General features: G+C 52.9%; 1 protein-coding gene and 1 long non-coding RNA gene across 2 annotated transcripts; one reads left to right on the top strand and one right to left on the bottom strand.

The window, feature by feature from the left end:
* Positions 1–33,192: 33,192 nt before the first annotated feature.
* On the bottom strand, positions 33,193–34,143 carry LOC112995615 (olfactory receptor 6M1-like). The gene has a single exon (XM_026120669.2). It carries the CDS (start codon positions 34,141–34,143, stop codon positions 33,193–33,195), a length of 951 nt encoding a protein of 316 aa, XP_025976454.2.
* A 19,236-nt stretch (positions 34,144–53,379) lies between these two features.
* Positions 53,380–54,980, top strand: LOC135324006 (uncharacterized). The gene is made up of 3 exons (XR_010385446.1): positions 53,380–53,400; positions 54,307–54,631; positions 54,912–54,980. It is a non-coding gene; the product is annotated as an uncharacterized LOC135324006 (long non-coding RNA).
* The last annotated feature ends 15,348 nt before the right edge of the window (positions 54,981–70,328 follow it).

The following is a 70,328-nucleotide window of genomic DNA, read 5'->3' as shown; positions in this document are numbered from 1 at the left end:
AACGGGCGGAACGGACGGTACGGGCGGAAGGGCGGACGGGCTGAAAGGGCAGAAAGGGCAGAAAGGGCGGATGGGTGGATAGGGCGGAAGGGCGGAAAGGGCGGAAGGGCGGAAGGGTGGAAAAAGCGGAAGGGCGGAAGGGCGGAAAGGGCGGAAGGGCGAAAGTGCGGAAAGGGCGGAAGGGGCGGAAAGGGCGGACGGGCGGACGGGCGGGAAGGGCGGAAAGGGCGGAAGGGGCGGAAAGGGCGGAAGGGGCGGAAAGGGGGGAAAGGGCGGAAGGGCGGAAAGGGCAGAAAGGGTGGAAAGGGCGGAAGGGGCGGAAGGGCGGAAGGGGCGGAAGGGGCGGAAGGGGCGGAAGGGTTGAAAGGCGGAAAGGGCGGAAGGGCGGGAAGGGTGGAAGGGCGGAAAGGGCAGAAGGGCGGAAAGGGCGGAAGGGTTGAAAGGCGGAAAGGGCGGAAGGGCGGGAAGGGTGGAAGGGTTGAAAGGCGGAAAGGGCGGAAAGGGCGGAAAGGGCGGAAGGGGCGGAAAGGCGGAAAGGGCGGAAAGGGCGGATGGGCGGAAAGGGCGGAAGGGCGGAAAGGGCGGAAAGGGCGGAAAGGGCCGAAGGGCGGAACGGGCGGAACGGACGGTACGGGCGGAAGGGCGGAAGGGCGGACGGGCTGAAAGGGCGGAATGGGCGGAAAGGGCGGATGGGTGGATAGGGCGGAAGGGCGGAAAGGGCGGAAGGGCGGAAGGGGCGGAAGGGGCGGAAAGGGCGGACGGGCGGAAGGGCGGAAAGGGCGGATGGGCGGAAAGGGCGGAATGGGCGGAAAGGGCGGAAAGGGCGGAAGGGGCGGAAAGCGGGGAAAGGGCGGAAGGGCGGAAAGGGCAGAAAGGGTGGAAAGGGCGGAAAGGGCGGAAGGGCAGAAAGGGCGGAAGGGTTGAAAGGCGGAAAGGGCGGAAGGGCGGGAAGGGTGGAAGGGCGGAAAGGGCGGAAAGGGCGGAAATGGCGGAAAGGGCGGAACAGGCGGAAAGGGCGGAAGGGCGTATGGGCGGAAAGGGCGGAACGGGCGGAGGGGCAGAAAGGGCGGAAAGGGAGGAAAGGGCGGATGGGCGGAACGGGCTGAAGGGCGGAAGGGTGGAAGGGCGGAAAGGGCAGAAAGGGCAGAAGGGCGGAAAGGGCAGAAAGGGCGGAAATGGCGGAAAGGGCGGAACAGGCGGAAAGGGCGGAAAGGGCGGAAGGGTTGAAAGGTGGAAAGGGCGGAAAGGGCGGAAGGGCGGAAAGGGAGGAAAGGGCGGAAAGGGCGGATGGGCGGCAAGGGAGGAATGGGTGGAAAGGGCGGAAAGGGCAGAAGGGGCGGAAGGGGCGGAGAGGGCGGGAAGGGCGGAAAGGGCGAAAAGGGCGGAAAGGACAAGAGGGCGGGGAGGGCTGAGGGGGCGGAGAGGGAGGAAGGGCGGAAAGGGCGGAAGGGCGGAGCAAGGGCGGATGGGCGGGAAGGGCGGAAAGTCGGAAAGGGCGGAAGGGGCGGAACGGGCGGTAGGGCGGAAGGGCAGCTCCCCTTTGCCATGCTGGGGCTGGGGCTGGGGCTGGGGCTGGGGCAGCGCATTTCCCTGGGGAGCTCCCTGAGGAACCGCTCCAGGGGATCCTCCACCTCTGCCCTGGCAGCAGCACCAGCGCTCAGGGTTCTGCGGTGGAAGTGCACAGAGGGGGAAGGGGCACAGGCTGCGCAGGGGGAGCATCAAAACCTTGTCCTTTCCTGCAGGGATGTAGTGAGGTAAGCCAGAACTTGGCTGGAGCTGCAACCAGATGGACATGGAAACAGCTGGGGTATTATTAAATGACTGCTAAATGATCCCCCACCCACTGCCCAGTCTCAACGCACCTGTGTGACAGCGACATCTTAAAAGAGACCCTAAACACTTAGCTACTCTCCCTTTTCATTCCCTGCATGATCAATGAAGTGTGACACCATTTTAGAGGACAATAGGGGTGCGAATTATCTCAGCCAATGCCAGACCCATTCAGTGCAGATGTCTCTGACTTACCCAGTTGTCTGGACTTCCCTTTCTAGTCAATGGAAAGAAAAAACTTGTCCCACTGAGAGATCTTGAGATGCTTCTCCAGATGACCAACTAATGCTCCAGAAAGTTTCCCATGGTACCTGGGTCACATTTCCCAGCACCACATGGGAACACAGCTACACAGGGCATCTCAGGCAGCCATGGCCTTTGTATGTGTCTATAAAAGCCTGAATGTAAAGTTCTCATCATAGATTGGAATCTATTCAAAAAATAGCTCTATGCAAGAATTGGAAAAAAAAATCGTCATTTTCAGAATTTCAAACATTATTTATCAATCCTAATAAATATTTTCTTTCTTTTTTATTGGCAGAACCATATGCATTCACTACAGTAACTACGTGAGTGTATGTATTTATATATATGTACAGTTATTCATCACGATACATTTCCTATCAACACTCTGAATGGAGAAATTTTGCTCTGAGAAACTACGGTATTCAAATTGACATGTTTCCACTCTCTCCTTCTGCCTCTCCATCCTCTCTTCCTCTGCCATCTGTCTTTACAGAGGCCTCAAGGCCCCTCTGCCCTCCAGGGAAGTCTCCTGGGGGATCCTGCCAAGCAGATGCTCAATTAGCTGAAAACTGCTCTCCTGCAGCTCTGAGCTGTGCTTCAGCTTTTTGTCTTACTTCTCCACCATCTCATGATCATTGCAGACATAGCTGCCCTCAGCCTTTACATCCCCATCCAGTTCTGTTTTGCTTGTGACTGACAGAGTCCCACTGGTGTTGGCTCATTGATTGCCTGTGCCAAGAAATTGTTTTCAGCACCCTCCAGGAATCTTCTGGGCTGCTTGTGCCCAGGCCCACTGCCCTCCCAGCAGATTTCAAGGGGGTGAAACTACCCTGTGAGAACCAGGATCTGGGACCATGAGGCTTCCCCCAGCTGCCTGCACAAGGTTTCAGCTGCTTCCCTTCCCTCCTCAGGCAGCTGTTAGCAAACACTCCCAGAATGTCACCCAGACTGCTGTGTCCTCTTATCCTTCCTACAAGGTCTCCACTGGCTCATCACCTGCTCCAAGGCAAAGGTCTCTGCACTCCAGCCATCCCTTTGCACAGATCATGCTTGTATCTCCTCGCCACCCCAGCCTGCCTTCCTCAGGAGCCCAGTTTCATCCTGCCATGTGAGCAATTACGTGTGTGTAATTGCACAGGGATAGAGGAGAGGGAGGTGCCCGTAAAGGGGACATGGCTGGGATGTTGAATGTGGGGGTCCAGAAGAGAGGATGACTCAGAAGAGGTGTGGGGGAGAAAAAGGTGGAAGAAACACATCTACAGCATTGAGAGATCACCTGTTGTACAGGAACCCCATGGACTGGGTTCTGCTGGGAGCCATTTTGAGGACAAGAAGAGAATCACACCACCTCTCATCCCACCAGAGATGATATACGGGCAGGAGGATGGGGAGAGGCAGGCAAAGGGGACATGGCTGCAGTGTTGATCATGAGGTCACTTCCACTACAGCAGCTTGATTGGCCCTCAGCAGATGTGCTGGCCAGCAGGTTTGTGATGTCACCCAGTGCCTCAGAGAGCCCACCCAGCAGGAACGACCACCTTGCGTAGGGAAGGGGGTGACACAGGCGACACGGACCCGTCTGGGTGCTGATTGCGAGGGCACCTCTGCTGCAGCCACCCCACCAGCCTGCAGCCAGCAGGCAGGAAGGCACGGCTCATGGCCACCCTGCTCAGGATGAGCCCTCTGGAAAGGACCTGCCACCGAGCAGTGCACAGCTCCTCACCTAGGTCTCCTCTGAGCCCAGCGTGCTGCCCCCATGGCCCAGAGACACCGTGGACATTATCTGGAGGCTTCCTTTGGCAGCTGGACCTTCGCAAAGCAGCGCATGATGGATTATTACCAGCCAGAGGGTTTTTGTAAAGTGTGCTACCAAGAAGGAGTCATCCTGCAGGCTCCAATATACAGTTCAATGATGAATGGGTGAGCTGAACTGTGCAAGGCCTGCTGGGACAGCCCGGGACCACTCCAGAAGGAACGGACCCTCACTTGCTTTTATCCACACCTCACTGCCAAGAAGGCACCTTTGTCCAAATTAGCTCAGATCCACACTTGGGATGTCATCTCACAGGGGGTTCACTTGCAAAGAAGAGTCCATGAGTGAGCTAAGACCTGGGCTGTGCCAGAGCTGATCAGGCAGGAGCTTCAGCACCTGCAGGCCTCAACCAGCTCAGTGACACACTGCAAAACGTGCTCAGCTGAGTTGGACACCTGATCTGTCAGGTCACAAATGACTCCCTTAGAGCAGAGAGGACCACGTGGGAAGGTGAGGAACGTAATTCTGAGGGGATCTGCAAGTTATCTGCACAAAACAACTTCAGCTTTGCAAGCTGGTTCTCAGCTATGACCCCTGAAGTATTTCCTGCTGACTTGCAGGCAAGTGCTTGAGCATCATGACTCACTGCAGTCACTGCGCATGTGGGAGAAATGGTTTTAAAGGCCAATTATTTTCTGAGGAAATACTTTGTCTTTGGAAGTTTTCCTTATTTTGCCCATTTTAAAAGCTAATGACTGTGGCACTGCCACTTGAAAGGGTGCCTCTGAGTGCTCCACTGTGGCAAGACCCTTTCCTTGTTAACTGTGTGGGTGAAAAAAGTCCCACATGATCTAAACTGCTCTCTGCAGCCTCCTGCTGCATGTCAGCCCCTGGATGTCTGGTGTCAGAGCCCAGGGCAGTGCGCAGGGTGCAGGGAGCAGCAGAAAGCCCCAAAGCAGCGAGGCCTTCAGCAGGAAGAGTTGAAGACCTTCTCCTACCTCTTATATTTCCCTGGAGTGGAGGGGGGTTAATTGGAAGGGTAATGAAGGGCTGATTGGGGGATACTACTGCATTATTAGCAAAGAGTTTCTAGGGTCCTGCCGCATGAGAAGAAAAGAGTGTCTGCACCAGTTGTGTATATGGGCAGTATCCCCCCTTAGCCTTTGCTAGTAGGAGAGGGAGGCAACTGCTCTGCTCCTAGCCTAAAAAAGCTTGTGGTACTCCAAATACTCTAAGCGGCATATTTATATGTATTTCACCTCCTCACCTCCAAGGGCTCCCCAGCTCCCCAGCCTGGTGGCACTCCCCACGCACAGCACTGCTCTCTCCAGACACCTCCTCCCACGCAGAGCAGCACCAAGATACCAGGGCCACCACTCGTCCCCACCACAGGGCACCCCACCACTGTGACATGGTGCAGCCCCTCTCCTCGCCTCACAGAGGGTTGCCAGCCAACATGCACCTTCTCATCAGGGACACAAAGAGCACACGACCCGACATGGCAGCAGCAAGGGGACCCGCAAAGGCCCCAAAACACACAAAGGCCAACTCGCCAGCCCTTCAGTTTGCTTACAGAGCTCCAAGGGCTTGCAACAAGCACTTCCTCTGAATAGGCAGTCACAGCCCTGGGTCTGGTCACTTCCTACCTCAAGGAATCAAAGGTCAGAGATATGGTTCAGATCTTGGAGAAGTATCTCACAAGCCCCCCACAGTTCTAATGAGGCAGATTTTCTACAGCACACAGACAGTAGAAATCAGAGATTTCACCATCAATATCCAAGCCACGCTGCAGGTCTATATGTTGCTGGGACAGTTGTGATCTCAAAGTCAGTTCCCAGCCAGGTGCCAGCTGCTGGCCTGCCAGCTGCTCTGTCTGCAGTGACCTCACAAGGGACTTCCCAGGCAGAGGCCTGCTGCTGGCCTATCAGGGACTCAGAAGGAGATGACCTCACAGTCCCCTTCACAGCCATGTGCCTGTCACTGGCCTATGAGCCTCTGAGACAGCAGCTGCCTTACTATGACTTCCCCCAAAATGCCTCAAATACAGACCTATCATCTGCTCTGGTAGAAGTGATCCTCCTGGGCATGGCCGGGGGGCCAGAGCCCACGGGCAACGTCCTGCTGCCTCCGGGCAGGGCAGGGCAGGGCAGAGCCCTCCAGCCCCTGGGGCCCCAGCCCCCTGCCCGCAGCAGGTTTCTCAGTCTGCGGTGCTTCAGATAGGGATGATATGCCAGAAAAGAGCAAACGTACTGTGACTGCAAGGTGGGCACGAGAGGGTCGTATACCACTGGAGAGAGACGCTCAGAGTTCGTGGGGGGTTAAACAGGATAGATTTAATAAAGGACTTACACTCTAGACTGCACAGGGAGCCCTGGGAACTGCAAGGAGGGGTCGCTAGCAGGAGGCTGCTGGACGCACAGGTCGGACACACGGGTCAGATGCCCAGGTGGGACCCCCTGTGTATTGCAAGGGCCCTGTTTTGTCTGCTAGAACTACTTCCTTATCTCAGCTGTGCTAACCTTGAGAAACTACATCTGGGAAGCAACTGGACATTGTGGACAAAATGGAATATGCTTGCCTGGCCCTGATGGGCATTTGGTCAGTGTGTAGTTCCACACGCTTGGGCTGCTGCTACATAATCTGCCAGTCACTGACTCCTCAGCAGATCTCCCGCGGGTGTTCTCACTGCACTCCACCCCCGACTGACCGAGACGTGGTGTTGGTGCCACCAGTGCGTAGGCAAGGTTTGGACATGCCTTTCAGGCATTAGCTGAACTGACAGCTAAGGTGTACAAGCAACTAAATTATAGCAAATATATATAGTAAATTATAACATACATGCACGCAAAACTACTCCACTCAGAAGACTGGGAGTATAATGCATTTCCCCATTGTCCTAAATTCAACAGCCATGATGACAGTCACTGCCAGGGGTTGTCCCATGCTGATTTGTAGGATTTTACATCATATAGTCCTTGGGGTAGGCTCATTATCTTCTGGAAGTTGGGTTTGATGTGCTTACTGCAGGTTCATCAGTGTCCCAACTGCTGTCAGAGTACAGGGTTAGATGGAGAGCAGCAATGTCATGGCTCCACTCAGCATACTCATCAGGTCTCGGTTCTCTGGGTGAGAGTCTCCCAGAGTGAACATGGACTGGGGCACTTTCCCCTCTGATTAGTACCGGGTGGGTGTCTCCTGGCCCATCAGCAATGATTTCCCCCTCCAACTGTTTGGGTTTAGTCAGATCATGCACCCTGTACAGCCAACACTGCCTGGATGCTGAGTGGGCTGCAAGGAATCTCCTGCCTGGGCAGTGGGGACCCCTGTCTGCTCAGATATCAGTTGGGCTATTGGGTCTCCCTGTGTACATCGCAGGGGTTGGGATCTGGTGTAGTGGATCACAGCTCTCACCTCCTCAGGACAGTTCAAGTCAATGACCCCTGCCACGATGTCCACCCCCACCCTGGAGAGCTAAACTATTGCAGGGCACCAAGCGACCATAATGCTCCTGAGGTATAGCAACCGCCCACCCCATACTCAAGAGATGACGGCTCTCTAGTTCCAGGGTTATTTCTTTGTGTGGCAATCGCAGGTCCAACCCTGCACTCCTGGGCTCGGCTCACATGGGGAGGCAGGCTTGGGGGTGCAGCCATTGCACTCTAAGCACACGCGGCTGCTCCATGGATTCCCCTTAGAAAGGAGCATATGGGGTAGAGCCACGTGGTGGGTGGTCACTGAGGCAGGTAGTTGCTTGACAGAAGTTTTTACTCCAACTCATGAAGGTACCAGCAGAGGACAGTGTGTGCAGCTGCTCTTTGAGCAGCCCCTTCATTCTATCAATCCTGCCCTTTGCAGAAGGCAGGGTATGTGATATGTCCAGGCTATTCCCCGCTCTCCACCCCAATTCTGAACGTCACTGCCTGTAAAATGAGTGCCCTGATCACTTTGGCTTTCCACTGGGGAACTGCATAACCCAATCAAGTCTTCTAATGCCTTAATGGTGTGAGCCTGGGTGGCCGCAGCGCAGGAGTGGACGTATATAAACCAGAGCAGGTATCTACAGCAGTCAGGACATATCTGTGCTGCTGGCTCTCCTGTAAGGGTCCAGTATCATCAGTTTGCCACAGACTTTTGTCCTCTGTGAATATACTCCTTCTTGGTAGGCAACGGCAGTGGAGCTAAGCAGATGCAAGAGGGGCGACGCTGCCTGGCCCCTGTTTGTGCCACTGGCAGCTCCCCGTCCATGCATGCTGCTGGTGGGGCAGTGGGTGTCATGGATCCCCTTTGTGCTCTCCTGGGATCCTGGGGCAGAGCTCCATCCTACCGAGCTCCTCTCTAGTAAAATAAACTGCCTCTGCCCCATCGTCCCACAGCCTGAACAGCCACTCTGACAAGCCTTCACAGGGCTGCTGCCTGCAACACCCCTGCACATGCTGCAGCTCTGATGCTTTAAATCACCAGTAGTTGTGGTCCCTTGCAGATTGGCTGCATTTGGTCCAGTGAGCGGCTGCTCTGCCACCGGCCGGGCAGCTGCCTCCTCCTCCTGCGTTGTCTGACTCCGAGCTGGGTGGCTTATCAGGGTCCCAGACATTGCCATCCCAAGTTTCTGGATCCCAATCCACTTTTCGCACCAGTGCCCGCACTGCCAGGGGACAGACATCTCACCGACCACCCTGTCACCACAAGCAATTTGCAATGCAGGCGGCCAAAACAGCACACTGGTGCTAAAGCTTCTCGATTCAATCCATGGTTGCAGTTGCAACCTCCTGGGTCAGCTGGTGAGCCTCCTTAGCAGCTTTGAGATCGCTTTCCAACTGCCCATTTCCCTGGTGCTGCATCAGTAACGCCTTGTCCAGGGTGCAGAGTGCAGTCAGGAGGATCCACCCCAGATCCCCCACTGCCTTTCGCATCACCAGCCCTGCTTTTTCCAGCCACAGCTTGGAAACCAGTTCCAGGAGCCGCTCTGGGGATGCTCCCAGCTCACTCTCTAGCTCTGGCCATGTGGTGGGACGACTCACCCCACCAGCTTGTGAGCCATGGGTGCCCACCAACCCATAGCAGCCACCCAGGAATGTGGCTCCCTGCCTCCCCCTTGTCCTTTTGCCCCAAAAGAGGCACCTCCACACCAGTCTCCTGCCAACTACGCCAAATGTCACTGCAAGGTGGGCAAAAGAAGGTTGGATAGTGGCAGACAGAGATGCTCAGATGTTCATAAGGGGTCAAACAGGATAGATTTAGTAAAACATTTACACTCCAAGCTGCATGTGGAGACCTGGGAACGGTACGGAGAGGTTGCTGGCAGGAGGCTGCTGGAAGCATGGGTCAGACGCCCAGGCGGTGCTCCATTCGTATCCTAAGGTCCTCTTAAATCTACTAGAACTATTTCCTTATCTCGGCTGTGCTAATCTAGAGAAGCTACTGTCTGGGAAGCAGCTAGACATTGTGGACAAAAGGGAATATGCGTGCCTGGCCATGATGGGAATTTGGTCAGTGTGTAGTTTCACATGCTGGGCCTGCTGCCACGTACTCTGCCAGTGCCTGACTCCTCGCCAGGTCTTCCACAGGTGTTCTCACTAGAGTGGGGAATGGCCAGTTCTGGAAATGGTTGGTACAAGGGGCTGGGTGTGTGAGGAGTTTCCTGGGACAGCTTCTCCTCTCAGTACATGCAACAACAAGTGGGCTGGATCTTTGGTCTGAGGCACCCTCTTTGAGGCTCCCCACAAGATGAGGATGGTCTACAGGCCTAGTAGATGGCCTCAGGATCTCCTCTGCATGCTCCCTGACAGCCCTGCAGAGGACCCAGGAGAGGGCTCATCCTCCCAGGCTCATGGCAGGATGTCCAATCCTCCAGCTAGGCATGGAGCTTTGTCTGGGTGTGACTTTTGGGGTAAGAACCAGCGCACAGGGTGGGTGAGATTGTCACAAGAATATGTGGGGACAGCAGCAAACTGATGTAGCTCCCAGGTCCTGCTTCTTTCAGCACAAGCTCTGACAAAGGGTGCCAGCCTTCTTTTGGAGCCACCCATCAGGAGGGATGATGGTACGATAAGGTGGGAGGGCGGGGAGCATTAATCCTTCTTCAGCCACTTCCCAGGCCAGGTGGAGGCCAGGACAGCAAGGGCTTCTGGCTCTGCACTGGGAGCTCATTGTAGTGTACCCACACTCTGAACATCGTCTTGGATTAAATGTCACCATTTTTTTCTCCAAGACACTTTCAAGCCCAGTTCCACTTCCTTCTCGTCTCTCCCAATCCCTCCTCTGATCTCACTGGCCGTTCCCACACACCCCTCCCCTGTTCTCCTTCCAAGGCCCTGAGCTAACTGTGCTGCTCTGCAGAGTGAGGAGGCTGTGGAGCCCCGGGGGGACTCTGCACTGGCCATGCTGGTCAGGGTGGGAATCAGACCCAACCAGAGGGGGATCACGGCCTCTAATCCCTGCAGGGGACTGCAGATGTGGCAGGTGCTTGGAAGGACTATGGGGCATTTCCAAAGTCATGTCCTGGTCTGCCTCTAGATTCAGCATGTGGTATTTCATTGACGATGACATGAATCACTCTCCAGTCTCCCTTCTCCACGCCAGCTGGGTCCCCACTGCCTCTCCAGGGATTGCAGAGGCCTCCTTTGCCCACAGATACTTGGGTTTAGTGCTTTACTTTTAGATGGCTCCACCTTGGAGGATCTTTCCTTCTGTGAGGCTCCACTCACTGCCCACACCAGGCACACACTCTCCCAGGAATCCGCTGTGCTCTCCGGGCACCTCCAGCTTCCCCTCCAGAAGGACGGGCATCTGACACTGGGCCTTAACATGTGGCACAGCTCTAGGTATGTAAATCTGTGATCATTCATCCCCTCCACTGTCACTGGACACTGATGGGGGAGTCCTAAATCCAGCCCTTGGTCTCTAAGAGATCATTACACCATTATGAGCTTTTTGCTCCTGAACCCATGGAGAACCCCATTAGCAGCAGCTCTTTTGGTCATGACTTCCTTGGGCCTATTCTTGACACCAGCTTTGGAAGAAGAGCCAGCCTTCAAGCACTGCACCAGGAAGAACCCACTTTATTTCAGAGATACTGTGAGGGAGTCAGCTCTGACCCAGTGTTGGACACAATTTTACATGGACACCAGGTGAGACAGAGCAGGCTCATTAAAGGTGAAATGCACCCAAGCATTTGTGCAGCAACATGAGTACAAATACTACTAATAATAGTAACAATAGAAACACTAAAAAGTGAACAAAAAATGCTCAGTCCTGAAATGGGATACCATGGGAGTCATTTGTGGAGAGAAATGGTAATGCTACCACTGCTGAAAAATGTCCATGAAATCACTTTCCTCAGCGCATCCTTGAGCTCCTTGTTCCTCATGCTGTAGATGAGGGGGTTCACTGCTGGAGGCACCACCCCGTACAGAACAGCCACCACCAGATCCAGAGCTGGAGAGGAGAGGGAGGGGGGCTTCAGGCAGGCAAACATTGCAGTGCTGACAAACAGAGAGACCACGGCCAGGTGCGGGAGGCACATGGAAAAGGCTTTGTGCCGGCCCTGCTCAGAGGGGATCCTCAGCACAGCAGTGAAGATCTGCACATAGGACAGCACAATGAAAATGAAACACCCAAAGACTAAACAAAGACTAACCACAAGAACCCCAAGTTCCCTGAGGTAGGAGTCTGAGCAGGAGAGCTTGAGGATCTGGGGAATTTCACAGAAGAACTGGTCCACGGTGTTGCCTTGGCAGAGTGGTATGGAAAATGTGTTAGCAGTGTGCAGGAGAGCATGGAGAAAACCAGTACCCCAGGCAGCTGCTGCCATTTTGACACAGGCTCTGCTGCCCATGAGTGTGCTGTAATGCAGGGGTCTGCAGATGGCAACGTAGCGGTCGTAGGCCATGACTGTGAGGAGAGAATACTCTGCTGAAAACAAGAACGCAACCAGGAAGAGCTGGGCAGCACATCCCAAGTAGGAAATGGCCCTGGTGTCCCACAGGGAATTGGCCATGGATTTGGGGACAGTGGTGGAGATGGAGCCAAGGTCCAGGAGGGAGAGGTTGAGGAGGAAGAAGTACATGGGGGTGTGGAGGCGGTGGTCACAGGCGACAGCTGTGATGATGAGGCCGTTGCCCAGGAGGGCAGCCAGGTAGATGCCCAGGAAGAGCGAGAAGTGCAAGAGCTGCAGCTCCCGTGTGTCTGAAAAAGCCAGGAGGAGGAACTCATTGAGGGAGCTGCCATTGGACATATGGTCGCTTGGGGCACAGGAGGCCTGTCCAAAGAAGAAAAGACATTGACAAGTTAGATCAGGCTTTTGTGAGCCAAACCCATTCTGTTTCTCATAGAAACCCCCACATTTCTTTCGTCCTTTACCTTTTCAGCTCCCTTTCTGGGGCTCTGGTTTGCACTGGCTGAGTGTGTCATGTGCAGCAGGGGCCTCTGCCCGTAGCTCCAGAGGAGTCGGTTCTGCTTGCCATAGCTGTAAATGGACATGTCAAACAGCCCCAGGTATTAGGGGGGATACCCAGGAATGGGCACCGTGAGCTGGGTGGAGGGGGCTTGGTCCTGTGACCCAGGGGGAATATTCTCTATTTACCACAACGAGAGCTGACTGCAGCACTCATGGCAGCTGTGTCTGAAAGAGAAGGCCCTTGTGAGGGATTCATCCCCCCAAGTCTTGCCCTCTTGAACAGAGGTGTCTGTATCTGGATCAGTCACACCAGCTCCCACCCTAGCAAGGGAGAGGAACAGTCAAGGGAAGGCAGGGGCTGACCTGACTTCTTCTGGATGTCCCCCTTCCAGTGAGATAAACCATCTCCTCATGCCAATTAACCATCTGTGCTCTTTCTCCAGGCACTGTAGTGGGAATGGCAAGGGGCTGGCTCTGATGCACTCAGCCTGCAGCCAATTATGTCCACCCCTTATATGGAAGGGCTGTTCAATGTTTTGACACCTATTACCTCCAGAAAATAACCTGCAGCAGAGGAGTTTGATTATATATTCATTTAGATTTTAGATGCCTCCATCACACTGTGGGAGCATTCTTGGATGGGCTGGAAATCTCAGGCATTTCAGTTGCTCTCAGCATGAGCACTTGTGCACCCGAGGAGAAAAAAAGGGCTCACTGTGACTTTGTACAGTCCTGGGATCTGGTCTGTCAGTGAGTCTTGCCCCTCACTGCCCTGCACTTGCACCTCACTCAGATAAAGGACAAGCACACTCACACGTTCCTCTAAGAAAGAAACTGGACTGAGCTGGGAGCAGAGGACTTCAGTTAGAAAGGGAAGATTTCCAAATTCTCTCTCAGCCCAGAGATGGAGGGAGTGATGAGGGTGACAAGGTTTCTGACTCACAGGAGCAGACCAAGGACTCTCAGATACCACAGAAATGCGAGAGGGAAGCTGTGCTCTTCTGCAGGGCAGCTTGACAGGACACCCCAGAGAAACAGGCAAGGGTCCTAAAGATGGGCTCTCCTTAAGAGGGAGACAGCTCAGTAAGAGTCATTTCTCTCTCTCTTAAGAGAGAGACAGAGCAAAAAGTCTGTGAGAAACCTCAGCAAGTCCCTTCATCCCCACCTCAGCCTGCAGACAGCACCAGCATCACCTGTATGGCCTCATCAGGGCTTCTCTGACCTGCTCCTCAGGACCTGCAAGCACAGAGATGGCCCTGGCCAGGGCCCTGACCCAGGAGGGTTCTGTACATCACAGAATACAGAGGTGGGGGGGTCTGTGAACACCGACTGGGAAAAAAACTTTGGGACAGCGAAAAAGCTTTTGGCAGAAACAGCTCCAGGCAGCAGGGATGGGCAGGGAATGGTAGAGAACTGCTAACAGAAACATCACGGGAGGAGAGAGATGAGCAAGTCATGGTCAGTCATGCAATGCCAAAGCCTCCCCCAGAGTTCTCTGGTGTGTCCTGCAGAAACCTCCCAGCAGCAGGGCACTGTCCAGGGGCATCCCTCTATGTGCAGGTGAGTTAAAGAGTCTCAGCCGCATGTCCAAACCTGACAGCTCCATTTCCATTTTCCCCTTGCCAGGTGGAAGGAAACTCAAAGCACCATCTCAGGGAATTGCCTTTTCTTTCAGTAAACACCTGCCTTCACCTTCCTTTTGCAAAGTCCCCTCAGAAATGTCCTGTGCATGAGCTGGAGCTGTGAGCAGCCCTGACCTATGCAGCGCCCTCTCAACGGGAGAATGAACCTGCCCTTCGATCCTCCCACCCAGAGCTTCTCCCTGCAGTGTTTTGAGGAGCTCCCCAGGCAGGCTGAGTGCTGACCCTCGCAGGCGGCAGAGTCACTGCTCCAGGCACGCAGCACCCTGGGGTGCAAGGACACTGCTCTGAATTACAGCCCTGGGCAGACCTAGGTGCACACCCCAGCTTCACACCCCTGCACTATCCCCTCAAGAAGGTAGCTGTGATGCACTGTCAATCTGACAGCTGGGAATCTCTGCTCTAAAGCACCACCTGCTTCAAACAGGAGAAGCTGGCAGAGCCACCCTGACAGACCCTTTCAGCTGTGGAAGGTGCCAGCTTCAGAAGAAACTGCCAGGAACCACAGCAGCATTGCCTGCAGCCGGAGACTTACTGTGTCAAGGGTGGTGAAGATTTCTGCTCATAGTGAGCTCTCAGCCATCCTCCTATTCCTGACTGTCTTTATCATCTGGGCAGCTCATCTCACCCTGGCACCTGCAGGCAGTGCCCTGAGTCTTGCTGCTCCTTTAAGAGGAGCTGCTCCTGGACAGAGCTGTCTCTCTGCAGCGCCTGCCAGGTTGTCATGGGCTGCTGTAGTCCCAGGAGCCAGGCCCAGCTCAGGAGCAGAAGCTCAGCTGAAGATGTGACTTTCTCTGTCCCCTGCACACCCTCGAGATGTTCCTGGGGCTCCAGGGCTGATATCGCCAGAAAGGCAGCAGGGTCACCCTTGGAAAATGTCCACTGAAGTGGACTAAAATAATCACCGATGGTCCCTCCCTAAACAGTGGAGAGAGACCGAGTCCAGCATTGCAGTTGGTCTCATCAGAGGATGGATATCTAAGAGAGATGGAAATGTCCCACTCTAGAAAGCCCTGCTCCCATCAGGACACATAGACAGGGATGAGAGTCAGTTCATTGACTTGTGCTTCAGGGGCTGATTTAGAGGAGTTAATCAATGCATCTAATGCCCACTGAGAAGCCCTGGAGATGAAGTGGGATTCAGTTCCCTCCCATGCACTCCACAAACTCATAGGAGGTGCGATTCTCCTTGTCCAAGTTTTGGTGTGTACAAAACGGGTATCTGCAGGCAATCTCCTTGTCTAAGCTCCCACTGTGATCAATGCAGATGGAGAGCGGGAGTCAGTTGTTCACACACAAACATCTTCTGACATTTGCGGTGCCAGAGGCGGTCCAAGAAATGTGTAAGTGTCTGCTTGCTGTGACGCAGCAACTATGAGACCCACATCCTTCTAGAGCATCAGCTGGGGGCCAGGTGGAGATAATGTAATTCAACTACTGTAGTTCAGTGCAGACACTTGATCTAATGCAATGACAGTAGGCTTGCAGAGCCACATCAGATGCATGGGGTGTCTGGCACAACCACCACGTTTCTAGCTGATACAGCACAGGACCGACAGGAAAATCATGCCTGTTTGGAGTGATTGCTGGACAAACACCCCAGAGCATCTCAGGTTTCTTACCTGTTCCCAAACAATGGATCCCCACCACTGCCTTTAGGCAAAGTCCACGCCATCTACATCCGAGCATGCTGCAAAGATGGAAGGCACATCACATCAAGGTATTCACACATATGCCTACACTCTCAAACCCTGCTAGTTCTCCTCTTCCTAAAACTTTTCTGATTTCCAGTGATATGAACAGGGACCGTGCTAATGATGCAGCTGCAGCATGGCTAGATCGCAGGCTGTTCAGGCCCAGGGACCTCCTCAGGGGCAACTTGCCCTTCCTGGACATCCGGTCACCTCTGTCACAGGCCTCAAGATGCTGCAGAGTCAGCTCAGGAACCAAACACTTCCCCTGTCATGGCTGCATGGCCCAGCTCTCTTTCTCTCTGGCCTTGGCTACTGCAGGGTTTGCTCTCTTAGTGGGTGCCTCACATAATCATTACCTCGCCTTCTGCTATTTATGCCAGCAGGTCTCTGGGCTGAAGTTGGGCCCTTGCATACATGGTGTCCTTGGCGCTGGGGAACAGGTTTCACTGTGGCAAGTCTGCGCTCAGCCCTGGTGCCACAGCTGAGGTTCTGTAGCCCAAATATACACAAATGCGCATAGACTGGTCCACAAAAAAGAGGAAGTGGAAATGCACAAGCTGTCACAGAACTGCAAATCTTTAAGCAACCTGAGGAAGTCTGTGGATCACAGAACCTGCTTCTTATGGGGGGACTTTAATCTCTCTGACATTCATTGGGAGGGCAATGCAGCAGGGTGCAAACAGTCCAGGAGGATTCTGGAGGGTGTGGAGGACAACTCCGAGCACAGCTAAGCCAGACAGGTCAACAAGGGTGACACTTTCTTGGACCTGGAACCTGCAAACAAAGAACTATTGACCAAGGATGTGATGATAATCAGTGTCAGCCTTGCCTGCAGTGGCCATGAGGTAGTGGAGCTCCTGCTGCTGAGAAAAGTGAGGAAGAAGAGCAGCAGAGTCCAGACTCTGGATGTCAGAGGAGCAGACTTGGGCCTACTGGGGGGAGGAATGGTGGAGGAATACCATGGGAATCAGCTTCAAAGCGCAAAGGAGCTCAGGAAAAGCTGGCAGGTCTTTAAGGCAGCATCTTCCAAGCTCGAGAATGGCCCATACTGATACCCAGGAGAACAGGCAGGCATCTCAGGAGACAGGCTGGCTAAACACGGATCTCTCGACTGAGCTCTAGTACAAAAAGGCAGCACACAGGAATGGGCAGCAGGGAGAAGCTGCAAAGGGGGAATTCAGAAATATTGTCCAGGGAAGTAGGGAAGCCTCCACCAACAAGGTCTCCCAGGCCACTGTGCTTAGAGTTCAGGACTTCCAAGGAGAAAAACAACCACCAGTGCCTGAGAGCTGAGTCAGGAGTTATTTGCAAGAACACAGGTCTATGGGATTGGATGGGCTGCAGCTAAGGGTGCTGAGAGAGCTGACCTATCTAGCAAGGCCTCTCTTTATCATCTTGGAAAGCTATGGAGACTCGTGGAGGACCCAATGACTGGAAAAAAGGCAAATGTTGCATCCATCTTCAAAAAAGGCCGCAAGGACAACCTGGGGAACTACAGGCCATTCAGCCTCACTTTGGTCAGGAGAGTGTCATGGACCGAGTCTTCTCCAATCCCATTTCTGTGTAAACAAAGGAGAAGAAGGTGACTGGGAACAGTCAGCATAGACTTACTCATAGGAAATGATGCCTCACCAACCTCACGGCCTTCTGTGTTAAAAGCACTGTGTTTGTGGAGGAACGGACAACAGTGAACATCAGTAACCTTGACTTTAAGAAGGCTTTTGACACTTTCTCCCACACTATACTTGCATGCCAGTTAGTATGCAAGTTAGTCAGACAGCAGTGAGCCTGGGCAGCAAGGAAGGCCAACTGCCTGAAACAGGCTGAAAGCCTCCGACAGACCTGATGTCCTTGTCCCCTATGGTTGTTGTCTCTGCCACCGAGGCCTGTGAGTAGACACCAGGGCCTCACTGTCCCCTTCTCCCCCGGGGAGCCCAGCAGGTCTCATGTCATTGTGTTGCATGAATATTGCACACCCCCACCTGCACACTGCCCCCAGGAAGAGCCACGCAAAACACGTGGGGGAAAGGATCTCCCTTCCCAGGGTCTCAGTGTCCATGCTTGGCCATTTTGCTTGAAAAACACACCAAGGGTTAACATGGTATCAGAGCCACCTGCACATTTCCTTTGCCTGCCTGTAATCAGTGATTACAATGTTCTGCTCTAATCAGCCCCCAGTGAGTCTTTGCTGCTAATGGCCCTCAGAAGGACCTATTAACACTCTACTAAAGTTTGGGATTTGTTTCTGACTTTGACCTGAACACTTTGCTCCATCTCCTCGTAATAGCTGAGGTTCATGGACCCAGCACCAAATACACCATGGGGCTCACTACAATGCAAAAAGCCAGCATGAACCACGTCTCTCCCTGTAATTTTCTTCAAGTAATGTACGGCTAATTGGTTTCAGCAGTGTAGCGGAAATAAAGTGACTTCAGTTAGAACATAGTGTAAAGGTATTTCTGCTTTTTAAGGTTTTTAGGATTAGTATTCTTATTCAGCTTTCACAATAAGTGACAGCAACATTCTCCAAATGACATAGATCCAGAGTGTCTCCTAATGAAGTGTGGACATGCAGGAAAAGCAGTGTCCCAGAGGTCAGACACTGTATGGACAATCTTCCTCCCCATCTCCCCAACCCTGCCACTTCCCTCATCAGCCACCTGGGACTTGTACCACTCTTGTTAAAGTCACACCTTTCTCCACTGAAGTCTGCAGCTGAATGTTGCAGCTCATATGCCCCACTTCCCACCTGCTTGCCTTAGAGAACGAGCTGCAAATAGACACAGAAGAATTTTTCTTAATTGCAAGCAAAAAAAAAAAAAAAAAAAGGCATGATACAGTTTCCTAAAAATAATTACACTCCTCAACTGTATGCTAAGTCCAAGCCACCTCCAATGAAGTCCCCTTTCCACAAGGGATAGCCTGACTAGAAATCTTTTGAATAGATAGGAAATCCTAGATAGAAACAGAATATAGGACTTGCCCAGAGGAACAAAGTACTGAAAGACAGAGCAAGCTTTAAACTCCCCACGGTGCAAATCAACAGTGTGGTATGGGAATGAACAAAGAGTAATGGAAGGACTTGCAATGTTAAAATGTCCAGAGACTGTGCTGTAAAGGGGATGTTAGAAATTGTTAATGTAATCAGGACATGTGGAAAAAGAGGAGAGAGTCATACAGCTCCTGGGGGTCCTGCACTATGCTGGGGGCTGTGCTGCTCTTGGGCATCTTGGGCCAGGTTGTGTTTCTGTACAAAAGTCTGGAAAACACTCTATGCAAGTCCCTGGAGAAGAGGGATTTTCCTGGACACTCAGAGCAACCCAGGCAGGACTCAGGCATGTCAAGGGAAACCCATCCCACCCACACCAAACCCACTGCTCTCAAGCGTTGGACCTTCCCGGGCCCTCGGACCAGGAGCAGGAGGGGGTGTGGGGGCATGGCCACATCCCAGACAAGCCTCCGTGAGGTCTTCAGCTCCACGACATATCATAGCTTCAAGTGAGCTCTCTAAAGCAACACTTCCCAGGCCTCTGGTGCATTGGTAAGACTTTGAGCAGACATCCAGGAGAAAGGGCAGAGAAAGGGCAGAGACCTCAGGGTGCAGAGCTGGGCTCACAGTGTCACAGAGGAGGTGCCACAGGCTGGATAAGCAACCCAAAGAAGTAAACGAGTCCTTCCTTTTGCAGTGACTTGGAAAGCCCCATCTCTGACAGTATTCAAGGGGGATGGAGTCTCCCTTCTTCAAGAGTCACCCTGGGACTGTGCAGAGACTAGGAGGAGCAGGAAGGTTGGTTGTAGGGACGTTCTCAAGCTTCAGCAGCTGCAGAGGTGGGAGCTGGTCACCTCACAAACTTCTGAATGAGCCCAATTGCAGGTTCTGAGGCATTGCACCGCCTTACAGGCTCTGCACCGGAGCCTGGACAGCAGCACTGTGGTGTGTGGGCATGTCCTGAGATGATCAGGGTCAAAAATGTGGGAGATCCAGGGAGCCAGGGCTGTACAGATCCCCAGGAGATCTGAGTGTGTCAGCTGGGTATGTCCAGGGTGCCAGAGGCTTTAGAGACCCCCAGGCAAGAAGCACCGCTTTGAGGGGACACTGAAAAGCCCAAGGCCCAAAAGAGGCCCAGGCAGGAGAAATGGCTTTCCCTAGGCTCAGGTTAGGTTCAGCCAGAAGGAAAGCTGGGCAAAATGCGTGGGAAATGGGAAAACTTCCTCAGATTTGCTCCCTAACCTGGCCCTCCAGATGATGGGTGTTAAGGGCACACTGGCTCTTCTCTGGCCTATCATCTTCACCTTAAGCACCACAGATGGAGAAACCTTGTCGAGGACTTTTAAAACAAAAAGCCTGCTTTGGTGCCTAAAGGAGGAAGGCTCTGTCCTCTCCCATATTGTCCTACACCCTACTTCTACAAAAAGAGCAACCAACAGCAAACTAGTTTTGAAGCTCACCAAAGCATGTCACCCTGTGGCCACACTTTGTGCTGTTTCATCCCACATGACTTTGATCCTGGCTTTGAAAAATGCCAAACCTTAAACCAGCCCTGAGGCCCCGGCTTCCCACACAGGTCTGCCCACGGCAGAGACCTGTCAGTGCAGGGGTGCGGAAGTGACTTCTCCAGTGCCCCATTTTAGATGTTGCTCAGCCTTTAGCACCATCTGGAGACAATCCTGAGGGATTTATCAGCAAGTTCTGGAAAATAACTGGGGTGAAGGGAGGTGACTGCTTTCCAGGACGTGAGGGGAAATCTCTCTGCTCTCTCCCTGGCTGTGCCATCTCCATGGCAGTGACCTCCTGAGTCCCCTGATGACATGAGCTGAGGTCACAGTGGGATGTGCTGCATCACAGGGAGGTCTCCCCGGTGCTGCCACAGCAGTGTCCTCATTGGCCTGCAAGACCTGGGCAATGCTGGGCACTGCTCATGTGCTCCCCACTGCTGTCCTTCGGAGCCGCTCCATGACAACCAGGAGGCACAGGAGGCAGCGGGGCCATGTTGGAGCTGCTCACTGACAGGCAGAGGAGCAGGGACATGTTGGAGAGGAGTTTTGCATGGCAAGATAGGAAGAGCATCCTTCCTCCACATCTGGAGAGAGACACTGACGAGAAGGGGAGAAGCGAGATGGAGGGCTGCTGGACCGACACCATCAGCCCAGACCGCAGTTCCTTGTTCCCTGTTCTCCTGGGGCTCTCCACCAAGGGTAAGGGCTTCGGGAGCTCCTTCCCCAGGAGTCACACAGAGACTGTTAACTGCAAAAAAATGGCTGTGGGTCTTGGGTTAGAGGGGTGGCTGGACAGGGCTGGGGGCTGTCACAAGGGCCCTACCTGAGGGTCCCATCTGGCTCAGGGGACAATGTGGCAGCCAGGACTCCTGGGTCCTAGGGCTGCAGCTGCCCTGAGTCCCATGGTTCCAGGGAGTGGGTCCCCCTTTGGGATCTGACTCTGGCAGGAAAGGGGTCCTGTGTCCTGGAGCTGCAGTGTGCTGCAGCTCCTGTGGGGCTCTCAAGAGCCTGCTGGAAATGTCCATATGGGAAAAGAAACCTTCACCTTGTAATAACCTCAAGGCATCTACTCATTTAGAATAACCTCTGTTCCTTCCCCCTGGATCCTTTTATGCTGCCAACTTGGCAGAGCATGTTTTGGGCTCAGAGATCTTGTCCTCCAGTGGCCACAGACCCTGTCCTCCTGCAAATGGGGGTCAGACCTCTGCACCCAAAAACAGCCTGTTTGGGGGAGCAGCTTGAGAAGAGGTGGGGGTGCCATGGCCACCCCACAAGTCCCTGCTGACCCCAAGCCTGTTTCTCTGAGCCGTGGGGGGCAGTGCTGGGGGGAGCCCAGCAGGGACATCTCCCTCCCAGCCCCACACCTCCGCTGCCCAGCACCGGCAGGCCCAGATCTGCTCTGGCCCTGGCTGCCCCGTGGCCCCGGGGCTCCTCAGCCCTGTGGAGCGACGCGTCAGGGCCCAGCCCAGCCCTGCAGAGAGCAGCCCCTGCCTGGCCGCAGCCCAGACCTGCCGGGCACAGCGTGAGCGCTGCCGAGCCCCGGGGCTGCTGCAGGCAGGGGGCCGGGGCCCCAGGGGACAGAGGGCCCTGCCCTGCCCTGCCTGGGGGGCAGCAGAATGCTCCCCGCAGGCTCCAGCACCCCGGCCATGCCCAGGGCCCCCGCGCTGGTGCCAGGACTGACACCAGCACCAGCACTGGCCCTGGGGCTGCTCCCCCACACCCAGCACAGCCCCCGGTCACAGGTCAGCCAGGAGCCCTGCGGGATCCCTGCGGCAATGCCCAGCCCCTGCAGGGCAGCAAACGGGCCCAGAGGCCCTGCACTGCCTGGGCGCATGGCGCCGGGCTGCCCACAGGCCCCATCACGCCACGCCACACTCCGCGCTGCCGCCCACAACATGGTGCCTGGGGCCGCGAGGGGCTGCTAACGGATCACGGGGGAGGGGGCACTGCAGTATTGCCATGGCAATGCACCCAGGGCAGCCCTCCTGTTGGCTGGCAATAGGAGGAGGGTGGGGCTGGGTTTGAGTGATGGCTCTGTCTGCAAATCAGAGCCCAGCATGTGGGATCCTCACAGGCAGGTGGGGGAGGAAGTGGTGGGGCCTGATTTGGAGGAGAGAAGGGAGAGAAGAGGGAGAGGGAGCGAGGGGAAGGGAGAGAGAAGGGAAAAGGCGAGAAAGAGAAATGAGAGAGGAGCAGGAGCCAAGCAGGGCACAGGGAGCAGGAGAGAGAGGGTGTGAGCGGGGTTGGCGGGGTTGCGGGCGCGTCCCGATGGTGGCGGGTGCCCTCCCGCCGGGGCGGGGGCAGAGGTGCTGCCCCGGGGCTGCTTTCCTCCCGGAGCTGCAGCAGGGGCTGGTGGGGCCGGGAGCACGGGACAAAGCGCCCTGGCCCCGGGGCAGCTGCCCTGTGAGCCAGACGTGCCGGCTGCCCCCGAGCAGCTGGGCTGGGGCAGCTGGGGGGTTTGGGGGCAGGAAGCTTTGCCCCTGCCCTGGGCCGCAGACCCATTTTTTTCCAAGCCTTTCCTTGAGCTGCTGCTGCCAATGCAGCCCCCCAGGTGCTGCTCAGAGCTGCGTTTGGGAGCTGCTGGGCAAAGTCTCAGCAGGCTGCTGGTGTCCTCATGAGGGGCCCTTCCCAGGGGTCTCTTTTGTTCTGAAAATGGCATTTCTGAGTGGCTCTGAGAGAGGCTTTCAGAGAAGTTGAGGCACAAGCGAGAGGCAAGAGCTGCCTGATCAGCCCTGTGAGAGCCCTTCTCCTCTGCTTCCTGGAGGTGGGAAGTGAGCAGGCCCCGGGCTGTGAGTGGCTGTTCAGAGGCAGTGCCTGTTGCAAGGCCTTGGAGGACTAGAAGGGAATTGAGGGGATGGAGAGTTGGGCTTTCTGTGTTTTGAGGCCCTGGGGGTGCCCTGTCTGCTGCCCTGTGTGGTGCTGTGCCCTGTGTGTCACTGATGCAGAGGCGCGTGTTGGCTGCCAACCCTCTGTGAGGTGCAGGGGTAGCGGCGTGTCCCAGTGCGGGGTGCCCTGTGGTGGAGCTGGGTGATGGCCCCAGTGTTTTGCTGCTGAGCATGGAAGGAGGTGGCTGGAGAGAGCAGTGCTCTGCTCCCAGGGCGCAGTCTGCCATCACGGAGTCCTTCTGGGAGACCTGGGTGAGGACTGTTGGTGACCGTGTTCCCTCCTTGGAGCATCCTGGTGTGAGCCAGAGTTGCTCTTGGTTTGCTGGCTTCTGTCAGCTGAGGTTCAGGCTTGCAGTTTCTGAAGGTCTTGATGCTTCTGTGACTCTTTGGGATTTTACTGACTCTGCTAGAGAAAGTTCTCTTCTCATTCCTTAAAGGCTTTCTGTTGAATCTGGACCCTCATTGCATCTTCCCATCTCAGGCCTTCATCCATGCCGACCCATCCAAAAGATGGGTAGTTAATCAAAGCAGTCAGCACCATTTCTCCACTTTGTGCCTCCCCAGAGCCTTGCAGACAGGGCAGATGCCACCTCACCAGAAGTCAGGCCTCTCAGGGTGACAGGTGGCTCTGAGTGGTGGAGGTGGCATCTCCAAAGCCTCTGGTCCCTTTGGCAAGAGTCTCAGAATAGCAGACTTCTTGAGCCTGCAATGGGGGAGACATCTGGAGGTAGAGATACAATGCCCTGCTCAAGGCAGGTCCCAGGAGAGGAGGTATCTTGGGGCCTTTTCCAGTGCAGTTTTGATTATCTCTGAGGCTGGAGATGCAAGAACCTCTCTGGATCTCTGTGCCACAGTTTGGCCACCCTCATGGAGAAAAAGCTTTGTTCTTAACATCTAAGAAGAATTTCCTGTTGTCCAGTTTGTCACTGTTGCCTCTCATGCTATTAGTGTGCACCTCCAAGAAAGTCTGGCTGTCTTCTCTGTGCTCTCCATAAGGTAGCTGTGCACAGCATGAAGATGCCCATTGGCCTTCTCTTGTCTAGGCTGAACAAACCCAGCTCTCCCAGCCTCTCCTTGTATGCCTCATGCTCATGCTCATGCTCCAGGCTGGACCATCTTGGTGTCCCTGTGCTGGATTCCCTCCTGTGTGTTAGTGCCTTTGCAGAACTGCAGAGCCCAAATGGGAGCTGCTATACAGACATGGTCTCCCCTCTGCTGAAAAGAGGGATAGAACATCTCGGTGGCCCAGCTGGCTGTGCTCTCACAAATACAGCTCAGCATAGAGGGGAGACATTTGCCCCTGATTGTTGCAACTCTGCAAGGCCAGCAGAACTGATGGTAACACACTGATTTTTTTCTTTCTTTCTAGGTTGCTTCACTCATGTAGGTTCCCTGTGCAGGCCTAGAGCCCCTGAGGATGGAGGCTGGATGCCCATGTGTGTCCCTGTACCTGTCAATATCTTTGCCAATGTTGTGAGCCTTGTGTGAAAGCAGCTGCAAGTGAATGAGGTGAGGCTACGTATGGATGCGAAGGCTTCCATAGATGTGCCTGGCTTCCATGGGTGACTTGGGGTGGGGGTTCACCTCCTGGTACCTCTGCCGTGCTGCTAATTCCACGTCCCACAAATGCTGTTGCTGCCGGCCCACTCAGCAAATGCTATTGTGCCCCCTCCTTTTCCTAGAAGGTTGTGGTGCCATGTAGGATGAGTCTAAGACCCTTATAATACGTGCCAGCATCTCTTGAGTGCCTTTGTGTGAGTGCCCCAAAGCCTGCTTAGCTTGAACCGAGGAAGTCTCAGAGCTCTTGGGCTGCTGGCTCTGCGAGGGGTGAAGTTCTGCCCAGGGCCAGGTTGTCTGTGGCACCCAGCCCTCAGTGCTCTGTGAACCCAGCTGTGGAGCCTGGATTGCTGCTGCAGAGCCTGTGCAGCCAGGACAGCTGGCATTTCAGCAGAGCTCCAGTGTGGGGCTGTCTCCTTGCTTGGGCCTCATGTCAAAGCCTCTGCAGCCTTTTCCCTTCACAGGGGCTCCTTGTCCAAGGAACTAAAGGAAAGGAACCGAGGTTACTTTTGGGTTCAGAAAGCCTTCAGGACTTTCCAATGTTTCTACAGTGTATCTGTAACTTTTGTATTACTAAACAAAATCCCCATGCCCCCATCCCTAGCTGGAGGTTCCTGAGGGGATGGGGGTGGAAAGCAGCAGCGTGGCCTGCCCAAAGAAAGCAGGCTCCTTCCCTCTGAAAAGAGCAGCATCACCCAAGGAGCCAGCTCTGTCCCTGGTCTTGTGCTGATCATTTGCACCTGCCTTGTGAGCCCAGAGTGCCTTGGCCACCTCCTGGTGTCACCACAAGAGCTTCCCTGTGTGTGTGGGTTGAGGAGCCAAGGGAAGGCAGTGAGCAGAGCAGTGCCTGGGGAGTGTGCAAGTGGTGAGTGTCCTGCGTCCATCTCTTCTTGCTGGCACTTGGTTGTATCTAGCAGAAGGGCCAGCTCTGTGGGGCAGAGACAGTGTGTTTGCAGACTAGCTGCCACAGCCGAGGTCTGGCATTTGGTCGATGCCTGGTGCAGTGCTGAGTTGATGTGACAGTGTCAGAAACCCTTTCCAGTGCAGCTGCTCCCTGGCCTGGTCTCTTTACTGAGGCCCTACAAATGGAAGTGGTGTCCTGCTGTCATTGTGTAGGTGCTGCAGAACAAGTTGCTCACAGCTAGGACTCGATGGTAAAGGAAATGCAAGCGCAATTGTTCCTTTTTGTGATTTGTGCCCAGGGTGACAGAGTGGAGATGTCGCATGACCTGGAGAGAGCCTTGCCAGGAGATGACAACCGTTTGCAGAGGAGTGTTATGAAAGGAGTGATGACAGAGACATGAAGATACATAAGGGCGACCCAGGTGAGCTTCTCCTCTGTGAAGGGCATCAGAGAAGCCTGCCTCAGGCCATGTGTTTTTGTGAAATACAGGCTGGCCAAGAGATGTTTCTCATGCCTGAAGAACCATTGGAGGTTCCCAGCTCCCCCTGTGACAGATCCTTTGGCAGAGCACCTTGCTGTAGAGAAAAGGCTGTGCCCAGCAGGCTCTTGGCTGGTGCAGGTTCTTGGGATGTCCCCTCTGTGTATTCTCCTGATCAGCAGGAAACCTTTTAATAGCTTCAGTGTGGCCTTGGAGGTCCCTTCTGCCTGAGTACCTGATAGGTCAGCAGCAAGCCCATGGGGAGGGTGTGTGCTTGTGAGGTCACTTTATCCTCAGGAGCTGCTGGGCAAGCTGCAGGCAGCTGGCTTGGGTGCTGCCTGTGAGGTGACTTGTGCCTCAGCACCTCCTAGGTCAGTGGAGGCACCTAAGTGCTGCTGGTGCAGGTTGTGAGGTGCTTCTGCCTCAGTCCTTGATAGGCCAGCAGCAGGCACATGGTTGCCATTTGCATTTGTGAGGTCACTGGTGCCTCAGTACCTGATAGGGCAGCTGCAGGCACATGGCTGCCATTTGTGTTTGTGAGGTCATTGGTGACTCAGTACCTGATAGGGCAGCTGCAGGCACATGGCTTCAGGGCTTAATGTGAGGCCCCTTTTCAATCCCTACCTGGCAGGGCAGCGTCAGTACATTACTGCTGGTTGTCTTGGTGAGGATGTTGAGAACCTGAGAGACAGCAGCATGCACAAGGTGACGATGGTGAGGTCAATTGTGTCTCAAGACGTGCTAGGCCAGGAGCAGGCACATTGCTGCTGCTTGTTCTTGTGGGGTCCTTTCTGCCTCAGCACCTCACAGGCGAGCATCAGGCCCATGGCTTGGATGCAGATGGTGAGGTGCCTTGGCCTCAGTACCTCATGGGCCAGCACAGGCATCTTGGTGCAGTTTGTACTTGTGAGGCCACTTCTGCCTCAGTCCCTGATGGGCCAGGAGCGGTCACATGTCTTTGATGTAGATTGTGAGGTCACTTGTGCCTGCAGCCCTGATAGGCCAGTGGCAGGCCCATGGCTGTTGTTTGTGCTTGTGAGGTCACTTCTGCCTCAGGCCCTCATAGGCCAGGCACGCTGAGCTTGAGAGAAATTGTGTGTCAAGTATAGGAGTTTATTAGAGATAAATGTTTCTACGCGTGTAACAAATATTGGGCAACACCAAACAATCTACAAACTGTAAGTATTAGAAAACCTAAAAGTATATCCAAGCCCTATTGTTAAGCCACGGATGCACGGTATAGTGACGATTCTCGGTTTTTCCTTGTCCTTATGTGGGTCACTGCTCCGGTAACAGTTTCCCAGATTGTTCTCACCACAGTCGGGCTGTGCTGGGATGATTCATGTTCTCCCTGGCAGTTGGCCTCAGGGTCATCCCCACTGATGGGTGGGTTGTCGGGTCCACAGGCCAGCTGATGGTGAGTCTGAGTCCACACAGAGGTATGTGGCTTACTCTCTTTTATCCTTCCCGAGCTTAGTTCATTATCCAATCAAACAATGCCAGACCACGGTTACACAAGAGAACACATGGCCTCAGCCAATAACATTATGCATACCAACAGTATGGATGTTCAACAGATAACAGTACACATATCAATGGACAACAATACAGACGTCCAACAGATAACCCAGTGCAAAATTCCACAGTACCTCGATGCCTGTGGTGTGAGTCTGTGGTGTCGCTTCCCCTTTGCTGACTAGGTTTGTTCAGCAATCATGGGGTCGTTGGAGGGTGTGCCACTAGGCTAGAGCAACCCCACAGTGTGGTGACTCTGGCTGTGGTGCACCTGGGGTTCCTTAACTCTTGTGGAGCACCCCAGAGCAACCCCCCCCCCCGCCCATGGGCTGCACCATCCTGAGTTCCACACTTGCCTGTGAAGCACCTATCACATCCACAATGTCGCCCATGTGGGTCTGCCCTCTAATCCTGACCCATCAGCTCTCACCTGCTTATCATCCATCCTGAGGCAGAGCTCCACGCATTCCCGCTGCCCTCTCACATGAAGGGCAGCTTCCCCTCCTGGCCCAGACCTATGGCCCTTTCAGTACCAGACCCCCAGACCCCACCATTTCTCCAGTAGCTGGTTTGGACCACTTGGTCCCTCCAGTAGCAAACTCACAGACCCTCTGGGCTCTCCAGTATCCAGCCCAGACTTACGGCCTCTCCGGTAACTGGCTCCCAAGCTTCTTACCCTACTCGTTGCCTAGTCTGGCTTGATGCTTGCTAGTGGTTACGCGCACTGACATACACACCCACACAGCATGCACACACTCCAGTCTCTCCAGCTGCTGGCATCCCAGGCACATGGGCCCCTATGACTTGTGGTCCCCACCACAGTGGCTGGCACTGAGACCTCCTCACGCACACATGCACACAGAACAGAGAGGCCCCACACCCCAGAAAATGGAGTTTAATAAGAAGAGGCTGGGGGGATCAAGCGCAGGGCATGGCCACAGAAGCGTACTGACCAGCAACATTATTACATGTGTTCAGTTCCTTTGATTCCCTTTTCCCTCTATTTTCTCATGCTTGTAGCCCTTCAAAACACCTTAATCCCTCCCTTCCCACCTTTGGCCCTTCCCTAAACTTCCCATAGTAAGTTTTGCACAATCTCAAAGTGCTCTTCCCGGCATCCAGTCATGAGACTCATATGCCCGTAGGCAGTAACCGCCACCCTCAGTCTGCAAGGGTCATCCTGAGAGGCTCTCCTGTTGGCTTGTGTGGGTGAGTCTCACATCTGGATATGCTGGACTTGGCTCTGAATGAATATTTCTCCCTTGGATTTTTTTAATCTTTTCTCTGAAAACAGGATGATTCATGTCTTAGAAATAACAATTCTTTGTCTTTCTTTCTTATGGAAGTGTGGGGGTTTAGGTGAAATTAAAATGCTTATGTGCGGTCTGTGTGAAACCGAGCAGGCCGAGGGCATCCCACTTGACCATGACCAAGTCCTGAGGACATTGACTCCACAGAGCATTTCCTTGCACAGATCATACCCGATACGGGCCATAGCATCTGTACATCTATCTTCATGACCCCCTGAGTCCCTTCCATTATAGGCCTGTGTTTCCCCCCAAAAGATGTGTCACACATTTGAGATCCAAGATCTAAAAGGAATTAAAGTGATGGAAGTGCAAGCCAGGCAGACAACAGTACTATTTCAAAGTTTAAACCACAACAAACATATCAAGCAACAATTGCACACTTAGATTAAAGACATCCTGGAGGATTTTACTGTACATCATCTGAAGGATATCTAAGGACTCTTTAGATGCATCCAGACATCTGGAGGGTGTTGCAGGTACTCTCCAGTTTGCTGCAATCACAGTACAGTGATCCTGCAGAGGAGGAAATTAGCATCACATCACACCAGACATTGAACATCTCAGATCGTGGTCTAGGCTCACTTTGCCACCAGCAGGGAGACACTGGGAGAATCTGGAAGATGATCAATTCGGATGCAAACAGACCTTGGGAGGTCTACAGTCCACCTTCCTGCTTGAAGCAGGGTGCACACTGAACTCAGGTCAGATTGTTTGAGGCTTTGTTCAACAGGATCAGGAAAATCTCCAAGGTCAGCGACTGTCTGTCTGGGTCCTCTCTGGGCCCCTGTTCCAGTGCTGGACTCTCCCCATGGTGATTTTTTTTTCATTATGTCAAAGTAGTCAAATGTTACACAGCTCCATGCAAGACCTCAGAGCAGGGGAGGATGACTTTCATGTCTTTTAACTTTTCTGAGTTGCTCCCACCCAAGGTCACTCTGGACAGTCAATGGGGTTTAGGAAGTGATTGTTCAAACCTTAGGTAGACACCTCCTTCCTGTTGGATATGTCACCCTCTAGACATCATTGACTTCTTTGACTTACCTACTTTTAACAATAGGGCACCTTGGGCAGACACGGCTTGAATTAGCTATTTGCATACAAGCATCCTGGGGCACTGAAGATGCTCTAGGGTATGAAGATACCTAGCTGGGGTTCTCAGAGATGGCAGGAATGACTCAAGAGACCTGTGCTCATCTTGAGGAGGATCAAAGGCAGGCAGGACACCCATTTTTTCTGAAGTTAAAATGAGATGCCTATGTTCAGACAAGCAAATAGCTTGTTGGAACTTTTGGTACTATTTGGGAATATTTTACATAGTTTACAGTTTCACTTTCTCCATAGGAATCTCTGGAGAGCAGTTCTCACTTCCTTGTTCCTCAAGCTACAGATGACAGCATTAAACATGGGGGGAACAACTGTGTAAATCACTGTCTGAAGAGTGCCTTGGTCAGCATTTTAAATATGCCACTGTGGTCGAGCCATAGAAGAGAGTCACTGCCCCAAGGTGTAAGCAGTAGGGGGGAAAAGCTCTTTGCCCAGAACAGAAAGCATTTTCAGAACTGTCCTGATAATTTTGGTGTGAGAAATAAGTAAAAGGGAAGGATGCTGAACATGAGGTTGGTGACATACAGCATCACTTGCTTCCATAAAGTGGCCCAAAGACTAGTTCCAAAAGGGGGGGGGGGGGCGGCGGGGGGATCACAGAAGTAGTGATGAATGACATTTGGATACACAGAAGGGCAAAGTGGACAGCTGATAGGTCTGCCCTAGGCGTAGGACACCATCCATGACTGAACAGCAGGCTGTACCCAGTTATGACGAGGGTATGATGCAGGGTGTCACATATGGCCATGTAGTGATCACAGGCCACAGAAGCCAGGAGAAGGCTTTTGGTGCTGCCCAGAAAAACTAAGAAATACAGCCGGGCAGCACAGCTGAGGATGGAGATCCTGCTGTCTTCTGTCAGGAAACCCACCATCATTTTTGGCAGAGTGACTGATGTGTAGCAGATCTCCAGGAAGATCAAGTTCATCAGAAAGAAATGTGGGGCTGTGGAGGCTTGAGTCCACCACTGTGATGAGCACGATGAGGCTGTTCCCTATGTGAGGACCATGAGAGAGATGATGATCAGGAAGACTCTGGAATGCAAGCCCTGCAAGTTGGAGTGGTCAGAAAATCCCAGAAGAATGAACCCACGTCCAAGGGTGTGATTCTCCAAGACTTTTCTTTGGGGAATTTTCCCCACAGAACAATCCAAGCAACATACTCACTGAAGAATGGTGATGGACCATCCACCACCACTACACACCACCCTACATTCAAGTGTAGTGAAAGATCAGTACAAACATAAACATACATGTGACTGCAGTATTGGGCAAGCTTGAGCAAGATTTATGTATACATATGGAAGTCTGACACAGGTTGCTTGTTAAGGAAAGATTTGTAAGGAGAGGAGAGGACAAAACCCTTGCGGCTGAAAGCCTCTTCTTTGTTGCACAGTAGCAGAGAAATTTATTTTTCTTTCTTTGAGGAGATTTATTTAAAGACAATGCCTTGCAATAAGTGAGAAAAAAGAAGAAAAAGGAGAAAGAGAAGCCAGCCTGAGAAAAATCTAGCTTACATCCCCTCTCTAGATCTCATTGTATCTGCATGTAATTTTAGAACATTAAAGAGGAGTAGAATAAAAAGGGAAGGGAAGGGAAGGGAAGGCGAGGCAAAAGACTTGATTGTTAGACCTTAGCGAGAGAGATTCATCCCAGATCTCAGCTTGAGGACTCATTCCCTGGAACTGTGTCTGCACATGGAGTTTGGGAGAACACCTTAGACCTAAATTATTTGTTTTTACATGGCTGAAGTCAGCCAAGGTGGACCCTATCAGAAATAAAAAAGTCTTTCATCTCCCTATGAATCCAAGGACCTTGATGGATCCATGGGACATTTTAACAAGGCAAAAAAAGTAGCTACTTATTCATAGATGATAGGTTTTCAGGGTGCTGAAAGGAGTTTCCATGCCAGCAATCAGAACACTAGAGCTTTGAAGTATCCAAAGAGGAAGGTGATGAAAGGTGGGACAGTGAAGATGAGAGGGTAATCTCCCCAAGATACTGATTCTTACTGAATTGTTGCTCTGTCATTTAGATTTCCAGCAGCTGACAAATCCAGCTGAGGGCTCCCTTGCTCTGACAGATATCTAGCAATGCTTCCCAGTTCCTTGAAAGCCCTCAGCAGGAGACAGAACAGTGCTTATGCTATCTGGGAAATGAGCCTTCCCTTTGCATTTCCCACTTAGAGCGTTGAGACTCCTCACTCTTCAAACTTGAAGGATGCGAGCCATTAGCAAGCAGCTCTGTGTTAACAGGTTGCTTCTTATGAATAAGAGCCCCAGCTGAAAGGGCTTTAACAATCTCAGTTTGAAACGGGGAAAGAATCTTCTCTTCACAGCAAAGAGAACTGAGAACTGCTGGTTGTGTCTCTCACACTATCAGTAACTCCCTTCCAGAAGTCTTCTTAAACTGACGCATCAGTGATGAGAAGAGCTGGTTAGAAAATATGTGATAAAAACGTTCAGATTACCCAAGTGAAAAACACAGGGTGGTTTTCTCAAGAGCAGACTTGAATTCAGAAGCACATGAGGTTTTGCTAGTTTTTTGTGTGCTTGTTTGTTTGTTTTCCTAGCATTCTTGCCTTTTCTTTGAGGTTTATATTTGGAGTTCCCCCAGAGGTTCCACTCAAAGTCTCCAAGATAAAATTAGGGTTGGTATCAGGGGGAAGTGGTCAATATCTGTTTCCTAATTTACCTTTTTATGCATATGAATGAGTAGGGAGATTAGAGTTTGTTATACATTGGTCCCATCACTTCTTTAAAAGAAACAGAAAACCTTTATACTTCAGGCACAGATCTGAGCTCTTCCATGTCAGTGTTCAGTTTCTCCCTCTCTTGTTGTTACCCTGTAGCACTTCCTTCTCTTACTGCATTTACTTCTTGAGAGACCCCCATCTCATCTGTATCAGCTATGGCCTACACTTCAAAGAAGCAGCATTATATTGACAGAGGAGTTAGTATCCAGCAGAACACAGGGGCTCTTTATTTAACAGTTTAAAAGTTAATAAAAAGATGAAAATTTAGTAAAATTCATAATTACCACTTGACTGCCATTTCTTTTCACTTTTCCACTCCCTTTTTTGCTGGCCGTTCTGTTCCTTTCAGTCCTGCAACCTTTTAGTCAGATCCGGAGACTGCTTTCTGCCCAACAGCCACACACTGCCATGCAGACACCCAGCCTCATAATCACTATCAGATGTCTGGGAGGAATTTTGGTGGGGCCCGACACAACAGTGCCATTGTGAACCTGACCTTTGAGACATGCTCATCCACAGCATTGGCCATAATGGGATACTCCCTCTCAAAGTCTATCAGAAGATACCATGAATGCAGAGGCCCTGTTGAGATCTTTCAAGGAGTTGATTTCCTACCAGCCACAATGATTCTCACAGCTTTCTGCCTTGCTTAGCCATCCCCAAGCAGTTGCGCACAACAGTCTTCCAGGCCTCTTTCATCTGCTCATTCCTTAGGCTGAATATGAAGGGGTTTAAAAGAGGAGTCACAATGCCAGAGAGAACAGAAAGGATTTTGTTGAGGTGCACAGAGTTCATCTGGGAAGGCCTGACATAGACAAAGATGGAGATGCCAAAACCCAGGGAAGCAACAGTGAAATGAGAAGCGCAAGTGGCAAAAGTTTTCTGCCTGCCCTGGGCAGATGGGATCCGGAATATGGTTGAAATAATCCAAGCATAGGAGACAATGGTCAACGCCAAGGAGCCGAGGAGCAGGACCAAGGACACCACAAAATCATTCAGCTCAACAAGCCGGATGTCTGTGCAAGCGAGGTGCAGGAGAGGTGCGCTGTCACAGAAGTAGTGGTTGATGATGTTGGGACCACAGTACGGCAGCCTGGCTTTCAGGACCGCTGGTGGCAGGATCATGACCAAGCCACCCACCCACGCACCCAGTACAAGCTGGCTGCATGCCCTTTCCGTCATGATGGTGGGATACCTCAGAGGGTTGCATATTGCCACATACCGGTCATAGGACATGATGGCAAAGAGGATGAACTCCGTTGCAGCCAGGAAGAAGTAAAAGAAGAGTTGGCTAAAGCAGCCAGCAAAGGAGATGGTTTTCTTCTCTGACAGGATGTTTGCCAGCATTTTTGGCACAACAATGGAGGTCATGGCGATCTCAATGAAGGACAAATTAGTGAGGAAGTAATACATGGGAGAACAGAGGCGGCAGTCTGTATAGACCAGTACAATGATTAGAGCATTTCCCAGGACAGTCACTACATAAGCAAGCAGGAACACCACAAAGAAGATGATCTCCACTTCATGGCTGTTAGGAAATCCCACCAGGACAAACTCTGTCACAGCTGTGACATTCCCCATCCAAGTGTGTTCTCTGTCATGGTGAGAGTAGGAGAGCAACATAGTCTCTTTGAATATTCAATTCATTCATTTCAAAAAGATCTTTCCTCTCCGCTCAGGTCTCCATTCTTCCCCATCCAGCAGTCACAAATATTTGTTATAGCTCTTTGCTTAAGAAAGAGGATGGAATATGCAGGCCTTTGCAGCCAAGCTCCTTTAATCTCTCTGTTGCCATCAGTCAAAATCACCATCAAATCACAACATACAATGGATTATTTTCATCCTACATTTCTTATGTCTGCATTCCATGTCATGCATACATGCACAAAGTAACCCAAATTTACATTTGCAAGGGAAATACCTTTCCTCTTACGTCTGTGCTTTTGCACTTACCTTCTGCACAGAGGGCACCCCATGTGTTTATTTTTGGTAGCTTGCTGAAGAGAGCTTCAATTCCATTAAGCAAGATGCAAGTTGTGGAGAGACAGAGCAAAAGTGGATCCTGCATTCCCAGTTTATATCGTAACATCAGAGGAACTCACGTTCTAGCTGAGTTACTCACTGCACAGCCTGCAACAGGACAAATACAGAGGAGCAATTATAAGACAGAGTGAGTGATAGGACTCAAAGTATTTGAATAAAAAGAGGTTTTCACTCCTGCTGATGGTATAACGGTGGCTGTCCTGCAGGCTCTGATAAGCTGAACTCCATGTCATGAGAACTGAGCAATGCTTTCTGTAGTCTGTATAAGCCTTGGCTGCTGATTGCCATGGGAATGAGCCTAGTCATCACAAAAGTAATGTTCAGGAGAGTGCCAGAAGTCTTTCTTTCTTTCTTTTTTTTTTTTTTAATGATGACAGTACATTTCACAGTGGGCCAATTATACTTGATAGACTGAGAAATGACAAAGAGAAGAATAATTGGCTCCCTTATAAGCATTTGCACCTTGAAAGCTGGCGATTTCTGACTCAAGGGATTTAGGTAGACAAGTCTCACCTCAAGTTTATACAAGTAGGAAACCTTCTCATTCTGAAACTTTTTTCTTCCTCTTCCTCCAAGCCTTGATGCCCTCATGAAATCCTGGAGAACAAGAGCATTGCCCAATGAATGAGATCAAGGATGACCCTTCAAGGGTCCTGTCTCTCAGAGAGACCCCAGCAATGGGGAGAATCAGCTCACCTAATCTGAGATGCTCTGCAATGTGAATGTCTACTTATGAGCGAACACCAAAGTGTCCCACCATGGGGACTTCCAGGGTCCAGTTCATCTGGCAGGTTAGGATGGGGCTAGTTGAGGAGTAGGCATGTCTGTGTTTTTCTACACAGATGGATCCAGGCTGTCCTCACATGAAGCCACATGACGAGGCTCTCCCCACTTTCAGATGGATCATGTTCATCCTGGATAACACTTCAGGCAGATATCCTTCAGGGCTTATGGTGGTCCCCTGGGCAGTCCTGTTGTGCTCTTATACAGAAACCAAATAATTTTTGTGTGTGTTTTGGCAGGGTTGTTTTGTTTTTCTACCCTCATAAATAAGAAAAAGGCTCTGGCCAAGTGATGCTGAGGTTGAGGCTGTGTGGCCTAGCTTGCTGCATGACAGCCTATAGGGACATTTGAGAGTGCGGGCCTGTTGGGACAGTCTTTCAGAACTATCCTATGTGAAGACAACTAAGAAAACTGGAGGGGACCCTGGGATAAACTTACCTGGTAGTGTGCTCATGCTTTTCCTCAGAGGGGTTAAGGTGTCCTGTTCCAGAAAGAGGCCTGGAGAAGGTCAGTGGCTGGCACATCAAGTTTTTACTTTTCCATATGCACAGATGGTAAGGCCATATTTTGAATATTGATGCTAGTCTGGGACCTTCTAGACCGGAAGGGATGAGGGAAACCTTTGAGAATCCAGCAGGAACTGGTAACGGGCTGACTGCAAAGGTCCTATGAAGAAACATTGAGCAATCTGAACTTGCTTAGTCTGGCAAAGAGGAGGCTAAGTAACACTCTTACACCTGCAACTGCCTGAAGGACACTTACAACGACAAAGGCAAAGCCTTCTTGGTAGGGGTTGACACTACAAGAAGAGACAACGATCACAAGCTGCAGCTTGAGAGGCTCAGCTTGGACATGAGGGAAAAAGAAAATGCCTTGGCTAAGCAGGAAAGCCATGGCAGAGCTCCAGTGCAGACAGCACATGGGAGGTGGGAGCAGGGGCAGGCTACAACGGAGCCATTGAGAAACATTGCCCTGGCATATAGGGAAGGTGTCAGGAAAGCCAAAGCTCAGCTGGAGTGGAGGCTTGCAAGGGCTTGTCAAGGGCAATGAGAAGAGCTTCTACCACCACATTAGAGGCTGAGCAAAGAAAATGTGGGCCCATTACTGGATGGGGTGGGTGGCTTCATGACAGTGGGCACAGAGAAGGCTGTGGTACTCCTCTACCTTCTTTGCCTCAACCTGCTCCAGCAGGGTCTCCCTGGCCTCGCTGATCAGTGAAGAGTTTCAAGAAGGTGAAGAATGAGCAGCAAGGTTTGAGTTGAGTCAGGGATAACTAGACAGAACTCCACACACCCAGGTCCATAGGACCCAATTGGCTGAATCAGAGGGTGGTAAGAGAACTGCCCAACACCCTCGCAAGGCATCTATTATCCATGTCTATTGTCTTTATAATGCTTGGAGTTTAGGGGAGAACTATGATGAGTAGAGGAAAGCAAATTTTGCACCCATCTGCAAAAAAGACCATAAGGATGATCTGGGGCACTACAGGCCAGTCTATCTCCCTGCAGGGCCTGGCAAAGTCTTGGAGCGAGTCCTCCTGGAAGACATTTCTGGGCAAATGAAGGAGAAGAAGGTGACTGGGAACAGTCATCACGGAGTGACCAAGGGTAAGTCCTGCCTGCCTGACCTGATTACCTTCCATGACACAAAGACTGGATTTGTGGAGGAGGGAGAGCACTGGAAATCATTTACCTTGACCTTAGCAAGGCATTTGACATGGTCTTCAAAAACAGTCATGTATCCAAACTAAGATGTTATTGTCTGAATGGCTGGACAACCAGATATGTTAAAAAAAACATCCCAGACTGGACTGTGTTCCTGTAAAAAAGTCTGGAAAAGCCTTGATGTCAGGTCCTAGAGAAGAGGGACTTTCCTGGGTGCTCAGAAACAACCATGCAGGACTCAGGACATATTGAGGGAAAACCCATCCCACCAATGCCAAACTCATTGTTCTTCCTGGGACCTTCCTGAGTGCTTGGGCACGGAGCAAGAGGGAGTGTCGGGCCACAGCAATGTCCCAGACTAGCCTCCATCAGGCCTTCAGCTCCACAACATGTCACAGCTTCAAGTGAGCTCTCTACAGCAACACTTCTGTCATTTGAAGCCATGTCCCAGTGCGTAGAGAAGACTTTGGGTAGACACACAGGAGACGGGAGAGAAAGGGCAGAGAGCCCAGGGTGCAGAGCTGGGGCTCACAGCATCAGAGAGGGCAGTGCCTGAGAAAGCAACCCAAAGAAGGAAACGAGTCCTTCCTTTTACAGGGACTCAGAAAACCCCATCTCGGACAGGACTGGGGTCTTCCTTCTGCAAGAGTCACCCCAGGACTGTGTAGAGACTAGGAAGAGCAGGAGGAGTTGTGACAGGGATGCTCTTAAACTCCATCAGCTGCAGAGGTGGGAGATGGTCACCTCACAAACTCCTGAATGAGCCAAAATGCAGGTCCTGAGGCATTGCACTGCCTTACAGGCTCTGCACCAGAGCCTGGGCAGCAGCCCTGCAGTGTGTGGGCATGTCCTGAGAAGCCCAGGGTCCAAACTGTGGGAGATCCAGGGATTCAGGGCTGTACACCCCCCAAAGAGAGCCAGGGTGCCAGGGACCATACCCAGGGGACAAGCACTGCCCCGAGGTGATGCTGAACAACCCAAGGACCAACTGAGGTGCTAGATGAGAAATGCCTTTCCCCAGGTTCAGCCTGAAGGAAAGCTGGGCAAAATTCAAGGGCAATGGGAAAACTTCCCCAGACCTGCTACCTGGTCTGGCCCATGGCTTGGGAGCCCTGCAGGGACCAGGGTCCCAGAAAAAGTTCTCCGGATGATGTGTGTTCAGGGCACGTTTGCTCTTTTCTGGCATATGATCTTCATCTTAAGCACTACCGACCGAGAAACCTTGCTGAGGACTTCTAAAAACAAAGAGGCTGCTTTGGTGCATCAAGGACAAAGGCTGCATCCTGTCCCATATGGTCCTACATCCTGCTTCTACAAAAAGAGCAACTCAGAGTAGAAATCAGTTTTGAAGCTCACCAAAACATCTGAGCTCTGGCCGGGCTTTGTGCTGTTTCATCCCACATGACTTTGATCTCATCTTTGAAAAATGCCAAATGCCAAAACAATGCCCAAACCCCAGCTTCCCACACAGGTCTGCCCAGTGCAGAGACCTGACAGTGCAGGGTTGCAGAAGTGACCTCTCCAGGACCCGCCCCCCCCCTAGATATTTCACAGCCTTTAGCACCATCTGGAGATAGGAAGGTGAAGGGAGGGGAAATCTCTCTGCTCTCTCCCTGGCTGTGCCATCTCCATGCCAGTGACCTACTGAGCTCCCAGATGACACGAGCTGAGGTCACAGTGGGATGTGCTGCAACACAGGGGGGTCTCTGTGGTGCCACAGCAGTGCTCTCACTTCACTGGGAGGCCCAGGAGCTGCTGGTCACTGCTCACATGCTCCCCACTGCTGCCCTTTGGAGCTGCTCCATGGCAAGGAGTGGGGACAGGAGGCAGCGGTGCCACATTGGGGCCCCTCGCTGACAGGCAGAGGAGCAGGTTGGAGAGGAGTTTTGAGTTATGAGTTGTGAAGAGCATCCTTTTTCCCCAGATGGACAGCAGAGCCAAGGGCAAGGGGGCAAGTGAGATGGAGGGCTGCTGGACCAAGACCATCAGCCCGGAATGCAGTTCCTTCTTCCCAATACTCCTGCAGCTCTCCACCTAGGGTAAGGGCTTCGGGAGCTCCTTCCCAAGGTGTCGCACAGAGACTGTTAACTGCAAAAATGGCTGTGGATCCCAGGCTGTGGGGGTGGCTGGACAGGGTGGGGGCTGCCACAAGAGCCCTGCCTGAGGGTCCCGTCTGGCTCAGGGGACAATGTGGCAGCCAGGACTCCTGGGGAAGGGGCTACCCTGAGCCCCAAGGCTCCTGTGGAGCTGGCTACATTCCCTCATGGCAGGGGTCAATCCATGGCCAGGTTTCCCTGGGAGTGGGTCCCCCTTTGGGATCTGGCTCTGGCAGGAAAGGGTTTCTCTGTCCTAGAGGTGCAGTATCCTGCAGCTCCCGTGGGGCTCTAAAGAGCCTGCTGGAAATGCCCACATGGGAAAAGAAGCCTTCGCCTTGTAATAACCTCAAAGTGTCTATTTGTTTGGGACAACCTCTCTTCTTTCCCCTGGATCCTTTTATGCTTCCAACTTGGCAGAGCATGTTTGGGGCTCAGAGATGTTGTCCTCTGATGGCCACAGCCCCTGTCCTCCTGCAAATGGGGTCAAACCTCTGCACCCAAAAGACAACCTGTTTGGGGGAGCAGCTTGGGAAGAGGTGGGGGTGCCATGGCCACCCCACAAGGCCCTGCTGACCCCAAGCCTGTTTCTCTGAGCCGTGGGGGGCAGTGCTGGGGGGAGCCCAGCAGGGCCATCTCCCCACCCCCTCCCGGCCCCACACCTGCGCTGCCCAGCACTGGCAGCCCCAGAGCTGCTCTGGCCCTGGATGCCCCATGGACTCCTCAGCCCTGTGGAGCGACACGCCGGGGCCCAGCCTGGCCACATATAGAGCAGCCCCTGCCTGGTTGCGGCCCAGCCCTGCCGGGCGCAGCGCGAGGGCTGCTGAATGCCAGGGCTGCTGTGCACAATATAGCACCCCACCGTGGGGGGGGGGGGGGAGGGCGAGGGAGGGGAAGGGGAAGGGAGGGGCTGCCTGCTGGGTCACACAGGGCTGCAGCTTTGCCATGGCATCGCCCCCAGTGCTGCCCTCTGATTGGCCAGCAAGGGGGAGAGGGTGGGCTGGGTTGGACTGATGGCTCCGTCAGCCAATGGCAGTGCAGCAGGCTGCTGGTGGCCTCGCCAAGGCCCTGCCCCAGGCTCACTTTTGTCCTGAACAGGGCGTTTCCCAGGGCTCGCAGAGAGGCTGTCCCCGCGGGTCCTGCCGGGCCCCAGCCACTGCGGCTGCACCGTGCGTCTTGCTGGGCTGCAGCCCTGCGGCCCTGGCAGCAGCCGGGAGGGTGTTTGCAGAGCAGCTCTGTGCTGGGAGCTGCTGGGCTCCTGCAGGGCCTTGGCAGCTGCTGGGCGGCCAGTGCTGCCCTGGCCATTGGCATTAGCCCTGCTCCCAGCTGGGGCTGCAGAGCTGCTGAATCCCGGCTCTGCTGGTTTCCCCTGCTGAGATGCCCTGGCCGCAGTCCTTCCGCGTGTCTCAGAGTGTCAGGGCCCCAAGCAGGAGAGTGCTTGTTGTCCTGGGGGTGTGGAGGATTTGCTGGGTGTGTTCAGCACTGGGGCAGGAACCAGACTTGGGAGTTGCAGGAAGGCTTCTTCCTCTGCCTGGGCCTTGAGGCCCTGCTGTCTCCAGCTCCATGGTCGCTGCTCCCATGCAATCCTCCTGTTAGGAGATGTTGCCCAGAATGACTTGCAGGCCTTTTTCCAGTTCCCAAGTTTCATAGGCCAGGTGTAGGTGCTACCTAGGCAGGAGCTGGTGTTGTCTTGGGGCAGTAACTGGTGCGTAATGGGTGTTTTGCTGCACTGTGATCATTGCGAGGCCCCGGGGTGAGTCCGGGCGGCCGCTCAGGAGCTGGCTGAGCCTTGGGGGAGGCAGGGGCAGCTGCAGGCGGCAATAGCCGCGTGGCCGGGCTGTGGGCAGGGAGGTCACGGCTGTCTGCGAGAGCTGGGCCAGGAGATCCCCAGTGTCAAATCAGCTTTTGGTCAGTAGCTGCCAGGCCAGCAGGAGACCTGTGGTTCGGCTGTTGATGGTGAGGTCACTTCTGCCTGAGTCCCTGATAGGCCAGCAGCAGACAGATGGGTGTGGAAGCAGATCATGAGGTCTCCTTGGTCAGAGTACCTGGTAGGGCAGCAGCATGTTCATGGCTGGGGAAGTTATTTTGAGGCAGCTTGTGTCTCTGAAGCCCATAGGCCATCAGCAGGCACCTGGTGGGCATTTGGACTTGTGAAGTCACATTTAGCTGAGCAGCTGCTAGGCCAGGAGAAGGCCTATGGCTTGGGTGTTGGTGGTGAGGTCACTTCTGGGTTTGGTGATTGTGCTGGGGGGAGGGATTGACACCTGCAGAGCTCTACAGCAATACAGAGATGCAACTAAGAAATCAGGCAGAAGTAGATAATAATATTCCACACCATCTGTCACAAATGTTATTCCACTGCCTCATCATGAATTAGTAGTGCTACATTTAAAATGTGGATGGTGTTCTCTGGTGAATGCAGATGTGGACTTTAACCATGCACTTGTTGCTAAGTATAGGCTTACAGCCTGCTATCGGTGGATGAGGGAGTCCAGCTGGAATTTTTATGCTGCTAAATGAGTGAAGTGCTGCTGTGAGCAGTGACAGTAGTAGTCTCTGATTCCAGTGTCTGTGTGCCACATAAAATTCTTTCACATCAAAATACTAGGGGGCTTCTGAGATTTTTCTCCCAGATCTGAAGGATATCTCTGTCCTTTGATTCCTGAAGTTGGGAAGTGAGCAGGTGCAGGGCTGTGCCTGGCTGTTCAGAGGAAGGACCTGTTGCAAGGCCTTGAAGGAATAGAAGAGAATGGATGGGCTGGAGAGTTGGTGTGTGTGTGTTTTGGGGCCCTGGGGTTGCTCTGGCTGCTGCCATGTCTGGTCATGTGCTCTGTGAGTCCCCGCTGCAGAGACACATGTTGGCTGTCCACCGTCTGTGAAGCAAGGGGCGGGGGTCAGGCGTGTCACAGTGGTGGGGTGCCCTATGGTGGGAACTAGCGGTGGCCCCAGTATCTTGGTGCTGCTCTGCATGGGAGGAGGTGTCTGGAGAGAGCAGTGCTGTGCGTGGGGAGTGCCGCCAGGCTGGGGAGCTGGGGAGCCCTGGGAGGTGAGGAGGTGACTTGGCTCGCAGGGCCCAGGCTGCCCTGGTGGCCAGAGCCAGGGATGCTGGCAGCCTGCTGCCTTCTGTGCGCTGAGGTTCAGGCCCTGAGTTTCCAAAGCTCTTGCCAGGATCTGCAGCCAGATATCCCACACTGTGAAATACATACAAATATGGAGCTTAGAGTATTTGGAGTAGAAGAGGTCATCTTTCCGAAAGGATTCCTTGTTGGGGATTCTTGAATTTAACACTTCCGGGATCTGTCCAACCACAAGCTTTTTTTTTTTTCTTTTAGGCTAGAGATATAGCAGTTGCCTCCCTCTCCTATTAGCAAAGGCTCAGGGCAGATACTACCCGTACACACAATTGGTGCAGACACTCTTTTCTTCTCACGTGGCAGGACCCTAGAAACTCTTTGCCTATAATGTTGTATTATCCCCCAATCAGCCATTAATTAACCATCCAATTAACCCTCCTCCAATCCAGTGAAGGATAGCTGTAAGGTCACTTGTAGCTGAGCAGCTGATAGGGCAGCACTTGGCTAATGCCTGGGGTAATTGTTTGTGAGGTCACTTCTGCCTGAGGACCTGACAGGCCAGCAGCAGGCATCTGGCTTGGATGGTGATTGTGAGGTCATTTATAACTGAGTAGCTGATAGGCCAGTAACAGCTACCTGGCTTTGTTGCAGACTGTGAGATCACTTCCATCACAACCTCTGACAGGCCAGCAGCAGTCCCAGGGCTGGGATGGGTGTTTGTGAGGTCAGTTCTTCAGTTTCTTTTCTGAGTACCTCACAGGCCAGTAGCTGGCACGTGGCATGGCAGTGTCCTTCTGAAGTCATTTCTTCTTCATGAGCTGATTGGATAACAGCGGGCATGTGGCTTGGATGTTCATTGTGAGGTCACTCCTGCCTGAGTACCTGAGTGGCCACCAACAGGCACAAGGCTAGGCTGTTGGTTCCGTGTTCATCTGTATCCCTGGAGGCAACAGGCCAGCAGCAGGCATGTGGCTGGGATGGTGCCTGGGAGGTCACTTGTGTGGGAGTAAATGACAGGCAAGCATCAGGCTCAGAGCAGGAGGTGGATGTGCTTCTGAGGTCACTTCTGCCAGGGGATCTGATTCGATAGCAGGCACAGAGCCTGCTGACACAAAGCCTGCAGGTGCAGAGCCCTCGCTCTGCTGGCAACCCTTTTCCTAATGCAGTTCAGGAAACCATTGGCCGCCTTTGCCGCAAGGACACATTGGTGGCACATGCTTCTCCATGTTGTCTTCCAGGACTTCTCAGCTCCTTCTCTGCAAAGCTGCTTTCCAGCTGGTCATCACTCAGCGTGTCCTGGTGCACGGACTTGTTCTTGCTGAGGTGCAAAACATTCAGTTTCCCTTTGTGGAACTTGATGAGGTTCCTCTGTGCCCATGTCTCCAGCCTGCCAGCTCCCTCAAAAAGGCAGCGCAAATGTGTTGCACCTTGCTGGATTTCAGGAGATAATTGTGTCTCAGATGCTTGTGTGCCCTTAGGAAGCAGACTGCTGTGAAGGTGCCTGTGAGGTCACCTCTGCCTCTGCAGGTGATGGGCCAGGAGCAGGCACATGGATGGGAAACTGTGTGTGAGGTCACTTGTGTCTGAGTGCCTGGGGTGTGATTTCTCTGCCTCTGCAGTTTGCACCTCTGAGCAGACGGTGCCATGCTCTCCTTTCTTGCTTTCCTGAAGCTCAGACATGTAGGCTTTGCCATCAGCGGAGCTGAATCCCACCCATCATCATTAAATACGTGGCCTGTGTTCCTGAAGAGGACAGCAGGGAGTGTGTTCTGCTCCTGGCAGGCTCCCCTGCTGCATGAATTCTTCAGCTGGGATTTGTTGCCCCTTGTTTTAGACAGCCCCCATTGGAGTGTCTGCCCACTGTTGCTTGTAAGGGCTTCTCTTACAGCTGCCTGAGGGTCCTGGCCCTTCTCCAAGGTAATTCATCCTGGCAGCACTGTTAAATCCCTTGGTTAAGGAACCATCCTCTCAGCCTCTGAGTGCCTGACCAGCTCAGGCACAGCCTGGATATTAGCTCACTTTTGGACTCTTCTTTCCACGTGAACCCCCTGTGAGATGAAATCCCAAGAGTGGATCTGAGGCTAATTTGGACAAAGGTGCCCTCTTGGCAGTGAGGTGTGGATAAAAGCAAGTGACAGTCAGTTCCTTCTAGGGTGGTGCAGGGCTGTCCCAGCAGGCCTTGCACAGTTCATCTCACCCACTCATTGTCAAACTGTACACTGGAGACTGCAGGATGACACCTTCTTGGTAGCACACTATAAAAAAATCCCCTCTGGCTGGTAATAATCCATCATGCCCTACTTTGGGAAGGTTGAGCTGCCAAAGGTAGCCTCCAGATAATGTCCATGGTGACTCTGGGTTACAGGGCAGCATGCCGGGCTTCGAGGAGACCTAGGTGATGAGCTGTGCACTGCTCGGTGGCAGGTCCACTGCAAAGGGCTAGACCTGAGCAGGGTGGCCATGATCCGTGCCTGCCCTCCTGCTGGCTGCAGGCTGGTGGGGTGGCTGCAACAGAAGTACCCTCGCAATCAGCACCCAGATGGGTCCATGTCACCTCTGTCACCCCCTCCCCTTCCCAGGGTGGTCATTTCTGCTGGGTGGACTCTCTGAGGCACTGGGTGACCTCACAAAGCCTGCTGGCCAGCACATCTGCTGAGGGCCAATCAGGCTGCTGCAGTGGAAGTGACCTCACAATCAACACTGCAGCCATGTCCCCTTTGCCTGCCTCTCCCCATCTTCCTGCCCATATATCATCTCTGGTGGGATGAGAGGTGGTGTGATTCTTTTCTTGTCCTCATGAAACTGGGCTCCTGAGGAAGGCAGGCTGGGATGGCGAGGAGGTGCAGGTGTGCTCTGTGCAAAGGGGTGGCTGCAGTGCACAGGGCTTTGCCTTGGAGCAGGTGATGAGCCCATCAAGACCGTGTAGGAAGGATAAGAGGACACAGCAGTCTGGGTGACATTCTGGGAGTGTTTGCTAACAGCTGCCTGAGGAGGGAAGGGAAGCAGCTGAAACCTTGTGCAGGCAGCTGGGGGAAGCCTCATGGTCCCAGATCCTGGTTCTCACAGGGCAGTTTCACCCCCTTGAAATCTGCTGGGAGGGCAGTGGGCCTGGGCACAAGCAGCCCAGGAGATTCCTAGAGCGTGCTGAGAACAGTTTCTTGGCACAGGTGATCAATGAGCCAACACCGGCTGGAGTCTATCAGTCACAAGCAAAGCAGAACTGCATGGAGATGTAAAGGCTGAGGGCAGCTATGGCTGCAATGATCCTGAGATGGTGGAGACATAAGACAAAAAGCCAAAGCGCAGCCCAGGGCTACAGGAGAGCCAATTTCAGCTAATTGAGGCTCTGCTGGGCAGGATCCCCCAGGAGACTTCCCTGGAGGGCAGAGGGGCCATGAGGCCTCTGTAAAGACAGACTAGGCAGAGGAAGAGAGGCAGCAGAAGAGAGAGGAGACGTGTCAGTTTGAATGCAGTAGTTTCTCAGAGCAAAATTTCTCCATTCAGAGTGTTGCCAGAAGTGTATCATGAAGAATAACATATACATAGATATAAACAGGTAAACTCTCATAGAGTAATTTCTGCAGTGCACAAACATGGTGCTGCCAATAAAAAAGAAAGAAAATAATCATTACAATTGATAAAGAATGTTCGAAGTTCTGAAAATGAAGATTTTTTTCATTTCTTGCATAGAACTATTTTTTGAATACATTTAAGGCTATGACGAGAACTTTACACTCAGGCCCTTATAGACACATACAGTGGCCACTGCTGCCTGAGATGGCCTAGACACATACAGAGGCCACTGCTGCCTGAGATGGCCTGTGTAGCTGTGTTCCCATGTGGTGCCAGGAAATGTGACCCAGGAACTATGGGGACCTTTCTGGAGCGTTAGCTGGTCACCAGGAGAAGCATCTCCAGATCTCTCTGTAGGACAAATAATTTCTTTCCATTGACTAGAAAGGGAAGTCCAGACAACTGGGTTAACCAGAGACACCTGCCCTGAAGGGGTCTGGCACTGGGTGAGATAATTCCCATCCCTGCTGTCACCTGAAATGGTGTCACACTTCATTGGCCATGCAGGGAATGAAAAGGGAGTGTGGCTAGATGTTTACGGATTCCTTTAAGATATCACTCTAACACAGGTACATTGAGATTGGTGCAAATTAGGCAATCAATAAATAAAGCATTTTTACTGAAGCTGATCAGCCTGTTTTTCTCTATCAGCTGTGAGAGTGGGACACCTCATGGTGTGACTTGCTGTGTGCAAAGAGCAAGGAGCAGCAAGAAGGATCCTGGGCAGGGAGTGGTTTGAGGGGCACTGGACTCATGCAAGATATAAAAACAGTATTTTTAATAGTGTAGGCCTTATTATAAAAGAAATCTTTAGAAACTGTCAATACAAATGAAACCAGAAAGAAACTGGATAAATTATCTCAAGCAAAAAATATGTTTTGATATGCTTACCAGCTTCTGAAGCTTCTTTATGTTCTTACTTTCTTTTTCTTATTAACTTTGTGTTCTTATCTTCTTCTTTTTCTTATTATCTTGTTTTCTTTGGTTCTTTTTTGATACACTGGTCTTTTGGGGAGAAACTTTTTTTTTTTTTTTTTTTTTTTGAAAGGGAAAGTGATTTCCAAAGCTGGGGTGGGATGCAGTCACAGGGTCATGGACAGCTGGTGCCACTGCAGGTGCCCTGGTCCCCTCTGCCCAGCCTCTCTCTGCAGCTCCCAGGGGCTCTGGTCTCCCACATGTCAGCTGCAAGAGCTTCCAGGCCGAGGCAGGTGCCTCAGACACACTGGGGCCTGTCCAAGTGCCACTGGGTGCTTGTGGCTGGACACCTGAGCTCTGCCTGGAAAGGTGAAGAGCTGTTTTCAATGTTAAAAAAAAATATGACCCCACTTTCATCAGCTCAAATGATTGGCTAAAGTTCATGTCAATGTTTTGCTTTGATGAAATAGTGGAAATCTTCAGGAAGGGTCTTAATCTGGGGAGAAGAAATACTGATCTGTCCTTGACCATGTGTTTCCACTGCTCTGTCTACTAGGCTGTGGATGTAATCTCAGTGATTTCTCACATATTTCCATGTGTCCTGATTAAATTAACCATTTCTAAAGTCATCTTTGCATCAGATGATCTGGGCGTATGCACTTTCCATGGTTTTCACAGTTTTCCTCCTCCCCTTGCTCTTTATCATTCAGATACCTCTCAACTCTCCACTTGCTGCTCTGAGCTTCTGGGAGTCTGAAGCTTGCCTCATCTTTCAGCAGTCTCATTGTCTCTTTAGCCAGCTCCTTTGTTCTGTCTTTTGTTGTTGTTGTTGTTGTTGTTGTTGTTTTCCCCCATATCTATCTGTTGAAAACACGTCAAGGAAGGTTATTTCTTGTGGGCAGTGAAGCTCACTAGAGGCAGCTTGGACTTAACATACAGTGGAGGACAGTCTCTTATTAAGCTGTTTCAAATCTTATTTTGGTTTGATCGCAATTAAGACAAATCCTTCTGTGTCTGCTTGCAGCTAGTTCTCTAAGGAAAGCAGGTGGGAATTGGTGCACATGAGCTGTAACCTTCAGCTACAGACCTGAGAGGAAAAAGCTTAGATTTTAACCAGAGTGCTCTAAGTCCCCAGTGGCTGATGAGGGAAGTGGCAGGGCTGGGGAGCTGGGGAGGAAGGTTGTCCATACATGTCTCCTATCAAAAATACTGCTTGTCCTACATGTCTAGACTTCATTCAGAGACCCAGTGGGTCAGTATGAATTGGAGAATGTGGGTATCGCTTATTCTGAAACCTGAAGAATAAAGAAAGCTTGAAAAGCAGACATCTCTCTTTTTCAGGTGCTCATTGAAATCTGCCTAATTTCAATACACCTGAAAACTTTCTAATTAGCCATACAAGATTTGAAGAACTGAAGAAAGAGGCATGACTCCTTAAAGGGTTTTTAATGACCCCTCAAGTGCATTTGGTGCTGAGCCCATGAACCTCTGATGCTGAGAAAAGACTGAACAAACCTCTCAAGAAGTTGAAGTCAGAAGCAAATGCCCAAGTTTCTTGGAGCATTAACAGGTCCCACTAAGGACAATTACAAACAAAGTCTCCCCAGGGCCTGATTAGAGCAGAAAGCTGGAGGCCCTGATTGCAGGTAGGCAAAGGCAATGTGCAGGTGGCTCTGATGCCAAGTCAACCTTGAGGTGTGTTATCAAGCAGAGCAATCAAGCAGTGACAGCCAGGCCCTGGGTAGGGTGATCCGTTGTTGGGGACCAAGATAGGATGATGCTGTGTAAGACAGCAGAGAATCTCTAAGGTAGAAAGTGATGATGTGGTAACTATGATCTGTGGCCAGAATGTGTGCATGTGAGTTGCCAGTGATCATGATGTGCCTTCCTGCCTACGTACCAGCAGTCACGGTGTGTCTTCCTGCCTACGTGCCAGCAGCTACGGTGGGCCTGTCCTGCCTGCCTGCCTGGGATCAGGATATGTCTTGCTACCTATCACAAGATGCCACAATGTTCAGGAGACACTCGAAGGGAGGACTGGCTGGTCTTGGTTGCTGTATAACTGGCTGGTGTGTTTTTCAATAAAGGATCTTTGCACCACCCTATCTGAGATCCGTGTCGTCATATGCTGCAATCCTTTCCATCCTGCATTGCTCAGGGCTCTTCCTGAGGGGCCAGTGTACAGGTGGGGGTGTGCAGTGCCGAGTGCAGGGTCATGATATGGCACCTCCTGGGCTCCCAGGGGACAAGGAGGCAGCAAGGCCACAGTGCTTTAAGGAATGGTGTCTTCTCATGGGCCTTGGTGGCAGACACCAGCCATAGCCAAGGGGACAAAGACCTAGCTCTGTTAGAAGCTTTCAACCCCGGCAGTGCCTTTGGCCATCTCCACCACAGGCTGTCCTATGCTTTCCCATGCCTGTGCCTGTTTCCTTGCAGACTGTAGACACCCAGCCTTCTTCCCCGCCTTGCTCTCACCTCAGGATCTTCCTACCTCTCCTGATGTCTTCCTGTCCTCACTTGCTTTTCCTTGAAACAGAAAGCCAGGGGCTGATCACAGGCTCCCTCTGGGTGACCTGTAGCACCACAGCACTACCCTACGAGTGACATTTCCTTTTCCTAATGTCACATCTAAACCCCACAAGCTGCAGCTTGTGGCTTTTTCTCCTTCTCATGCTGTTTCCCATGAAATAGGAAAGCTCCATCATCTATGAAACCACCCTCCAAGCAGTCACAGGTTTCTATTCTACTGCCCTTTACCTGCACGTCAGCAGGCTAAAGAAGTCCAGGTCCCTCAACTTCTCCTCTTGGATGGGGTTATTCCTGCCTGGGCACAGGACTTGACACTTCTCTTGTAAATCTTCATGAGATATCTGTTGTCCGAATCACCTGAGTTTCTTAAAAGCCTTCTGGACTGAAGCTCCTCTGTGTCAAAACAAAGCAAAACAAAAACAAAAACAAAAGCAAACCAAAACAGGAGCAGTCGGTTAAGGGTAAGCAGGTGTGCACTGTATGAGAAGGGATCAGCATGTTAAAAGAGACAGACTTAGAAGGGGGGAAGGTAAAAAAAAAAAGTAAAATAATCGTGAAGCAAAGGATGGATCAGGGCTCTCTGGAAGATTCCTGCCAAGAAGCCCTGCAGCTGAATAATTCTGCCTGGAGGAGGACAACAAAGCTGGCCTACTTCCACTGTCACAGGGAACCTGCATCCTTTCCCAGGCAACAACAAGAGACTATCAAGAGTGGGAAGAATCATGGACTCCTTCAGGGTGGAAGGGACCTCAGGAGGTCTCTAGCCCAATCTTCTTGCCTCTTGCTCCTGATTAGATGTCATTTACAAACGTGATGAGAGTTGCATGCTCCAGGTCACTGATGAACCTGTCAGAATAGACAGGTCCAGTGTAGACCCTGAATACTCCACCTTTACCTGGCTTCCTGGTAAAGAATGACCCATTCAAAAAAACCCCTCTGAGCTTGATCATCCAACCAGCTTTTTACCCACCTGGTTCTCTACCCATCTTATCGTAAAACCTTACTTGTATTCAAGAATATTTATGCAGACAGTGTCCAACACCTTGCTAAAATCATGGTAAATGGTATCCAGTACTTTCTGCTCCTCCACAATCACAAGTCTTTGATCACAGAAGGCAATCAGCTTGCGCAGGAATGATTTACCTTCAGTAAGTCCATGCTGCCTGCTCCCAGGCACATTCTTCATGTGCCCAGAAATGTGATGCAAGAGGATTTGCTGCATGACACATTCCTCACCAAAGTGAGGCTGAAGGGCCTGCAGCTCCCTGGGTTGTCCTTTGGCTTCTCCTGGGTTGTGGCCTTTTTTGAAGAGGGCACAATGCAGTTCTTCTTCTGCTCATTGGGACCTCCCCTGGTCTACACAACCTTTCAAAGGTGGTAGAGACTGGCCTTGTTATTATATAGGCCAGCCCTCTCAGTGACCTTGGATGCAGCCCATCCAGTCCTAAAGACTTGTACGGGTTGAGTTCCTGCAAGTCATCTCTCACTCAGCCCTCATCTACTGCAGGCTGTTTTTCTCCTCTGGAGCCCTTAGCCATCCCGTACAAGAGCTCCATACTTGTGAACTGTCCCTTCACACAAATAGCATCCCCCATGCTCATCTTCCCTAACCATCTTGCCTGCAGAGCTCGTACCCAGCCATCACAGCCCTCCAGTCATGCAAGCTGTCCCACCACATCTCAGTTATTCCAACCATGTTTCAGTCTTGTGGCAGCTTGTGCATCTCCATCTGCTCCTCTCTGTGCCCCTGGCTGCATGCACTTGTGTATATTTGGGCTCCAGAGCCTCAGCTATGCCACAGAGAACAGATTTGTAATGGTGAAACCTGTTACCAAGAGACAAAGACACCATGTGTGCAATCGCCCCACTTCAGAGCAGAGCCATGCTGGCATAGATAGCAGGTGGCAATGTAATGGCGAAAGGAGGTTCCCACTAAGAGAGCAAACCCTGCAGGGCCCAAGGCCAGGGAGAAACAGAGCTGGTCTGTGCAGAAATGGCAGGAGAGGGATTTTCTGCCTCAGCTGATTCACAGCACCATGGGGCCTGTGACAGAGGTGAACTGATCTGCAGGAAGGACAAGGTGCAACTGAAAAGGCCCCTGGGCCTGGGCAGCCTGTGATCCAGCCAGCTGGAGGTCATCATTAGCCCATTCCCTGTTCATATCATCTGGGGGTGAGAAGAGGTTCAGGGGGAGGAAAGCTAGAAGCTTTTAGGGGTGCAGAGACTAGAGCAGGGGCCTTGTGACATGCCTCTCCCATTTATGCAGAACACTTGGCTGTAGATGGGATGGACTTGGCCTAAAGGCAGTAGTAGGATCCAGGTGTTTGGGCGCTGGTAGCAAACCTGAGTTGCCATGGGGCACTCGCCCAGCAACCGCTCCAAAGGGGCGTGGTTTTCCTATAGTTCCCATGCTGTATCTGCTAGAGATACGTGGTTGTGCTGGACACCCCAGGCATCCGACATGGCCCTGCAGGCCTATTTCTCTGTCACTGAATCAAGTGCCTGCACTGGATGGCATCAACTGTTTGCAATGTTGGGATCTGTCTGTGTCTCAGCTTCCTACTGAGTGGAGCTCTGGTAGCAGAGGACATCTGTTACCATTTCAGTGGCCAAGGCAATTCCCTGCTTAGCCCCCGACTCATGCTCTAGAAGGATGTAGGTCTCACAGTTGCTCCACCAGAGCAAGCAGACACTGGCACATGCCTTGGACCACCTCTGTCTCTTCCAATGTCACCAGGTGTTTGTGTGTGAGCAGCTGACTTCCACCCTCCATCTTAAGTGATTATAATGGGAGCTTAGACCAAGATATTGCATGCAGACATCCATGCTGTGCTCACTTCTGCCTGGGCAAGGGGAATTCCACCTTCAGTGTGTTTTTTGTGGAGCTCACGGGAAGGATCTGAATCCTGCACCACCCCAGGGCCTGCTAAAGCAGCCTGAGAAGCCCAGACTGACTCATCTGAAACAATACCTAGACAATGGGAAAACAAGTTCTGTTTTTGTCCCCATCTAGGTGTCCTGCCTAGTAAAGAGATGGGGATAGGGGCTTCCAGAGTGGGACGATTTCACCTCTTGCGAATAACCATCCCCTGATGAAACAGATTGCAATGCTGGAAACACTCTCTCTACACTGTTTAGAGAGGGAGCATCAGTGATTATTTTGGTTTACCTCAGTGAACATTTCCCAGGAGGAGGGAGCACAAGGGACAGAGAAATTCATGCCTTCAGCTGGGCCCCTGCTCCTGAGTGGGGCCAGGCTCCTGGGATGGAGGGAGCTCATGGCAACCTGGCAGCACTGCCCAGACACAGCTGTGTGCAGGAGCAGCTCCTCTGCCAAGAGCAGCAGGGCTGCGGGCACTGCCTGCTGCTGCTGACATGAGATGAGAGAAGGCAGAGAGAAGAGACAGGCAGTGTGGAGTGGGAGGCCAGAGGAGAGCTCACTGTGGGGGGAATCTTGACAGCCCTTGACACGGTAAGTCTCTGGCTTCAGGGCAATGCTATGGAGGTTCCTCGAAATTGAAACCTCCTTGAACCCCCTCCAGTCACACAATTAGATTTTTAAGGATTGCTCTCCTGGCTTCTCCTTTGTAGAGGAGGGGGAGATGCTTCAGAGCAGGGATTCCCTGCCACATCATCACAGGGACAAGGCATCCTGCTACCTTCTCACAGGGATGCTGCAGGGGTGTGAAGCTGGGGTGTGCTCTCAGGGCTATAACTCAGAGCAGTGTCCCTGCGACCCAGGGTACTGTGTGCCTGGAGCAGTGACCCTGCTGCCCGCAGTGTTCAGCACTCAGCCTGCTCAGGAAGCTGTGAGTGGGAGGAGAGACCCTCGGCAGGGCAGGTCCTGTCAAGAGGGTGCTGTGTGGGTCAGGACTGCTCTCAGCTCCAGCTCACTCCTCGGACATTTCTGGACGGGCTTTTGCAAAAGGGAGGTCAAGGCAGGGGATACGTGAAAGGGAAGGAGCTGTCATGAGTCTGTGCTTGCAGTTTTATTCTCTTTGGGTGGGGTGAAATGGGATTGGATCTGTCAGGTTTAGATATGGGATGGAGGCTCCAAAACAGTGACACGGGGAGAGGAGCAGCTCTGGGAGGGACTCAGCAAATGCCTCCATCCACCCCTCAGCCTACAGACAGAGCCAGCAGCACCTTTCCAGCCTCACCAAGGTTTGTCTCCCCTGCTCTGTATCACCTGCAACCACAGAGGTGCCCTGGGCAGTGTCCTGCCCCCGGGAGGTTTCTGCAGGGCAGAGCTGAGCACCCAGCGGGTGGGATGGGGTCTCTGAGCACTGACCGGGGAGAGACGTGAGGACAGAGAAACAGCTGCCCGCAGGGACGGCTCCAGGCAGCAGAGTCATGCTCAAAGTGTGAGAGGAAACCATCAACTCCAGCACCTCCTCTCCTCTGCCAGCCAGCACAGCCCTCTGCCCTCAAGGATGTGAGGTTGAGTGTGTTTCCTTGGCAGCCAGACATCCGGAGAGGAGAAGCTCCTGGGTGCCCATCTGTCTCTCTATGCCCCTTTTTCCCCAAGCAGAAATATCATGCTATTGCTCCATGTTACCTGTCCATGCTGCCCTTGTTCTTCCCCTTGGACTCTCTGGGCAGGGGGACTTCAGATGCAGTTCAGACATTGACCCTGCAGGTCCTGCCATGCAGACGTGCCCTTGACAGTGAGGTGCCCAAGTGCCCCTCTAACCTCTGGGGCCCTGGACAATGCAGTGTTGGGGGGCTGGGAATGAGCCAACTCTCTCTTCTGGACACCCCATCCCTAGTAAATTTGACTATCCCCCTGCGGCATCTGGCTGGGCTGCAAGCTGTGCTCCAGAAGGGCCCAGCTCTCCTGTTGCCTCTGGGTGCTATGTAGGTGCCCCATGGAGACGCCACCTAGATACTAAGGCCACAGAATTGCTTCTGGGCATCTAGATGTGGACAAATGGAATGCATGCATTGTGTTCTTGGCTAGAAGGGGAGGGCTGAGACCTCCCTCAGATACTCTCAGCAAGAGTGCTGAGTCTGTTGATCTGCATTTTGAAACTGGGCTCCTCTGCTTTCAGCAGTGTCGTTTCTTTCTAGGGTAATATCAGTGCGAGTGTCTTCCACCTCGGAGGAGCATGCACAGGACAGCTGGGAAGAAGACTGATGGCCAGGCCAGCTCTCCTCACTCTGCACTAAAGCCAGAGTGAATCCTTTTTGCCTCTCAGGAATCACAGTTGTTTACCCCAAGTGCAATTGCAATGCTGAGGATCTCTACCTCCAAGAATCCTCATCAGCGATGAAAGGGGAATCTGAAAGAAAACAAATTCTTAAAACTATCAATGAACCCACACTGTTTGGAACTCGGAGTGAAGATGCTGAAAAGCCCCTCAAAGTTATGAGTGGATGAAATCTGACTAAAACTGTGAGTACAAAAATTTAGTCACCCATGTTCCAATTTACCCACTGCTGTAGGTCAGGGCTGACTCCTCTGGAGCGCACAGGCAGAGGCCCCTGCTCCTCACAGCAAACTCAGGCAGCACAAACTGGAGCTTAAGCCACAGAGCTCAAGGATGGTCTTGCTGAAGACCTACCTCTCCCTGCTGGGGAGAGACAATGTGTGTGTGTTTGGGGAGGGTGCAGGTTATGAGAAATTTTTGCTCAGAGAAGTCTGTCCTAACTTGTCACTGTCTCTTCTCCCTCAGAGAATCCCTCCCGAAGGGAGCGCAATGTCCAACAGCAGCTCCCTCCATGAGTTCCTCCTCCTGGCATTTGCAGACACACGGGAGCTGCAGCTCTTGCACGATGTGCTGTTCCTGGGCATCTACCTGGCTGCCCTCCTGGGCAACAGCCTCATCATCACAGCTGTAGCCTGTGACCACCGCCTCCACACCCCCATGTACTTCTTCCTCCTCAACCTCTCCCTCCTCGACCTTGGCTCCATCTCCACCACTGTCCCCAAATCCATGGCCAATTCGCTGTGGGACACGACGGCCATTTCCTACTCAGGATGTGCTGCCCAGGTCTTTTTCCTCTTTTTCTTGCTTTCAGCAGAGTATTTTCTTATTACTGTCATGGCCTATGACCGCTACATTGCCATCTGCAAACCGCTGCATTATGAGACCCTGATGGGCAGCAGAGCTTGCGTTAAAATGGCAGCAGCTGCCTGGGCCAGTGGCTTGCTCTATGCTCTCCTGCACACTGCTAACACATTTTCAATACCACTCTGCCAAGGCAATGTCCTGGAGCAGTTCTTCTGTGAAATCCCCCAGATCCTCAAGCTCTCCTGCTCAGACTCCCACTCCAGGGAAGTTGGGGTTATTGTGGTTAGTGCCTGTTTATTCTTTGGGTGTTTCATTTTCATTGTGCTGTCCTACGTGCAGATCTTCACTGCTGTGCTGAGGATCCCCTCTGAGCAGGGCCGACACAAAGCCTTTTCCACGGGTCTCCCGCACCTGGCCGTGGTCTCCCTCTTTATCAGCACTGTCATGTTTGCCTACCTGCAGCCCCCCTCCATCTCCTCCCCATCTCTGGACCTGGTGGTGGCTGTTCTGTACTCGGTGGTGCCTCCAGCAGTGAACCCCCTCATCTACAGCATGAGGAACAAGGAGCTCAAGGACGCACTGAGGAAACTGATCCAATGGGTCCAATGTCAGAATCAATAACCATCCCATGTGCATCATCTCATCATTCCCAGGGTATTTGTGGTCATGGCTATGGGTTCTTCATTTCTTTCTCTTTTCTGTTATATTCATGTCAAAAGGAAAACACTTAGGTTCATCCTGCTGCTCCTCAAGAATCTCTCATCTAAATCTGACCCAGAGACCCTGTTGAAGCAGGAAAGCAGCATCCTCCTTCATCAGCAGAGATGGGGGAACCTCAGAGCCTGCTAGTCTCAGCTCCCTCGAACCACTCCCAGTGCAATGAGGAGAGTTTCCCTTTGCAGTGTCTCTTTTGGCACCGAGACCAAGGGAACTCAGGGGGATGGAGCCAGGCTTGGACAAGTAGAGACGGGGTGAGACCATGGGTCCCATGTCCACTAGGAGAGCTCAGCTCCCCTGCACACAGTCAGGGTTTGATCTCACACCCCTCTTCTGTGAGGGTGGCAGCTGGCTGTCACCATGGGCTGGTCCCTTCCCCCTACAGTGCTCCAATGCTCACAGCAGAGCAGGGGTGGAGGAGAGTCTGGATGCAGCCTCTGGGGACAGACCCTCTGCTCCTCAAGACCATTCCCCCACTACCACAGCAAGGTTTTCTTTGCTGCAGCCTTCCTGTGGGGGCTGCAGCTTTCCTGGAGACATGCCCACCAACCACACCAGCACTTTCTCCTGCCAGGGCTGCTCTCTTCACTTCCACACTGCCCTGCTGTGCTCTGATGTGTGAATATGGCCTAAGAGCTCTCCTAACATGGTGGTGGGAGGGTTGTGCTTCCCTGCGCATTTCCTGTGAGAATGGGCAGGACCAGGCACTGGGCCCCCTAATGCCAGACCTGGTTCCAGAATAATATTTCCATAAGAAAAGGGGATATGCCCTGTGATGTGCCTGAAGTCTGGCCTTCCTTCAGAAGATGGAGTCAAAAATATGCCCAAGGAATTGCATCACAAAAGGTCCTACTATTCTGCTGGTGAACTCCATGGGAGCCAGGAGATGAGCTCAGAGTCCCTGTGTGATCTGTTAGGGACTGAGGGCTGGATTTACAGTTCACCTGTCAGTGACCAGTGGAGATGGGGAATGGTGTCTGAATTGCCTGACTGGGGCTGTCCCACAGGTCACCATGCTGATGAGAGATGCCCATCCTTTTATAGGGGAATTTGAGCCCCAGGAGAGCTCAGGGGATCTCCAGGGACAGCGTGTGCCTGGGGGTGAGCAGTGACTGGAGCCTCTCAAAGTGAGGAATGATCCACGGTGGAGTAACCAGAAGGTAGAGCACTAAATCCAGGGATGTATGGGGCAACAAGGGCTCTGCAATCCCCAGAGAGACAGTGGGGAGCCAGGAGTCCCAGGGAAGGGGCACTGGAGAGTGATTCCTGCACCCTCAGTGAAACACCACAGGCTGGAGCTAGTGCCCACCCAAACACATCTCCTGCCATTGCAGGTGCCCTGGGGTCACTCTGAGCACTGTCCATGAGCACAGACAGGTGCCAGCAGTATCAGTGGTGGTGATCCCTGTCCAGCTGGGTCTGCTTCCCACTCCAACCAGCATGGCCAAAGCTGAGTCAGGAGTCACCCCATGACCCCACAGCCACTCGCTCTGCAGAGCAGCACCACCAGCCTGGGACCCTGCAGGGAGCACAGGGCAGGGGTGCAGGAACAGCCAGGCCAGCACGGACACACTGACCTGGGGAAAGGCTCTCTGGGGAGCAGGGATGTCCCAGGAGGAAAGCAGGGCAGCGTTCAGAGACAGAAAATGAGAAGGAGAAGTAGGTTTCTGTGTGCACCAGCTCGGGGCAGGCTGCTCTGTCCCTGGGGCAGCAGGAGCTGCTGGAGGGGCTGCAGGGCCAGGGCTCTGGTGCTGTGCTGGGCAGCGGGGTGGGCATGGAGGGGCTGCAGGCAGACAGGGAGGGGGATCTGCTGGGCACAAGAGCAGGGGAGACAGAGAGTGACTGGCCTCACTGCGGGGCCTCACCCCCCTTGCCACGGAGCTGCTGTCCTTCTTCTTGGGGCTGGCCTGAGTGACGCTGCAGACATGGCTGTGCCTGGCCCTGCACCTCTCAGGTGCTGACCTGACCCTGTCCCCATCCTGCTGAGCTGACTCCCCATCTCTACTTTGGACCTGCCCTCTCACTGAAGTCAGGAAAGCCTTGGCAAGGGAAACCTGTTGAGGGAGAGTTAAGGCACGGACTCCTGATGCGGGTGAATCAGAAGACCCTTTATTGAGGTTTTACACGTATACTTATACAGACTTTTCATACGTAATCTTTCTTATTCGTGATTCGCTAAAGATCATTGTTCATACGTCTAGCTCTAGTCTATAATTGGGTTAAGCTACAGGGACACGCGGCACATTGTCTGGATTAGTAAGATGCTGACTTTGTCTTTCTCTGCTTCTTCCCCATTTTCACCCTGCACAAACACCCTTCTTCCTCTTTTCTCATCGTTCACGGTCCTTCAGGGACTTTCCAGCAGCTCTATCGAGCTGCCTGCTAGCTCCTCCACATCCAAAAATGCTGCTCTGTCTTTGCTGGACAGCCACGGCCCAAGACAGAGCGACTTATGGGAATGGAGACGCTCACGTGTCCCTAGCTGGCACCTGGCAGAAAACTACGCTCTGCCCAGCAATGGGTGCTTCCTGATCACACTCCTTGTGCTGAGCCTCAGCATCAAATCTCTTCCTCAGTCCTGCACTGCCTGCTGCCAAAAGGAGGCTTTTCACCAGAAAATGTCACAGATGGGGCTGCATGTCTCAGGTATACCATGAAGTATGTATGACCCAACTTGCCTGACAGGAGCAGAAGTACTTGCTTCCAGCACACAGGATCTACAATGCCTGCCCAAAGCTGGGAATCTGGTTGGAAAAGGGATGCATGTGCAACAGGAAAAAAGCCCAGCCAGGAATGAATATCTCCCACTGCCGCCTCCTCCTCCTTCAGCAGACACTGCTGCAGGGGAAAGGTCTCTCAGGAAAAAGCAAGTAAGAGGAAAGGAGGGGAAAAGCAGCCTTGGTTCACATCTCAGAGCAAGCAGAAACACTCCCTGGCCTTTAGTCTGGATCCTGCCAGTAGATCCTGGCAAGAACTTCGCAAATTCAAGGCCTGAACCTCAGTGCACAGAAGGCAGCAGGCTGCCAGCACCCCTGGCTCTCGCCACCAGGGCAGCCTGGGCCCTGCGAGCCAAGTCACCTCCTCACCTCCAAGGGCTCCCCAGCTCCCCAGCCTGGCGGCACTCCCCACGCACAGCACTGCTCTCTCCAGGCACCTCCTCCTGGGACGAGCACCAAGACACTGAGTCCACCACCCATCCCCACCACAGGCCACCCCACCACTGTGACACGCTTCACCCCCCACCCCTCCCCTCACAGAGGGTTCCCAGCCAACACGTACCACTGCAGCAGGGACACACAGGGCACAGCAGCACACATGGCAGCAGCCAGGGCACCCCCAGGGCCCCAAAACACACACACACCAACTCTCCAGCCCTTCCATCCCCTTCCAGTCCTCCAAGGCCTTGCAACAGGCCCTTCCTCTCAACAGCCCTGCACTGCTGGCTTCCCACCTCCAGGAAGCAGAGGACAGACATATCGCTCAGGTCTTGGAGAAGAATCTCAGGAGCAGCCTGGTGTTTTTGTGGTGCAGAATGTTCTGCAGCACACAGACCCTGGAAAGCAGCGATTACTAACATCGCTGCTCACACCAGCACTTCATTGATTCAGCAGCATAAACATTCTAGCAGGACTCCCCCATCCACCGGTAGCAGGTTGTAAGCCCATGTTATTAGCAAGAAGTACAAAGTCAAACTCCATGTCTACGTTTACCAGAGAACATCATCCACATTTTAAATGTAGCACCACTAATTCATGATGATGGAGAGTGGAATAAAATCTGTGATAGATGGTGTGGAATGTTATTGCCTACATCTGCTTGATTTATTAGTTGCATTTCTGTACTGCTGTAGAGCTCCACGGGTGTCAATTCCTCCTCTGAGCAGACTCACCAAACCCAGAAGTGACCTCATCATCAATATCCAAGCAATGTGCCTTCTCCTGACCTAGCAGCTGCTCAGATGTAAGTAACCTCACAAGTCCATACGCTGAGCAGGGGTCTGCTGATGGTCTAAGGGCTTCAGTGGCAGAAGTTTCCTGGAAATAACATCCCCAGCCATGAACATGCTGCTGCCCTACCAGGTACTCTGACCCAGGAGACCTCACAGTCTGCTTTCACAGCTATCTGTCTGCTGCTGGCCTACCAGGGACTCTGACACAAGTGACCTCACAAGCAAATGCCCAAGCCATTAGCCAAGTGCTAGCCTTGCAGAGACAAGTGACCTCACAGCGACTCTCCCAGCAAGGTGCCTCCACACAGTCTGTCAGGCGCTGAGACAGAGCTGAGCTCACAAACATCTCTCTGCCACGTGCCTGCTGCTGGCCTCCCTGCTGCTCTGGAGGAAATGACCTCACAGTCAGTTCCCAGCAAGGGGCCTGCTGCTGGCCTATCACAGACAGACACACAGCTGACCTCACCAGCACATTCCCCACTTCACAGCCTGCTGCTGGCCTATCGGCTTCTCACCCAGAAGGCACCTCACAGGCACCTTTACAGCCAGGCGCCTGCTGCAGCCCCAGAGGCTGCTGGGACAGGAGGGACCTCCGAGTCAGTTCCCAGCCAGGGGCCAGCTGCTGGCCTGCCAGCTGCTCTGTCTGCAGTGACCTCCCAAGGGACTTCCCAGGCAGGGGCCTGCTGCTGGCCTATCAGGGACTCAGAAGGAGATGACCTCACAGTCCCCTTCACAGCCATGTGCCTGTCACTGGCCTATGAACCTCTGAGACAGCAGCAACCTCATGATAACTTCCCCAGCCATGAGCCAAATCCTGGCTTACCAGCTGCTCCGGCAGAAGTGATCTCCAAAGCACATGTCCCAGCCATGGACCTGCTGCTGTCCCACCAACTGATCAGCTGGAAGTGACCTCACAGTCACCTTTCCAGCCACATGGCTGCTGCTATCCAATCAGTTCATCAATCACAAGTGACCTCACCAGCAACATTCAAGCCTTGCTCCTGCTGCTGGCCTATCAGCTACTCCAGCAGAAGTGACCTCATCATCAACAGCCGAGCCATGGGCCTCCTGCTGGCCTGGCAGCTACTGACCAAGAGCTGATGTGACACTGGGGATCTCCTGGCCCAGCTCTCGCAGACAGCCGTCACCTCCCTGCCCACAGCCCGGCCACGCGGCTATTGCCACCTGCAGCTGCCCCTGCCTCCCCCAAGGCTCAGCCAGCTCCTGAGTGGCCGCCCGGACTCACCCCGGGGCCTCACAACACTCATCGGGCAGCGAAACACCCTCTATGGACCAGTTACTGCCCCAAAGCAGCAGCTCCAGGAAAGGCTGGACAAGGGGTCTGTGACCCAGGGCAGGGGCAAAGCTTCCTGCCCCCAAACCCCCCCAGCTGCCCCGGCCCAGCTGCTCGGGGGCAACCGGCACGTCTGGCTCGCAGGGCAGCTGCCCCGGGGCCAGGGCGCTTTGTCCCGTGCTCCCGGCCCCACCAGCCCCTGCTGCAGCTCCGGGAGGAAAGCAGCCCCCGAGGGGGCAGCACCGCTGCACCCACCCCTGTGGGAGGGCACCCGCCACCATCGGGATGCGCCCGCAGCCACGCCAGGCCCGCTTACACCCTGTCCCTCGCTGTAGCTTCACTCCTGCCCCACTTCCAGGGTTGGGGTCTTTCACATGGGGCCTCCGATTGGCTGACAGAGCCATCAGTCAAATCAGTCCCTGCCCTCCTCCTCACAGCAGCCAATAGGAGGCAGCACCGGGGCATTGCTGGGGAAACATTGCAGCCTCCTGCCCTGGCGGCCAGCTCTGCCCCTCCCCTCCCCTCCCCCCCAGCCCCGGCTGTGGGGCGCCATGTTGTTGGTGGCAGCGCGGGGCATGGTGGGGTGCGGCGGGGCCTGGGGGCAGCCCAGCGCCATGTACCCGGGCAGTGCGGGGCCCCGGGACCTGGCCGCTGCCCTGCAGGGTCTGGGCTCTGCCGCAGGGGCTCTGAGGGGCTCCTGGCTGCCCTGCGCCCGGTGGCCGTGCTGGGTGTGGAGGAGCAGCCCCGGGGCTGGTGCTGGTGCCAGTGCTGGCCCTGGCACCGGCGTGGGGGCCCTAGGCATGGCTGGGGTGCCAGAGCCCACGGGCAGCATCCTGCTGCCCTCCCAGGCAGGGCAGGGCAGGGCCCTCTGTCCTTGGGGCCCCGGCCCCCTGCCTGCAGCAGCCCTGGGGCTCGGCAGCCCTTGCACTGCATCCAGCAGGGCTGGGCCATGGCCAGGCAGGGGCTGCTCTCTGTGGGGCCGGGCTGGGCCCCGGCACGTCGCTCTGCAGGACTGAGGAGCCCCGGGGCCCCGGGGCAGCCAGGGCCAGAGCAGCTCTGGGCCTGCCAGTGCTGCGCAGCAGAGGTGTGGGGCCAGGAGGGGTCGGGGGAGATGGTCCTGCTGGGCTGCCCCCAGCACTGCCCCCCATGGCTCAGAGAAACAGGCCTGGGGTCAGCAGGGACTTGTGGGGTGGCAGCACAGGGCAGGGCATCGTCCTCTTGCCCCTTCGTCTCCATCGGGACCCTACAGCAGGGCTCTCGCGGCAGCTCCCCACCCTGTGCAGCCACTCCCACAGCTCGGGATCCACAGCCCTGTTTGCAGTTAACAGTCTCTCTGCAACCCCTCAGGAAGGAGCTCCCAAAGCCCTTACCCTCAGTGGAGAGCTGCAGGAGCACTGGGAACAAGGAGCTGTGGTCTGGGCTGATGGTGTCGGTCCAGCAGTCCTCCTTCTCACTTGCCCTTTTGCCCTTGGCTTGCCTCTCCAGCTGAGAATGAAGGTCGCTTTTCCCATCTCGTCACCCAAAACTCCTTTCCAATGTGCCCCAGGTCCTCTGCCTGTTGGTGGGGGGCCCCAGCGTGGCTCCCATTCCCTCTCCTTGCCACGGAGTGCCTTCAAAGGGCAGCAGCTGGCAGCACGTGAGCAGTGCCCAGTATTGCCTGGGCCTCACAGGGAAGTGAGGACACTGCTGTGGCACCGGGGAGACCTCCCTGTGATGCAGCACATCCCACTGTGACCTCAGCTCGTGTCATCAGGGGGCTCAGGAGGTCACTGCCATGGAGATGGCACAGCCAGGGAGGGAGCTGAGAGATTTCCCCTCACGTCCTGAAAAGCAGTCACCTCCCTTCACCTCAGTTATTTTCCAGAACTTGCTGATAAATCCTTCAGGAATGTCTCCAGATGGTGCCAAATGCTGTGAAATATCTAGAATGGGTCACTGGAGAGGTCACTTCACCATCCCTGCACCAACAGGTCTCTGCCCTGGGCAGACCTGTGTGGGAATCAGGGGCTTCAGGGATGGTTTAAGGTCTGGCATTTTTCAAAGCTGGGATCAAAGTCATGTGGGAAGAAACAGCACAAAGCATGGCCACAGGCTGAGATGCTTTGGTGAGCTTCAAAACTGGTTTCTGCTGTGTGTCACTCTTTGTAGAAGTAGCATGTAGGACAATATGGGACAGGACAGAGGCTTCCTCCTTTAGGCACCAAAGCAAGGTCTTTTTTGAAGAAAAAGTCCTCAGCAACATTTTTTGGTCTGTGGTGCTTAAGAGAGGTATGATATGCCAGGAAAGAGCAAACGTGCCCTTAACACAGATCATCTGCAGGGCTTCATATAGGACCTTGGTCTGTGCCAGGATCCAAAGCCATGAGCCAAAGAAGGTAGCATATCTGGGGAAATTTTCCCATTTCTCATGAAATTTGGCCAGCTTTCCTTCTGGCTGAGCCTGGGGAAATCCTCTCCTCATCTCTGGGCATATTTTGGTCCTTAGGCTATCCAGCGTCACCTTAAAGCAGTGTTTCTTGCCTGGCACCCTGGACCCCTCTGGACCCTGGCTCTCTTGGGGGCTGTACAGCCCTGGCACCCTCAATCTCCCACATTTTTGATCCTGGGTTTCTCAGGATATGCAGCGCTGCTGTCTGGGCTCTGGTGTGGAGCCTATAAGGCAATATAATGTCTCAGAACCTGCATTTGGGATCATTCAGAAGTTTGAGAGATGCCCAGCTCCCTGCTCTGCAGCTGCTGAAGCTTGAGAACGTCCCTACAACCAACCTTCCTGCTCCTCCTAGTCTCTGCACAGTCCCAGGGTGACTCTTGAAGAAGGGAGACTCCATCCCCCTTGAACACTGTCAGAGATGGGGCTTTCCAAGTCACTGCAAAAGGAAGGACTCCTTTACTTCTTTGGGTTGCTCATTCAGCCTGTGACACCCCCTCTGTGACGCTGTGAGCCCAGCTGTGCACCCTGAGGTCTCTGCCCTTTCTCTGCCCTGTCTCCTGGGTGTCTGCCCAAAGTCTTGCCAATGCACCAGGGCCATGGGAAGTGTTGCTGTAGAGAGCTCCCTTGAAGCTGTGACCTGTCATGGAGCTGGAGGCCTGATGGAGGCTAGTCTGGAACGTGGCCATGCCCCCACACCCCCTCCTGCTCCTGGTCCAAGGCCCCAGGGAGGTCTCTGGGGAGAGCAGTGGATTTGGTGTGGGTGGGCTGGGTTTCCCTTGACATGCCTGAGTCCTGCCTGGGTTGCTCTGAGTGCCCAGGAAAATCCCTCTTCTCTAGGGGCTTGCCTCAAGGCTTTTCCAGACTTTTGTACAGAAACACAACCTGGTCCAAGATGCCCAAGAGCAGCACAGCCCCCAGCATGGTGCAGGACACCCAGGAGCTGTGTGGCGCTCTCCTCTTTTTCCACATGTCCTGATTACATTAACAATTTCTAACATCCCCTTTACAGCACACTATCTGGACAGTGTAACACTGTAACTCCTTCCATTACTCTTTGTTCATTCCCATACCACACTGGTGATTTGCATTGTGGGGAGTTTAAAGCTTGCTCCATCATTCAGCACTTTGTTCCTCTGGGCAAGTCCTTCATTCTGTTTCTATCTAGCATTTCCTGTCTATTCAAAAGATTTCTAGCCAGGCTATCCCTTGTGGAAAGGGGACCTCATTGGAGGCAGCTTGGACTTAGCATACAGTTGAGGAGTGTAATTATCTTTAAGGAACTATATCAAGCTTTATTTTTTCTCTTGCAATTAAGAAAAATCCTTGTGTGTCTATTTGCAGCTCGTTCTGTAAGGCAAGCAGGTGGGAATTGGGACATACGAGATGCAATATTCAGCTACAGGCTTCAGTGGAATAAGAGTAGCTTTTAACCAGAGTGATACAAGTCCCAGGTGGCTGATGAGGGAAATGGCAGGGCTGGGAAGATGGGGAGGAAGTTTGTCCATGCAGTGTGTGACCTCTGGGACACTGCTTTTCCTACCTGTCCAGACCACTAAGAGACACCCTTTGACAGCAATTGGAGAATGTTGCTGTCACTTATTCTGAAAGCTGGATAATACTAATAATAATAACAGTCATTGTAGTAACAATAATAATACCTTTAAAGGCAGAAATACTTCTATATTTTTGAAGTCTCCACCTTTCAGCTACACTCCTGAAACCTCTCCAATTAGCCATGCAAGACTTGAAGAAAATTATACAGAGAGACATGGTTCATCAGGGCTTTTTGCATCGTAATGAGCCCCAAGGTGTATTTGGTGCTGAGTCCATGAACCTCAGCTATTGCAAGGAGATGGAGCAAAATGTTCAAGTCAAAGTCAGAAGCAAATCCCAAACTGTTGCAGAGCGTTAATAGATCCCACTGAGGGCCATTACCAGCAAAGACTCACTGGGGGCTGATTAGAGCAGAAAATTGTAATCACGGATTACAGGCAGGCAAAGGAAATGTGCAGGTGGCTCTGACATCATGTTAACCCTTGGTGTGTTTCTCAACAAAACATCCAAGCATGGACACTGAGACCCTGGGAAGGGAGATCCTTTCCCCCACACGTTTTCCATGGCACTTCCTGGGGGCAGTGTGCACGTTGGGGTGTGCAATGTTGAATGCAGGAGAATGACATGAGACCTCCTGGGCTCCGCAAGGGGACAAGGGGACAGTGAGGCCCTCGTGTCTACTCATAGGCCTCAGTGGCAGAGACAACAGCCATAGGGGACAAAGACATCAGGTCTGTCGGAGGCTTTCAGCCTGTTTCAGGCAGTTGGCCTTCCTTGCTACCCGGGCACACTGCTGTCTGACTAACTTGCACACTAACTGATGTGCAAGTATACTGTGGGAGAAAGTGTCAAAAGCCTTCCTAAAGTCAAGGTAAATGACATTCACTGTTCTCCATTCATCCACAAACACAGTTCTTTTAACACAGAAGGCCATCAGGTTGGTGAGGCATCATTTCCCCTCAGTAAATCTATGCTAACTGTTCCTAGTCACCTTCTTCTCCTTTGTTTACCTGGAAATGGGATCGGAGAAGACTCGGTCCATGACACTCTCCTGACCAAAGTGAGGCTGAATGGCCTGTAGTTCCCCATGTTGTCCTTGTGGCCTTTTTTGAAGATGGATGCAACGTTTGCCTTTCTCCAGTCATTGGGTCCTCCCTGAGTCTCCACAGCTTTCCAAGATGATAGAGAGAGGCCTTATTGGATAGCAGCCAGCTCTCTCAGCACCCTTAGCTTCAGCCCATCCAATCCTGTAGACCTGTGTTCTTGCAAATCATTCCTGACTCAACCCTCAGGCACTGCTGGTTGTTTTTCTTCTTGGAAGTCCTGAACTCTAAGCACAATGGCCTGGGAGACCTTCTTGGTGGAGGCTGAAGCAAAGGCATTAAGTTCCCCAGACCTATCTGCATCTGCTGTTACCAGATTCCCTGTCCCATTCAGCCATGGGCTCACATTTTCCTTGTTTATGCTTTTCCTGTTTCTGAAGGAGTAGCAGATCATGTTTGTGCCTTTGACATCCCTTGGAAGCATCAATATTAGAGGAGCTTTGGCTTTCCTAACTGCTTCCGCACTTCCCTGGACACAATTTTAAAATTCCCCCTTTGCAGCCTCTCCCTGCTCCCCATCCTGTGTGCTGCCTTTTTGTACTGTTGTTCAGTTGTGCATTTAGCCAGCCTGTCTCCTGGAATGTCTGCTTGTTCTCCTGGGTATCAATTTGGGCCATTCTCAAGCTTGGAGGATGCTGTCCTTAAAGACCTGCCAGCTGTCCTGAGCCCCTTTGCCCTTCAGAGCTGCCTCCCATGGGATTCCTCAACCAGTCTCCCCAGCAGGCCCAGGTGTCGCCTTTAAATGCGACAATCTCCCGTCCGTCTGAGACGGCACGGAGGCTCCTCCTGCCTCCGGGCCAATGAGCACTGACAGCAATATGAGGATGCTACAAATGGCGTTTATTGTACGTATGCATTCGCTTATATACCTACAAGCCTACTGCTATCTCTGCGTCATATCCTTCCTCTTTCCGTGCCATCGCGAGATATTCCGATCGCCGTTCCCTGCATCTCCCCCTCCCCATGCTTTGGCTATGCTATTTGCTTTAAATTGCCGTGTCGCGGGTTAAGCGTTCATAATGTGGGTGTGGGCGGGACCACCCCTTTTCTAGCAGTTGTCTTACCAAGCATCTAAACACTAGTTTACATGCTAATATGCCTAGCACGAGCATCAGCAGCAGGTGCAACTCTTCTATTAGTAATTGCCTGGCCCATGGTCCTAGCCCAAGCCAATTACCACTACCGAACCCAGAAGGTCAAGCTCTTGCGGGTCCCAGGGCAATGATGCATTCAGCGTGTTCAAGCAGTTACTAATATTGCTTGTGTTTGTGCAATGCTCTCTCAGCTTTGGTAGGTCTACGGTCAAATTCAATGGGACCCCTGTTAAGCATGTCTTAAAAGCTGCCTCGCACCCGCCAGCGTCAGGCAAAATTGCTTATTTCCTGTCCGGTTTGCCAGGTGAGCCATAGATTGTTACTACCCCATTTCGCTAACGTTGGTTCGCCTTTCACCCCTTGGAGTCCCAGTCCCAGCATCGCTACGAGGAGAGCTACTTGGGTTGCTCCCCCTGCCATCTTCTCGGGTTTTCTGGTTACGCGTTCTTCTTGTGGTTTCACGCGCCTTTTCTCATCTGTTCTTCTTCTCCTGTCTGCTGTCTTTGCTGCTAGGAGGGATCATTGGCCATTCAAGGTGGTCCTCCCCTGCAATAAAGCTCAGACATTCATTAATTCACCTGACTCTCTGCTTCCTGTCTTGTCCTTGCCCTTGCCCTGAGGTCTGGGCGCACCCACTTCACAGGGACCCATCTTACCACTTCTCCCTGCCTGACCGCTGCATACCCTCGTCCTTGGGTTACCAGCTGCCATCCCTCTTCCCATTCCCCTTTTTCCGGGATTCAGACCTTTACGTCTGGTCCCTCGTGCATGGCTTGGACCGCCCAATGCTTTTCCGCTGGCGTCTTGTTCTCCTCCCCCCTGATGAACTGGTTCAGACCGAATAAGGTGCGCGTAATTATTTCTGATTGTTTGTGCGTGGGGATTCTTTGTGTATATCCTTCCCCCTCCCCAAGAATGTCGATCCTTTGCTTTAAAGTGTGGTTTGCTCGCTCGACGATGGCCTGACCTGTGCTATTATAGGCAATACCGTGCACTAGCTTAATTCCCCACCGTACGGCCCATTCTCTCGTGCTTTGCGCTGTGAAACACGTGCCGTTGTCTGTTTTAATAGTTTCTGGGGCACCCAGCCAGGCCATTGCCGTGTGCCAATGCAACTGTGCCGCCCGCGCTGTGACTCGTTTACGTTGGGTCGCCACGATGATACCGCTGTGTGTGTCCACTGTGACAGCCAGCCAGGGCCGTGGTCGAAGTCGCTGGCACATTGTGAAGTCCGTTTGCCATATTTGGTTTCCTTTCAGCCCCCTGGGGTTGATGCCGGCGCCCCACAGGGGGGTTTTTTGGCAATACGGGCAAGCCGCAACCACTTCACGAGCCGTGGTAAGGGGGATGTTGCAGCTTTTTGCCAGTGCTTTTGCACCAACATGGAGAAGGTCATGCACCTGCCTTGCTTCTGCGACTGTCCACACACCTTTGGCCGCTTGATCGGCTTTATTGTTGCCTTCTTGGTACACTCCTTGGATTGCCTCATGACTCCGAACATGAATAATGGAGGCAGTGGCCCGCCGTTGTTGTAGGGCTTCTTCTAGCATTAGCGCAATGGGCGATCCGGCCCATCCGGGATATGACATGTTGTGTAACAATTTAAAGACGAACATGGAGTCTGTCACTATATTCAAATGCTCTTCTGGCCACATTTGCAATGCCTGCGCCACAGCTCAGGCCTCTAAATGCTGTACGCTACTGTCCGGCTCGCTGATCTTCACTCGGTGCCATTGGGCCTTTTGATCTTGCCACACAACGACCGCTGCCCTGGTCACCGATGACGCGTCGGTGAACACTGTGCGCCCTGGTGCAGGTCGCTGTAGCACTCGGGCTTTCAGATGGGGCCGAAGGACGGAGAGGTGTGTATACATCTCCAGCACAGGCGATAATCTGATTGTTCCTGGGAATCGTTCTAAAGCTATTGCTATACTATCTTGTTTCTGGACCACGCTGTCCCATTGATTCCTTTTTACCGGCAGGTAAATGGACTCAGGCTCCTTCGCGAAGTGCCGAACGGTGGCGGTTCGTCCCTTCTGTATCATCTGTGCCAACGCTGTTACGATTGTGACGTATGCCGTACTTATTTGGTTCGACACTATCCACCATACGACTTCCGGACGCTCCGGCGTCCCTTGTCCTAGAACACCTATGGCTCCTGTTCTTGTAACTGCCACGTACAGATTGATAGGTCTGGCCGGGTCGTATCTCGTTACTCCGCCCTTTGCCATGAGATCTTCTATTTTTCGGAGGGCTTCTAACGCGTTCGGTGTCATCTGCCTCGGTTCCCATGGTTTGTGGCCCTTGAGCAACTCAAACAGTGGCTCCATCCACTCCTTGGGAATACCTATCAGCCCTCGCAGCCATTGGAGAGCTCCAACCAATTGCTGTACATCATGCAACGTCCGTATCTCTCTATTGAGCTTTATCGGCTGTGGGACCACAGCTCTGGGGAGGATGGTGGTTCCCAGATAGTCGACAGATTCTCCCCTTTGCGTTTTCGCTTTCTGAACGCACAATCCCGCTTCATTTAGGCAGTTAATTACTGCCTGTTCTGCCTGATCGGTTTCTTGCTGGGTCTCTGCAGCTATTAGGAGGTCGTCCATGTAATGGATGATAAGCGCGCGCGGGAGCTGCGCTCTTACCAGCTGCAATACCTTAGCTACTGCCGCCTGACAAATCGAAAATCGTGAATTTTTTATGCCCTGCGGGAGGACGGTCCGTTGATATCGCGCTGCTGGCTCCTGCAGATTCTCTGAGGGCAGTGTGAAGGCAAATCGAGCTTTGTCCTGAGGGGCTAATGGTATAGAGAAAAAGCAATCTTGGATATCCATCACCACCACTGGCCAATTCTTTGGTATTGCTGATGGTAGTGGCAACCCCGGCTGGAGGGCACCCATCGCTTCCATCTGCTGATTTACCGCTCGTAGGTCGTG

This window comes from Dromaius novaehollandiae, chromosome 30 (genome assembly GCF_036370855.1).
Source record: "Dromaius novaehollandiae isolate bDroNov1 chromosome 30, bDroNov1.hap1, whole genome shotgun sequence".
Classification (NCBI taxonomy): Eukaryota; Metazoa; Chordata; class Aves; order Casuariiformes; family Dromaiidae; genus Dromaius; species Dromaius novaehollandiae.
This window is presented reverse-complemented; position numbering and strand designations above follow the sequence as displayed.

Bases quoted from the DNA above. Each gene is read 5' to 3' on its own strand.
- LOC112995615 (XM_026120669.2), bottom strand. From the start codon at position 34,143: ATGGGGAATGTCACAGCTGTGACAGAGTTTGTCCTGGTGGGATTTCCT.